At 31.5% G+C, this 69,948-nt stretch overlaps 5 protein-coding genes across 11 annotated transcripts in view; 4 read left to right on the plus strand and 1 right to left on the minus strand.

The window, feature by feature from the left end:
* LOC106773705 overlaps positions 1-3,080 on the plus strand; it is a 15,627-nt gene extending 12,547 nt beyond the window's left edge. The window contains exon 5 of the mRNA XM_022786232.1: positions 2,655-3,080. Within this exon, the coding sequence (XP_022641953.1) occupies position 2,655 (1 nt within the window). The 3' untranslated portion in view covers positions 2,656-3,080. The remainder of the gene's footprint in view (positions 1-2,654) is intronic.
* Positions 3,081-13,789: 10,709 nt separating this feature from the next.
* LOC106773002 (probable pyridoxal 5'-phosphate synthase subunit PDX2) lies at positions 13,790-20,685 on the plus strand. Of its 3 annotated transcripts, XM_014659662.2 has the most exons (8): positions 13,790-14,048; positions 14,129-14,256; positions 15,766-15,853; positions 15,991-16,064; positions 16,557-16,748; positions 19,368-19,465; positions 19,542-19,697; positions 20,336-20,685. In XM_014659662.2, the coding sequence occupies exons 1-7, from the start codon at positions 13,994-13,996 to the stop codon at positions 19,666-19,668; spliced, it is 762 nt and encodes a 253-aa protein (XP_014515148.1). In that variant the 5' UTR covers positions 13,790-13,993; the 3' UTR covers positions 19,669-19,697; positions 20,336-20,685. The 3 variants fall into 3 exon arrangements, with proteins under 3 accessions (XP_014515148.1, XP_014515147.1, XP_022642070.1); XM_014659661.2 differs by lacking the exon at positions 20,336-20,685 and having other exon boundaries at positions 19,542-19,806; XM_022786349.1 differs by lacking the exons at positions 15,766-15,853; positions 20,336-20,685 and having other exon boundaries at positions 15,996-16,064; positions 19,542-19,806.
* Positions 20,686-26,828: 6,143 nt separating this feature from the next.
* LOC106772898 (high mobility group B protein 1) lies at positions 26,829-29,988 on the minus strand. Of its 4 annotated transcripts, none has more exons than XM_014659523.2 (8): positions 29,849-29,988; positions 28,823-28,909; positions 28,484-28,612; positions 28,352-28,409; positions 28,215-28,259; positions 27,865-27,945; positions 27,703-27,780; positions 26,829-27,137 (listed from the first exon to the last, which is right to left on the minus strand). In XM_014659523.2, the coding sequence occupies exons 2-8, from the start codon at positions 28,888-28,890 to the stop codon at positions 27,075-27,077; spliced, it is 522 nt and encodes a 173-aa protein (XP_014515009.1). In that variant the 5' UTR covers positions 28,891-28,909; positions 29,849-29,988; the 3' UTR covers positions 26,829-27,074. The 4 variants fall into 4 exon arrangements, with proteins under 4 accessions (XP_014515009.1, XP_014515007.1, XP_014515010.1 ...); XM_014659521.2 differs by having other exon boundaries at positions 29,764-29,914; XM_014659524.2 differs by having other exon boundaries at positions 28,823-28,901; positions 29,764-29,911.
* Positions 29,989-40,917: 10,929 nt separating this feature from the next.
* On the plus strand, positions 40,918-42,362 carry LOC106774260 (chlorophyll a-b binding protein CP29.1, chloroplastic-like). The gene is made up of 2 exons (NM_001317327.1): positions 40,918-41,483; positions 41,857-42,362. Exons 1-2 carry the CDS (start codon positions 40,977-40,979, stop codon positions 42,220-42,222), a joined length of 873 nt encoding a protein of 290 aa, NP_001304256.1. The 5' UTR covers positions 40,918-40,976; the 3' UTR covers positions 42,223-42,362.
* Positions 42,363-48,702: 6,340 nt separating this feature from the next.
* Positions 48,703-56,262, plus strand: LOC106773728. 2 transcript variants are annotated; one of them, XM_014660472.2, is made up of 3 exons: positions 48,703-49,183; positions 50,119-50,259; positions 55,773-56,262. In XM_014660472.2, exons 1-3 carry the CDS (start codon positions 48,892-48,894, stop codon positions 56,108-56,110), a joined length of 771 nt encoding a protein of 256 aa, XP_014515958.1. In that variant the 5' UTR covers positions 48,703-48,891; the 3' UTR covers positions 56,111-56,262. The 2 variants fall into 2 exon arrangements, with proteins under 2 accessions (XP_014515958.1, XP_022642150.1); XM_022786429.1 differs by having other exon boundaries at positions 48,708-49,183; positions 50,110-50,259; positions 55,773-56,214.
* Positions 56,263-69,948: the final 13,686 nt, after the last annotated feature.

The raw sequence follows: 69,948 nt of genomic DNA on the forward strand, positions 1-69,948 counted from the left end.
AGGCCCTTAACGAACACCCCACAATTAGTTGTCTTTTTTCCTTTCGACCATGCATCGGTGTGGAACTTGTACCCATTTACAAAATACGTGTGCCATTCTTTGANACATCTCATGGGCCAATTTGACAATTCCCGTAGATCTTGAATTAAGGGACTTAATGGCTGGTTATGAACCTACAAAGAAGTGGTGAAGAAAAATATTGAGCTACAAGTGTTAACATCAATTGTTTTTAAAATATTGAAAAGGTTAATCATACTTGATCTCTAAACCACTGAGGGAACTGTGAGTGTATTATAGCGGAAGAACTCCCTTCTGGAATTTGCATAGCCACAAGAAATGAGCTGTATAAAATGAACATAATTAGTGACTATGTTAAAGTTTTATGAATGACAACTTAAGAATGAGATGAGAACATACTCAAGGTACACCTTAACTTCAAGGCAATTAATTAAGACATGGACGTGGGCAGAGTTGAATTCAGCATCACTTACACATGTAGGTACTACCATAGGCATGCAACAAGGGTCATGCTATGTACTATATATTCTTAGCCTACATATCTTCACCTATGTCTTGTTCAGTTTCATGATAAAATAAAGCATTTAAAAACAAGTCATCTCATCATTTCAAAGTAAGCTTAATTCAAATAGTCTACTAAGAAAGCGACACCTTCAGAAATATTTTCCACAATGAATAAGAAAGAAAAAAACTTTGCAGAAAAAGAATCATATTTGGCAAGTACAACTAAAATGGATTATTCTTCACTATCTAACGTCATACATAATATCAGTGTCATAGGCATGCAATAATAGTCATGCTGAGTAATATTATAGTGAAGTCCTCTTTTATAGAGTACTTACAATCAACACTACATCACAATCACAACATTAACCTTAGTTCGTATAGTCTAGTACACGATAAATATATACACAATCACAATCACAACAGTTACTTAATTATCTACTGACAAACCTAATTTGGTGAAGAAACAGCTCCGCAATCACAATCAGGAGACCAATGACTGGTGGGCGGCACGTCTGACAACAAATTTCTGCAACAGGAATGGGACCAATAATCATATCAAACAAGAACACTAATATGAAGTTGATGAATATAAGAGAGATATGGAAGAGATTGATGAAAAGTTTTCCAAGACATCATATATTCTCTACAGAAAAACAACTTTACTTGAAACTGATAATATGGACTGTTGTTAACAGTAAAGCTTTCTTGTTTGTGACTCGGAGAAATCATTGGAAGTAGTTTATGAGTAAATCTATGAGCCTGCAACCAAATGCAATATGCAAGTTTATCATTAACCAATTCCACAACTCGAGATCGCTTTAACTGCTCATGGATACTCAATTTTGACTTTTGAAAGCCCTCATTCAAATCAGAATTTTGATCATAAACTAGTTAAGAACAGAATATGTATAAAAAGAAGTGGGAGGAACAGAAATTGTGCTCTTAACGAGGAAAACAGGACCTGCACACATTCCAACAAAAAGAGTATATAAACAATAACAGGATCATAATGCTAAAAGGAGAGAAGCTTACCACAACCACCACCACTAATGCTAAAAAGAATGGTAATTTTTAAAGTTCATAATGATTGCAAGTGAAAAAGTTATATAGCTTTTGAGTGATTAAATAAGGTTAAGGGGCTTTANCAGTGTGTCTTATCTCAGTTGGGTTGGGAAACTTTTGCATCAGGATTTGTCCAAACCATTATTTTGCCAGCTATGTACTTGGTGCTTTGATGAGTTGTTCATGTTACAGGTAGTGTTTCCATTTGTGTAGCTTGATTTACAAGACAAATATTGATGGATATTTATTAACAATCCTTAGTTTGCATTAGCCAATAAATTTTTTCAGGTAATCTAATGCAGAAGGGGTACCAGAATACTAAGCAGTTATGTGTGTAGAGGTTCAGATGCAGCTTTATTTCAATGAAAGTTAATATTTAGTACATGGCCAAATCATTAGCTGCACAATAAATAGTTCTCTGCACCTCACCTTGTAGAATGTAAACCCAAGGCCAACATTTATTTGCCAGACTGTAAAGAAACGTGGGTTACATTGTTGTTGATATTTTATTTTAAACTTTATTGAAGTACTGAACTCCATTGACAAATCTGTTTTGAAATATCAGTTCATATAATTTTAAATAAATATTTAGAACATGTTTAATTTTAGAAAGTGACATTGATTTCATTCAATGTTAATTTTGAATTAAGAAGACTGTCAATAAATAGTGCAAAGCATGGAAAGACTTTAACTCATTTGATTAATGAATTTAGAAATAAAAATACCAAAGACATAATAACAATTTACTTCAAAATCAATTCTACAAAACTTAATTCAAAATTAACTTTACAAATGCGCACCTAATCAATTCCTGAAACTTAATTGACACTTGATAAAGCTAAAAAAACAGATTCAATCATATCATCTTGATAAATATGTTTTAACAATGAGAATTGGAACACTAGAATGTTCATTAGTAGTTTTAAATCTGTTTTCTATCTTACTGAAGTAGTTTAAATAGTTTTTAACCTACAGTTGTAGTTTCTATCTTTTAGTAATATGTTATTTACAATTGTACATTAATTTAAATTTAAATGTTATTTGATTGTAGACTTTCTTTGTTTCAGAACATTATAGCAAAGTTAATTTCATTTTCACAGCAGAGGCTAAGGGTTTTGTGCTGCTTAACTGGAACTGGGACTGTTTCTTCTGTTACTCTGCGCCAGCCAGCTTCTACTAGCATCAATGTTTCTTATGAGGCTAAAAAACTAATCACTGCATTCCTCGACTACTAGAAAATTATTGGTTTTCATTTTGCCATTTGTTCATCACATTCTATTCCCCTGTAATAAAACAGAATTGGTACATTTAACATGTAGGTGAATGTCTCATCAGGAACTTCATCAACATCCATGCCTCATTTCTCAACAGAGTTCCCTCCAAACCAAAGCAATAATAATGACAGTAGTATTTTCTAAATGATGATGTTGACACTCTCGGTGAAATTGGTTCATCAATTGGAAGATCCATGGAAGGAACAAGTGGGATCATGTAATTTGCCATTCCTATGCCTTTAAAGTTAAATCATTTATGCTAACTGACCATTGTCACTAACTATTGTCACTAACTATTTTATTTTCAGTTACATAATATTTTTTAAGGGAGCACATTCATATTTGAAGGCAAATTCCCATTTTGGTGTCACATCAAAACAATGTGAGAACATTCTCCAAGTCAAGCTACTTTATTTCATATATATTGTATATTTGAAGTTATATTTTGTCTTTAAATATTGAAATTTTATACAAATTATACAAATATATATTGTAAGTATGAAACTGTGAGCATAATAAGGCTATGTATTTATAACAGTAAGGTATCAGTTAGAACCATAATTACAGAAATAATTAACTCTTGAAGAGCTCTTAAGTTATAGTGTTAACTAAAGTGCGTGTATGACTTATAGTGTATATACACATATATACCTAAGATCATTTAATCATTTTAAACATGTTCTAGAATAAAAAATAAAAATACTCCACCCTCAAAGATGTAAAAAATCTCCATTATACATATGTGTACACCAATTAAAGGACATTAACACATGTCAACAACTGCAAATATACTCAGATTTAACTAATTTTAGGACTGATCTACTCTAACAGGCATGTGAATGATCTTATATATAATATGAGTTATTTTGCATAGCAATGATCTTAAAGAAGAAAGCGCAATGGTTTAAGATTATCAAACATACTTTTAGTAAGCATAATTTTAAAATCAAAAGAGTACAGTAATCAATACTCAAAATCAGAAAAGTAATGTAAAAATTATAAGTTCTGTTTTACTCTGCACTCTTGTTTAGCAGAAATCATATGAAGCAAAAGATTAAACACATGTTACAAGCATTCCAATAAATTATAATTCTCACACTTTTCCCACAGGCAATAAACAATCACAAAAAAACTGAAGAAATGCATAGCTTGCAGTTACAGGAACAAAATAAAAGAAACACAAAATGAATCACTCTTTGAGTCCTTTATTTAACTCCAGTATACTTCAGCTAAGTTTACTTTTTTCCCAATGCCAATGATTGAACTTCACTCATACTAACAATTTCCATCAATTAATTTTTTTTCTTCCATCATTTAAGATTCAATTCCCTCAATCCCATCATGATAATCACTCAGCAACAATAATGAAGCCCCCCAGTGGAAAATTTCNTGTCATCAAAATCTGAGTTCTACTTTTCCTTGTCATCTTCTTGTATGCAGAGAGTTTGAACTTAATTTTTTCCAGTTCAATTATCAATCTCAAACCTTGTCCTACAATTTTATTTTAATAGCTCAGTATTCATTACAGAAGTATCTAACTCTAATCCATTTTAATGATGTCTCATGTTGTGGTTTATCCAAAATATGATAAAAAGACACAAGAGATGGTTCCTATTTCATAATGTTGCATGGTTTAACGATGGATTTGTTTATGAGCCTGAGGAGTGCGATTTTAGGAATGGAAAATGGGTGTTTAACAATTCAATAAAGCCTTTGTATTCAAGAAATANTTGCCCTTATCAGAAGAGTTTGTACAACCCCATCCGAAGAAGAGTTGGACTTGGAATGACTTTGTCATGCTAGACAAACCATTAAAAGCTTGCTTGTTGTGTCTCCTAATTTTTCCTGAGAACACTATCATAAGGAAAAGAATTGCAATTAATTTATGTGACATTNTGCATTGTGTATCATTCTCTGTGACAAAGGTTTCATTTTGCATCTATGCTTATCCTTTTTAAATTTCATTTTCTATAATAGGATTAGTAAACCTGGGGGTTGCACAAACTGACTTCATTTTCTAAATTAATGGACTAGTCAATTACATGGCTAAATGTTAAACTGGGCCTGTATAAGTCCATTTATTAACACAACATTACAAAAAAAAAATACCAAAATAGCCAATGATTTTTCTGATATTGTTTGGTGGATTCATGCAGTTTCAACGAAAGTGAATATCTGATGTTTCTAAACTTTATAGGAACATGTAATTCTTTGGTGGGTATATTATACGTAATTTATGTTACTTAATAGATACAATGGTGATTGGATTTCAATCCATTTGACTTTGCAGGGGCTTATAATTGTGGTCCAATAGGATGGGGAGTGTTCCTTCTTAGGGCACAAAGCAATTTTGTCTGGCCCTGCAGGAGGTGTTGTTGGTTACTCACAAACTCTTTTCGGGCTTGAAACGGATAAGCCATTAATTGGGTTTGATATGGGAGGAACATCTATAGATGTGGAAGGATGCTAATTGGAAAGAGAGGTCAAGTTCATGTGATAATATAAATGTTTGTGTAAACTTATTCTTGTGTAAAATGGGAGGGTAGATTCTGACTATCAATATTGGGAATGGCAGCCAGAAGATTGCACCTTGCCCAAGTAGTTCTCAAACTTCAGAAACCCTAAGGCCACACAAAAAGAACACAAATTCTATAGCACACACACCATCACAGAGACAAAACAACATCAAAAACAACATTAAACACCATCAAGTACAATTTCTACTCCAAGAAAATTCAATTTTGAAAATAAAAATTACCTCGAAAACAAAAAGCACGATGATGGCAACCTTTGCAGACCACGACCACGATGATGCACCACCACTACCACAAACGCTAACTACCACGACCCACCACCCTGCCGGAAACACCACGTCACCAACGACCACACCTCCACAGGAGACCACCTTAAGATGACCAAAAACGGTTTGAGGGAGACCGCCACGGGAGACCTTCTGAAACTTCAGAAAATTGGACAGGTTTGAGGGACAGGTTTGAGGGAAATTTCTGAAATTAGGGCTTTGGTGTGGTTGGAGGAGCAAAGGGGAAGGGTTTGAGGGAAAGGTTTTGGGCGACGAACAAGTGGACGAAGTTAGGGCTGGTGGGAAACTCAATTGCAGAGAGGGAAGACTTAAAACTCTTCGAAGACATTACCGAAGGCCTACAAGCCGTGGGTAATTTAATTCACCATTGCATTACCGACGGCTCCCAGGCCGTGGGTAAAATGCCGCCGGAAAAATACTTATTTCTTGTAGTGTTCCCCCAACTTCTTTAGCCACTCAATTTCGAGTATGACTTCCACTCCGCCGAGCTCGAAGAGGTAAAATTGCTTGACTACTTCGGTGCCCCCCAGCTCCAATACTACTTGCTCACAGCACCCACTGGTCCTTCTCTTTTGACCGTCTCCCAAACTTACGAAATAAGATTGGGTTTCCCTTACCGTCATACCCAGTTCTTCTACCAAACATTGGCTAATAAAGTTATGCCTCGTGCCACTGTCTATCAACGCCAACACTTCTCTGCTTCCTATTCGCCCCTTTAATTTCATTATTTTGCCAGTAGTCAGGCCCCCTGCCGACAAGGCCAATAATTCCATTCCGGCGAGATTGTTAAGTCCCTGGCAAGTGTACCAGATCGTTATCAAGTAATATAAATGAGTAAGTCCAAGTATCGTTTCCCAAAGGACTCTTAGGCTTTACTTTTCATGTAAACTAATCGCGTAAGACTTGAGAAAAGAATTAAGTTGAGGTTCGTATGCAAAAAACAAAAGTAAACATGCAAATGCAATGATTCAATTGGCTTTAAGCAACTATGGATGAGTGGAGCTGTTGAGGTTTACAATTTCATCTTATCCACCCTTACTCCTCTTATTTAATTAGCTTATTTATCATATTGTCATGCAAACTTTCTTAGTCTACCCTTAACCCAATCCCTTGGTGAAAAGAGTCTATTACTAATTACCAACTTGCTATCCCTAGCCTCTCCTAGTAATTAATAATGCATGATAAGCAGAAGCAAAATACAATTGATCGTCCTATCCCTATCCCTAGGTGGTATTGCTTAATCAAGGAATTTTTCCCAGTTCATGACATTACTGTACGTCCCCGTATCAATAAAGACAAACAACATTTACCGAATGATTTAAACGATAAAAGCATTAAGCAAAGGTGAAGAACCCAACAATTGATAAATCGAGCATATGCGAGCATATAAAATAAATAAGAATTTGGATATATGAGAGTTTTAAAAGATTACATTGTTCCCCAACAACCTAGGGTTTAGTTCACTATAATCATGGTGAATCTAGATGAAATATAATGAAAGAATGGAAGAAATAACCCTAAACTAGGTAGATTGGAGCCTAAGCATCCAAGGAACCTCCTCCAAGGTGTGTGGAATAGCTCTGGACGTTTCTCTCTGCCAAAAGAATGTGTTTTGATTTGCACTAGGGCTATATATATGCCCAAAAAGATAACAGAAAGATTACAGAATCTAGCTAATAAAAATAGACAATCGCCTAAGTGCCTAAGTTCACCGCTCAACGATTTCCCTCTAGCCGTTTGGACCGCTCAGCGATCAGTTTTACCGCTGAGCGGTTTACCCTTGATCGCTCTGGACGCTCAGCGGTCCATTTTGGCGCTCAGCGGTTCACTTGACCCTTCTTTTCATCTTTTTTCTTCTTCTTTCATGGGTTTAAGTCCACCTTACTTTACTTCCATCTTCAATTCACCTTAAAACCTTGCAAAACAATGTAAAAACAAGCATAATATCTCTAAAACCAACTTTTGACTCTCTTATGACTCAACTAAGTGTTTTACTTGATTTTAAGCTCATTCTAAGCCATAAAGGGTGTGTTTTGATATCAAATTTAAGTATGAAAATAACGGTTTTTAGATCGTTATTAGAGATTCACTGCGGTTTTTGTTTCGCCTCCTTCTTCCTCCTTCTCATCCACCATGATCAACATGCGAAGTCCTCGTTCTGGGCACAGATGGCCCGGACTAAACGGCCCTTCGCAACAGAAGCATTTTCCTTCCTCCCTTCTTTTCAAATATTCAGCATACGGTAGGTTTTGCGGGCCCCGATCTCTCCCTTCACCGATGGTTCTGGTGACACCCCCTCCTTGGGTCATCTCCCTCCTCACCGACCCGACACTCTCAACGGCCTCCCCCCGGTTCTGTGTTTCTCTCGGTGGATAAACTCGCATGACTACTCCCGCCGATTGCCCCCACGAACTCTGATTTTTTAAACCCGATCCTCCTCCCGTCTTCAGTGGTATACATAATTTTTCAATGTCCCTCGCGAAACGCATCGCGGTTATGAGGTCTGGAGGGTCATGCGGTCTCACATGGTCGCTCACCTCTTCCCCGAGTCCCGCCATAAAGTAGCCCAAGATTTGCTCCTCTGGAATCTAAGTCGTCTGACCCACTAACACCTCGAAATTCCTAACATAGTCCTCCATCGCTCATGTCTGCCTGATTGCCAATAATTTCTCATAAATTGTTCCCCGTGTTACTCCTCCAAATCGAATTCCCAGAGCTTCAACCCTTCCCAAGAATAGTTCTTGGTTTCCTCCCGCCAAAATCGGAACCAACTTCCGGCGTACCCCTCCATACTAATAAATGTCAGTTGCATCTTCTCTTCTTCTTCCACCTTCTATACCTCGAAGAACTTTTCTGCCCGACCAATCCAATTCCATCATTATCCCCCTTTGAACATGGGCAATTCTACACGCTTCTGCCAATTGACCATCTCCCCAGTACGTCCTGCTCCTGTTGGTCCCCCTTCGCTTCCTGACCCTCCAGCGTTATCATTTACAGACGATTCACTACCATCCCGACGCCTCCCTCCATTATCGATCTTGCGGTCCTTCAAGATCGTCAAGATCGCTTGAATATCTTGGTGCATCATCTCGCAGTTTTGCCTACACGTTCCGGTTTCATGCCGCAAGAATATTGTCTCAGCCTTCGTTTCTGCTAGCGCAACCTCCACCGCTTCAATTTGTCCCTCAACAGTCACTACTCTTCCCTCCATCTCGATCGAGCGTCAACGGATCCAGCAGGTCGGACCAATTGATAGGTTTCCAATAGGAAAACCTAATCAAGAACACCCCTCACACATGCAATAGAGAAAACAAGAAGAGAAAAAGAATAGTTTCTGTATTATTCACAAAGAATAGAGTGTGTAGCAACGATACAAGAGGCTTAACCCTCCTCTACAGGAATTAACCTGTCAACAACCAATTGTCTAAAAAAATGCCTCTGTCAACTAAACAACTTCTATTTATACTAATACCTCTTCAGTCCACTTAACTGTAAGACAGTTAAGTGCCTACATGCCCCCAACTAACCCATCTAACTAGCCCTCTTATTTCTTCTCTCATATACAATACACCCTTGTTTATCCTTGGGCTTATCAATTACTGTAAAGCCTTTAGAGAGTGGAAGGTCTGTGATAAAAATCTATGGCTAAGTCTTCCCAAATCTGCACTGGAATTGGAAGTGGTTGTAATAGTCAGCTGGTATGGTCTCATGGTTTGCTTGCTAACATATCAGGCATTGTTGCATAAAATCTTTCACATCTCTTTTGCATTCCTTGTATTGAGCCATGATTTTGGCTAAGGTTCTTGCGACTCCTGCATGTCCTCTTAGCAAGGAATTATGAAACTCATGTAATATTTGCTTTACCAGAGTAACATGCCTTTCTAGTAAAACAACTGGTCATGCACTAAATAATGTGGATTAGGGGTCTTAGTTAGCAAACATAATTCTATGATAGTGTCTAATTGAGGATCTAATTGTATTGCTTCTTTAAATGACAATAATATGAATTTTTGGTTCAAATCATGCCATGAAAAAAGATCTTAAGAGGGAGTCTACTGCCACATTTTCTTTTCCAGGTTTGTATTTAATGGAGAAGTCATATCCTAATAGCTTGAGCAACCACTGTTGTTGTTTTGGAGTCTGAATAGCATGGTCAAAGAGTAATTTCAAGCTTTTTTTATCCTTTTTTATCACAAATTAGTGTTGCAACAAGTAATGTTTAAATTTAGCAATTACCTCTGTAATAACATAGCTCTGTAACATAAATTGACTGCCTTTGCATTCGAGGGTTAAGCTTCTTAGAAAAGAATTTTATGTGGTGTTGTTGTTGACCGAGTACCGCATCATTGCCTATATGTCCACATGCATCTGATTCCAATGTAAATGGTTTAGAGAAATCTGGTAGGGCCAACACCGGTGTTTTGCTCAACGCTGTTTTGAGATTTTCAAAAGTCATGATGGTCTGCACAGTTCGTGGAAATTTTCCTTCTTCAGGAGGTTAGATAGAAGGGTTGCAATTGAGACATAATCCTTGGTAAATTTCCTATAATAGCCTGTATGTCCTAGGACCATTTTAGAGCAGCTTGGACCTTTTTTTGATTCATTGTTACTCCACTCTGTGATATTGTATGGCCTAGGTAATCAATCTCCTGAGCCCAAAGGAACATTTGGAAAGTTTTACGTATAACTATGTTGTTGCAAGAGCTTTAGGACCATCTCCAAGTGTCTTAGATGTGATGACCATGTGGGACTTTAGATAAGTATATAATCAACGAATACAAGGACAAATTTCCTCAAATAACATTGAAAAATCTCATTCACGAGATATTGAATTAATAAGTCATTAATGAAATAATAGGTAAACTCTAGAGAGGGGATTTGAATATTGTTTAATTATTTTTTTTTTTTTTGCAATTTAGTGTTAAACATTTGAATATTTTTAGAAATCATTTAGGAAGCCAATAAAACGATAACAGAAAGAAGACTTGTTTGGTTCACTCCAACTAAGCAACATTCAGTTCTCATTTAAGCATTTTTAAAGGATTCCACTATCTTTGAAAAGATATAACGAGTTTTACCACTCTTGGTGTACAACAAGTATAACCACTTTTGGTATAAAATAGTTTAATTGACTATAACGTTTAACTCCCTTTGAGTTAAACAACCATGCATTTTAAATCATTTCTGATTATCCAAAACAAAAGTGTTTCTAAAACAAGTACAAATAAAAAAAGTTCTCTTAGAGAGGATATTTGAACAATATAAAGTTTATCTGGAAAACTTGTTACAAAAAATTTTCTTTTTTAAAGAGCTAGATGATGCAAGAGAATGACAACATAAAAGTATAAGCAAATTGTTGTTATTATTCTCTTCATACATCTCCTTTATATAGGCAACTTCAAGAAAGATCTGTTACTAAAAAATATTGACTTTGATGTAGGTGTTGTAGCCTTTTGTAATAGGTTATATGTTATTTTGCTTTTGCAGACTGTACTTTTTGAACTGACTGGGCAAATAAAAAGCATTGAAGAAATATTCTTAGAATGTCTTTGCATCTCTTAAAGTTCTTCTGAACTAGTGCAGAACTTTTGAATAAAACATTTGTCCTTATATGTTCTACACAAATAAAGAAAAACAACACAACAAACAAAGAAGTGTTATTCGTACATTTGGATTTGAAACGTTAGATGTTCATTATAGCATTTAGCATGGTCCCTATTCTATAGTGTTTATACTAGTCTGTTTATGAAATCGTTGTGTTTAGAGTAATCTATTGTGTTTATGCTAAAATCTTTTCTTTACGGTTTAGGATAGACATTATGTTCAGGATATTGTTTGATCATACATAATGTTTAGCTTATTATCCTAGAAGGTCATCTAACTCATCGATTATAATCCTTGTAAATCTCTAAGTATTGTCCATAGTTGGAATAGGGATTTTATCTTTAACTGTGATTGCATTTAAAGCTTATAATCCTTGTAAATCTCTAAGTATTGTCCTTTTCTTTTATAATAATGATACAGGATGAAAAGGGAACTCGAGCTTGATATAATTAAACTAACATTTCTATATATTTTTCTGTAACCCTATATGTATAACTTGTAATGTCCCTACTTAATAATTACATGTTACTAAACCTTTCATTAAACATATGAAACAAGCATACATATAAATATAATATGTTTACGGTTCTCCTCGAACAAAAGGATGAAGAGATTCAACGGATAGGGAGATTTCTAGATGAAGCAAATGAGATTATGAATAAACAAAGGGTCGAGCTTGAGGAGTTGAAGAAGACAACTCTTGACAAGGAGGAAGAAACATCTAGTGTTCTTGAACCAGATGAAAAAGAGAAAGATGAAGATGTTGAGAAGAACCAGGGTGTGAGAAGCTCAGATATTGAGATAGCAAAAGATATGATGAGTAAAATTTTGAAGGAGATGAAGAAGTCAACCAATGTTGCTGAAAGGACGACCAAGATTGTTGAGAAATTGCTTAAGATCATAAATGAGTTTGTCGAAGTTATTAAGAAGTAGGGCATAACAAAGTTAGTCAAAGCGAAAGAGAGACTAAAGTAAAAGATATGAGGGTCAGAAGGAAAAAGAAGAACTCGATTATGATTGAAAGAAGCAAGCTTGATGTGGGATGATGCGCATGGAAAGTCAAAATAAAAGATGAAAAATTTAAGTTTATGAAAAAGTTTTGTTAAGATAAACTTAAATTTTAGAGTTATATTAAAATTTTATTTTATTAATTTTGGATTTAGTAATATTTAATTTGATTTTCATAAGATTAAAATAAGAAATAGTTTTGATTTTCCAATAATTTAGAAAAATATTATTTTATTTTATTAATATAAGTTAAATATAGATTAAATAGATTTTATTTTATTATTATTTTTATTTGACTTAAGACCCAATTTGCATTGCACTCTGTTTAAAGATTCTCAATAATCAATGAAAATAAACTGCAATAAATTTAAGAGTTAATTATTTGTGTCAGTTTATTTTTTTTTTTAACGAGATGCTGATAGGTTTAGTAATAAAAAATATCAACATAATGCTATACTATATTTTTTTGGGTAAAATATAATTTCATATCAAAACTAATGACGGCACCTCATATATTTCAGCTAAAAAAACTTCTGGTGTTTTATTTGATACAAAATATTATATTAAACAAAGAATTATGGTCTTTTCTCTTTCATTTTTTTCTTTTACTAATTTACAACTATTTTTTCCGACAGCTGATTTGGCGGGTGTGGTTTTGAGTACACAGAACCCACGAGTCTCCCCCACAGCCATATGTTTGAGAAATATTGCTATTACGAATATAATAAAATAACATTCGAATTAATACATATTAATAATTTTATTTGAAACAAATAATATTTTTTTATCATCGTATAAACATTATATTATCTTCTATTTTAATTTAATTTTAAATTATAAAAAATTATTAACTAAAAATTTTCTTATCAATCTAAAAGTTAATTATATTTATGTAATATTAGAAGAAAAAACACTTCGTACATATCTGTATTTTAGAAAACGGGTTAAATAATGATAGGTGATTTGTAGAAATAAACAAGAGAGAAATTATAATATACAATAAGGTAAACAAAATATTCATGCATCAATCTTTCATATTTCTTTCGTATATAATTGTAAATTGTTTTCCTTTCATTGATTATACTTCGGCAAAATTGTTTTAAATTTTTTTTACTACCACGTAATAAAGTGCTTGTTAGAAATAAAATATGGACAACTTTAAAATATATATCACCTGAACTTTTTTTCTTGTTAAAATTTTTTTATAGTTAACCAATTATATACAAATATCATATTTAAATCCAAATTATACCACTACGATTATTTTAAAAAAAAAATTACAAGAACAAAAACCTTTTTTCTTTCAACAAACTAGAACCAAAATTTACCATATGTATAAAAGCAAAAGATATTCAACTCATGTTAAGAATTTTTCCTTATTTTTATGTTATTTTCCTATTGCCAATACAAATTTTAGAATTTCCACACTCCCTCATTTTTTATTTATTTATTGTTGAAAAGAAAGGATAAACAGGCTCCAACGATGCTTAGTTTCACGGCGCTAACTAAACCTAAGATTGGGCTATAGCTGAACAAGTTGCCAGGGAAAGTAGTGAACACAGTGCATTAACCACCAAACGACAGGACCAAAACCAAAAGCAAAACAAAAACAAAACTTGTTTCTACGAAACATTATAATCTAAAAAACCTTTTCGACTACCTCGGAGCGTTGCTACCTTTGTTTCTCCACTCTCCGCACATGGCCGTCGTTGGCGTTCTCGCGCTACAAGGATCGTTCAACGAGCACATGGCTGGCACGTTCATTTTCCTTTTCATTTTTCATTTTCCATTTATTCAAAGTTTTGGTCTCATCTTCATTCTCTTGTGGTTGCAGCTCTTAGAAGGTTAGGGGTGAAAGGTGTGGAGATTCGAAAACCGGAGCAGCTTCACACCATTTCATCCCTCATCATCCCCGGAGGAGAAAGCACCACCATGGCTAAGCTCGCTGAGTATCATAATTTGGTCTCTTTCTAAACGCTTTTTAATTGTTAGGTTAAATTATTCGCTTGCTCCTACTCTTGCCTTTGGTTTAGGTAAATTTTAGTCTCTATACCACAAAAAACTGTGACTTTAGTCCTTGTAGGACAAAATTAAGTTTGGTCTCTGATGTGCATGTCATAGAAGAATTTGTATTAATGTAAAACTGTTTAAAAACGTTTTGGTGGGATGAAAAACTGCTAAGAAAACTGTTTTTATGACTATAGCTAAAACTTGGTTTTCTTGTATAGGGATGAAAACTTATAATGGGGACAACTATAGCAATTTTTTATGTATTTCTCTGTATGTGTTCTTGTTTTAAATGGATTTTATATGGGCAATTTTTTATGTTTCTGTTGTAATGTGGTGGTCTAACTGTTCATTTGGTCCTATACTTGTGGTCATCTACTCTCTACACGACAAAAGAGTTATTCGAATCTTGCATTCGATATATTTTGACTACCTACTGTTTCGTATCACAAGGTGAACCTTAAATGAATTTGTATCTTATGTTATGATAATGAATCTGTGTAATTTGGAATCACCGATACGATTCACTCGATTATAATACTTTTACCTTTTTACTTATTACCTAAAACAATTAAAAAAAGTCATGTGGGCTTAAATTTTTAAAAGAGAAGGAATTTGAAAGAGCATTTATGAATTTATCTTATCTGATTACACTACCTCTATTTTTCACTCATTCATTCAATTTGTGTACTCTGTGTTGCTATTTAATTGTTTTGTTTTCATGCTTTATAAAATAAAAGACTTTACATACCTAGATATAACTAATACTTTTGTTTGTATGACATCTGTTATATGATATATTTGAATTCATCTTTCATTGAATTTGAATCTTACAGTCTGATACAAAATTACAATTCACAATTCAAAATATAATTCACCGATTCATGAATCAATACCCTTACAAAACTATAATTTGTAGTCCTTACAGGTGCATAAAAGTTTTGTTTTAGTATCTTATGCTGGCATCTTAGAAGAATTCCTAATGTTGTAAAACTGTGACAAAAACCTTTCTGATGATGATAAACTGCAACACAATTAAGGATTTTTTATTTGTATTCCCTTCTGCCTTTTAATTTTGTTTTATATAGTAGTCATGATGAGTCCATGCTATCAGGTATTTAGTACGGTCACATGAACACGGTTCATGTAGGTATGTGGTTAATGTCTTTTTAATTATTATTGCAAGACATGCTATGAAAGAGAATCTAGTATCTGACACGTGGTGCAATGAATTTGGTACTGTGTGTAAGGTTATTGAGAGTTTTGTAACTTTGGTATGGGTTAAGGTGATAGACAAAGATGAATGATGTAAAGAGGACCAGATTTTGTGTTTTTGTGACTATGAAAGACTGAATTTTAGATAGTGCTGTTCTATATACACTCTACTGTTTAAACTTTATGCTCTTGGAAGCAAGTGGTGATTCTGGTGTTGGTGATTTATGTTGGATGTTTTTAATTTTTTAGTTTCCTGCTTTGAGAGAGTTTGTAAAAATGGGAAAGCCTGTTTGGGGAACCTGTGCAGGGCTTATATTCTTGGCAAACAAAGCTATAGGTGTGTAGTTTCTGTCTTCTCCTTTCTTCCCTTACGTTGAATTTTAGACAAGACCAGGCATCTTAATTTTAATTTATCGTTCTCACATGAAAGATAGGTAGTTGTTTAAAGTATTCTAATGACAAACTTAATTTCAGGACAGAAGACTGGTGGACAAGATTTGGTCGGGGGACTTGATTGTACTGTGCATAGAAATTTCTTTGGAAGCCAGGTAATACAAGAACAATTCATTTTAAGATATATTATATCAATGAAACAAAACGTATATCAATTGCTGGACGTGAAAATTTCAACTTAGCATTCTCTTTTTGTGTGGGAGTAAAAGGGCAGGGTTATTCTTTAAATGGCATAACATTGAACATGTGATTTTTTCGTAATGGTGCCAATAGAGAACTATTCGGTTCTCTATTGTCATTGTCAGTGATTAAACTATAAGGACACTGATACAGATCTTAGTGAAGCGTTACAATTCTCTTCCTTCCCTGTTCCTATTTCCTTCTTTAGTCAAGTTTCTTATTAACTTGAAGTGTCAAAATCTAAATTGTTACAAATGTTCAGAACTTTTGGTACAGTTTATTTTGCAAAAACAGCTTCTGTTGTTTTAAAATATTTAGCTTTTTTACAATTATAATTTTTAAAGATCCATGTAATATGGCTATGTGATGCATAAAACTAAATGAAATTAACATACAAGTTTGTTTAGATTCAAAGCTTTGAGGCAGAGCTTTCAGTGCCACAGCTTGCCTCCCAGGAAGGTGGTCCTGAAACATTTCGTGGAGTTTTTATTCGTGCACCGGCAATTCTTGAAGCAGGGCCGGAAGTTCAAGTGCTTGCTGATTATCCCGTATCTTCTGATAAATTGTTGAGTTTTGACACTTCTACTGGAGACAAAAAGGTTAGTTATTGATCATTTATCAATCCTTTTTGGTTGTTAGTTGTTTTTCATTCCAGATCCATTAGAATTTAAAAGGGTCATGTCATGTATATAATGAATAGAGTAGCAAAAGAAATGCAAGAGTTAGTAAAGATCAAATAGACATTATTGTTAATTTATATTTAGGACTTCTTTTGGTGATGTTATTGGCGGGATATAAGGTGTATAATTCTGTTTATGAAACTAGTATTTTGAAGATGGTTGAATTTTAAGCTTGGGGGGTTGACTCTGGAACATATTCAAACCTGTACCATGTTGTTTCTAAGTTCCTTTTCGTTCAGTGGCTTAGTTTGGGATTAAACTCTCATGTGAGCAAATCAAGATTTTGAAGGGTAGATAAATGAGTAGATAAATGAAAGGAAATCAACGATAGATAGAAGTGATAAGTATATAAATGTTCAATTCTTTTGAATTTGGAACACTATTATTCGATGTGATCCTTATCTCTTTGTATTTCCCTGTTTGTATGCTTATTCTCATTGGAACAGTCTCCTTTAAAGAAAACTGCTCATAACAGTGTTCCTTATCGGATACTTAATTTCCAGACCAGTTGGCTTCATTTTCCTATCCTGAATGAACTACTCATATACCTTATCATTAGATTTAGTACTATAGTAACATGTATAGCAGATCCATCAGTGCCTTTCAGCATTGTATGTTATTGCTGATCCATATTTTATCATGAAAAGAAATTCTCATCATAAACTGCTAGCGGAGTGACATTTGCAACATTCATAAGATGACTATAATATTTAATTTTGAGGTTGAAGTGTAACTAATCCTGAAATAGAAATTTTTCTCTACCAACTGGTGTGGTATAATAGCTGCTGAAGTTATGCTCTGGCTATTTGATGGTGACTACCATACTACCGTTTAACTTGTTTGCTTAAGAGACCTTTATACTTGATGCAGGTCATACATAGGAATAGACCCGTCAATTTGGCGTCTTTTTGACCTTGACCCTTGTGGGTTGGGGTCAGAAAAGTTCATAGAGTCAAAAAACTCTCTAGAAAAAATCCATAGGGCCAAAATATTTACAATAGCTCTATGGGCTAGGATCAACATATGGATTTTTCTTTACAAAAAAAGTTCATTTTAAATACAATAAAAAATGTAATTAACTTATAATTTGTTTTAATTTCTTATAAAATATTTCTCATATAAAATATATATCAATATATATATATATATATATATATATATATATATATATATATAATATTTTCTCATATAAACATATTTAAGTAATTTCTTACTTTTTAATGAATTTTTACTAAAATTAACAATAAATTATTTACAATATTAAGTGGTTTATGATATATCATTTCTTAATATTCAATAAATTTATTATTATTAGAATGAATACTTAAAGATCATATGCATTTGCTATGCTAGTTATTATTAATTCAATTGTTCAACATGTATGTAGTTTATTAGTTTTTCATTTTTCTAATCTTGTAATTTTTTTAATTATATATATATATATATATATATATATGTTTAAATTATTCTTTATGTTGATCAATTCACTTCAAAATATATCTTTTACCATCATACTTAGAAAAAAATAAATAAATAAATAAATAATATAAAATATTTACTCTCTCCCGCTGTATTAGCTCTCGGGTCGTTAAGCTGCAGGCACTTTCACAGACATTTAACATCCATAGATTTTATAACCAGAAATTACTAAAGTAATAAAGTACCATAGTTTATTTATTAGGTAACGTAATTATATATATATATATATATATATATATATATATATTTTTTTTTTTTTTTAATTCTCTTTTTCTTCTTTTTTAATTGTTTGATTTATTTTGTATTTATAAAATTCATAAATATTTTGAAGGTATTTTTCTTATAATAACTTTTATTACAGATTTTGTTTAAATGATATATTATCAATTTGAGTAAATAAAATAAATTTTAGTCACACATTTGATTATTTTTATTTATTGTTCATTCTTTTTATATATAAAAAAGTTTAACTTTCAATTTTAAGTGTCCAATCTTGTACGCTTTTCATTTAATAGGTAATATAAAAACTTATCTTCTTTATTTTTGTTCATTCTTAATTTTTGTTTTATATGAAAATATTTTGTTGCTAAAAGTTAATTAAATTTTATAATGAGACTAAATTTAATTTTAACTCTGATCTTAACCCACTTGAGAGGAGGGTTTTTGGGGTTGAGACTTTTTTTGACCTCCACATAAAAAGTTTCCTAAAGTTGCTGACCCATAGACCATGGGTTAAGTTGACAACTCTGTATAGAAAGCAATCTTGTAATGTTATGGTTTGAAAACCTCTAAGCATTTGAAAAAGAAATGGTCTAACAATATGATTTTATTGAATATTGACACAATCTCTAGGTCTTTGCTTGACAAGATTGTTATTTCTGCTAATCTCAAACAATCTTTCATGCTATAAACTAACAGCTCTTATTTTCCTTAAAGTAGTTTAATGCTAACAATGCCTTCCAATTGGCACTGGAAATTAATCAACTTTCTAATTATTAATGTATTGGTCTTTTTCCCAATTGAGTACACCTGGTAACATGTTAGTTTTGGACATGACAGGAGAATGCTGAGGAAGAAAGTAAGGTTATTGTTGCTGTGAGACAAGGGAACATACTAGGGACTGCTTTCCATCCTGAATTGACAGCTGATACTCGATGGTAGATATAAGTTGTTTTTGGCTTTTTAATTTTACAATTTTGAGTTCTTAGCAGTTGTAATGATTTAATTTTTCAGGCATAGTTATTTTTTGAAAATGTCAAACGAGACTGGAGAAGAGGCTTCCTTAAGTAACCTTGTTCCTGCACAAGTCACCACAAGTCTCTATCAACTCACCCGCAGTGACCTTCCTATCTTTCAATAGGACAATACTCACCAAGCCGAACAATTGTGGTTGTTCTTCTTCTTTTTTTTTTTTTTTTTGAATTTTATTTCTTGAATTTGATGAGATAATTGTTGGATCTTAGAAGATAGATATCTACATAGTATTTATTTTTCTTCTTCCGTTTTTCCATTTTGGAAAAACAGTATTTATTTTACATAGTTTGATGGTTATGATTGATGAATATCTGTCATATCTGATGAAAGATATTTATTTGTGCAAGCTTATTATAATGGGGTTGATGGATTTCAGTTGACACAAGCAAACTATAACATCATGGGATAATGATACTTTGACAATATTACTTTGACAATATTTTTCTTACAATATTTTAATATCATCTATGTGTTATTCTGTGATTGGTTTATGGTAATGTTTATGATTATTATTATTAATTGTAGAGTAATTTTAGACCAATCAAAAAATAACACGTAGATAATGTTAAAATATTATAAAAAAATATTGTCAAATTATCATTATCTAATCTCGTAATTGGATTTTACATAGTTGACCCAAGCTTATTCTAAAAATTGTTATCTGCACCAGTGTCATTGACTATTGCAGTCATTGAAGAAAAAACTAAGATAAAGTATTATTGAAGATTTTATACTATGCTCTATATGAAGATTTGGTTTTGCTTAAAATGCAGGGTAGAGATATACAAGTAATGCTAAACATTCATTGGATTCACTTGAGAAAGACTTGGTCATCTCCCCTGTTGCTAGGCAGAAAGAATTGGTATTATTATATCATCAGTTAAGAAAAGTTAACACCAATGTTGCGTGCTGTAATGGTGTAACGTGCCTATATGAGAGAGGTTAAACCTGACTTGTCCAATATTCACATGCTCTTTCATTGGCTTTTAAATCGTGTTGTACACAACTTTGAAATCGTCCTTTAATTGGCTTTTAACAAAGTAGGGGAGGCTCAAGTTAAATATAATAGGTGTCTCATTATCAATTCTCTAAATTTGTTAGGTATTCATAGTTCATCAACATATTTTATATACACTTTTATGATTGTATTTTTTACCTTGTTTACTATGGGTTTGATGCTTAATTGTTCATATTTCATTGGTTTTGATAAAAAAAAAGGTTAAAAGGACATAATCATAATAAGAATTTAATTGTTATATTTTTATGGACTTTGATTTTGTCTTTTTATTATTGCCGGATTTAGATATGAAATTGGGTAAGGAATTAAAAAGATGTCATTGTTTTTCTTAACAAATAAGATTTCGTAAAGTGAACATAACATTTAACTGAAGAGAACAAGAAAATACAAGAACTATTCAACAAAGAATGATTCATCTACTGAATGAATGAGTAAGATTTGTAATCAACATATATAATTAACTATCAATATGTTTAAAGAAAATATACATGCTTGGTGAATCTTCTTCAAAGAAGAATTACTAAAGCAATAACCTATTTGTTAAGTAAAACACAAATCGTTGAGAGATTGGACAACTTTAGAAAAATGTATAAAATAAAACAAACTCGAAATTCAATTAGTGATGAAAACATCAGAAACATATTTAGTATAATGAAGTATGGTAAACAATGAAGAATGACACTACGAAAGACTAATAAACAAATACAAGGAAAAAACATTAGAGCTTAAAAGAAAAAAATTAGGAAGAAAAAACACTTGTAGAGTAAAGAAATAGAATGACACACTTGTGATTAACTAACTCATGATTAAGATACTTAAATGCATGCTTGCCTCTTACTATCTCATCATCATGTGTAGGTTGTAGGTTGTAACTTTCTCCATAAGTCAATCTCCAAAGGGAGCATCCAAGAGAAAGACAAAATTCCTTTTTGTTTTCCTTTTGTAAAGTGGTGTTCAAACTCCTATCCTATAAATAAGGGCCCTTTGTACAAAGGACACTTAAGTTTAAATGAAATTATATTTGTGAAAATTTTGAGTGTTTTGAGAGCATAAAACTCTTTCTAATGGGTTCTTATCTTGGAAAGATTTTTTCAAGTGTTGAATCTTTAATACACTTATCTTGGTTCTTTGATATTTATTGTCAAAAGAACCAAGGCTCTAAATTTTACATTATAAAGCATAACCTAGATTGATTATCAAAGGATACTTATCAAATTATATTCAATCTTTAGTATTGTTCCAATACAAATTAATTTGAGGGTTTAGGGATGGAAAAACATAAAACAAAAATTGGAAAAGAAATTTAGAGATCAAATGCAAAAATTATAGAAAAGGAAAATGGATCAACCATAGATTCAATTATCAAACAATATGAAAATCTCATTTCTCTAAAGATTTATATTTGAAAAATTAACTTATGCAATTAATCAACTAAACCGGTCTATACAATTTAAATCTTAATATTACTCAATCTTATTCGTATTCAAATGTTAAATCAAGATTCAATTGATTTCAAATTTAAATTCTAGTTTCAGAAATGTAAATTGATATCACAAAGACCATAATTGAAGTTAAAGAAGATAAAAACAAACTTGGAATGAAAAATGATTGGTTTAAAACTCCATTTGGTTTGTTTGTTCTTGATTTCATGAATGCATCCTCAAAAATTTAATTTTTCATTATTCAAAAGTGGAAAACACGATGGAAAAACACTAAAAGAATATGAAAAGATAATAATGAAAATAAAGAGAAAAAAAAGAAAAGGAAAAATACCTAAAATTGTGGAAGTTTGGTAAAATGATTTCTTTCCTCTGTTTTAAGCATACTTATAAGGTCTTATATGTCATGAAAACTAAAGGAACTATAAATGGAAATCACCTTAGGCTTGGGCCAATGGCCAGACCCATTTAATATATATATATATATATATATATATATATATATATATATATATATATATATATATATATAGGATGTAAAAAAGGTGTACAAAGGGTATAAAAAAATATAGAAAAGATATACAAAGGGTGTAAAAAGGATGTACAAAAAATGTACAAAAGAGTATAGAAAGTGTATAGAAAGGATGTAGAAAGGTTATAAAAATGGTGTAAAAAAAGTGTAGAAAAGGTGTGGAAAGATGTAGAAAAGATGTAAAATAGATGTAGAAAGAGTGTGGATTTAGCGTAGAAAGGATACATAAAGGGTGTGAAAATAATGTACAAAGAATGTACAGGGATGTATAAAATGATGTACAAAAAGAGTACAAAGGGTGTAGAAATAATGTAGAAAGACAAAAAGTGCACAAAGATAGTTCAAATAGAGTAGAAATGGTGTACAAAGAGTGAAAAAAGGGGGTAGAATGAACGTACAAAGAGTGTAAAATGATTTAGAAATGGTATATATATATATATATATATATATATATATATATATATATATATATATATATATATATATATATATATAATTTTAAATTAAATTATACATACGCACGTATGTATGTATCTACGTTTGTACGTATCTATGCATGTACATATCTATGTATGTACATACGTACGTATGTATGTATCCATAGGTACCTGCAAAAATAAAAAACAAATCGTGGATATTTTTTCATGCATACTCAACTAGTAATAAGATTATTATTTTTAGATGGGACAAGTATTGGGTAAGCATTATCCATACCCGATCTAACTTAGTGATGACAAAAAAACTCATACCCATGGATATCCGCGGATAAAATCCACTACGGATATTTAGTACCCGCGGGTAAGAGGTACTCGCGAGTAGCAGGTATTTTAATCTCCACTTGTTAACGGGTCGGGCTCGAGTATCACACTATCCGTACCTACGAATATCCGTTACCCGTTAGAAAAATGAAATTACAATTTTATCCATTAGCTTTTTTTTTCTAATTTTAAGTAGGCTTTTTTTATGTTAAATCTGCTTTAAAATTGGACCAAAGCCCAATTCCCTTTTTTTAAGGTTTCATCCTCTCGTGTGTGTGCGTGTCATTGAAGCTTCCTCGTAGAAGTTGCTCCACCAACATATTCATTCACACCACTGCCAACGGTAACAACAAACAAAGTCTTTTCATCTCCTGCTACAATGCTCTTACTTCATTCAATGCTTCTTTCACTATTGAAAAAAAAAATGAAACATTTAGGCAGAGGCAAATGTTTGCTCAAACCCCAGAAGCTGAATTTAGAGGTTTCTCCCCGTACCTTACCACATTAATTTTTACATGCAAGTCGGGGATTTGATTATCACACTATCCATGTCCAACCCGACGCATTGTCATTCCTAATCTAACTCGTTGTCATCCCTACTAACAAATATATTTTGTTCAAACAATTTTTAACATTTTATTTTGTTTGCTTACTCTCGTTTTATGTTGTAATTGAATGTTATGCCATACTAAAAACTTACTTTAATTTTACATTTTACATATTTAACAAACATTTTACATATTTAATAACTTTTTAAATAAAAATAAATAAATTATATTATTAATTTGATATTTTAATCTTTTGTTTATTTTGAATAAACATTACATAATTATTCAAGTTAAAAAAATAATTTTTATTGCATTTCAAACTATCATTCTCAAGTGAAAAAAAATATCATGAAATGTATCTTTTAAAATTCAATCTAGATTCTATAAAATAGATTGATTTATAATTTAAGTCCATTTTAACTAGATTAATTAGATCTATATTTGATTTAAAATTAAGTGTATATTTCATTAAATTTAGATTGAATCTACTTTGTCAATTAGATTAAATATAGTGAAATCAAGTTAATATACTAACTAATTAGTTTATTAGACATATGACATGATTAGGCATGGACTTTACTTGACTGGACTTGCTTTAGGTCCTGACCAACTTAACTCCACCTGAATTCAACCCAACTTAACTCAACCTTTATCTTGGACGAACTCAACTTGATTCTGACACAGCTTGATCTAGACCCAATGCAACTCACAGTTCACTTGGTTCGACTTGGGTTTTGAATACCTTACCTCAACCTCGACCAGTGCTAACTTGAGTCAACCTGGGCTTGAACCGACTTGACTTAACCTACACCCATACAAACTTGGCTCGACCTAGGGCTGAGTAAACTTTACTCAACTAGGAATTCACCAAATGACTTGGCTCGTCCTTTGGTATTGGCATACTCGTTTCAACTTTCGACTAGAGTTGACTAGTCTTAACCTTCAATATGGTTCAACTAGCCTCGACCTTCGGCCTAAGCTGATTCGTTTTGACCTTTAACCTCGACCCTTAACTTGAGCTTACACATCTCGACCTTGGCTGACACACCTCGACTTGGTTGTCACGTCTCAATCTTTAATCCTGATCTACTCACTTGATCCATTGGCTCAGGCTAACTAGCTCAACCCTTGGTCCCGTGTTGACTAACAACGACCATTCAACTCAAGTTATCTCTCCTCAACCTTTCGGACCAATTTAGCTCAATCTTTGTCTTAGACTGATTAGACTAAACTTTTAGTCTAAACTAACTCACCTCAACATTTTGGACCAATTTAATTCAACTTATCTTAGACCAATTTGACTAAATCTTTAACTCGATCCGACTCTGCTCAACTTGTAACTTAAACCAATATTATTTAATTTGATCCTAAGTTATTTCAACTCGACTTAAACGTTCTTGATTTTCAATTTTCAAAAATTTAATAAATTATTTAATTTAAATCAATTAAATAGATTGAATTTAAAATAAAAATTTTTTAGTATAAATATATATTTAAATGGACTTAAAATAATATTCATTATAAATTGGCAAACGCGTCGTTAAGAACACTCATCTGCTACGATATTAAAGTGTTACTATTTAATTAGACAAACGTACGAGGATGAAATGTAGTCCTTTGGATATACTTAATGCCACCATCTATAGTTTATTAGAAAAATTGTTGCTACCTTCTTGATAAGCATTGTCATGTGCAACATTACGCAATTGCAAAATAATTTATTTAAAACCATAAAAAACAGTAGCACAAACCTCATTAAATTATAACAACCAATTCAATCAACAATTATTGCTTGGGCATCCATTAGTCTAAAATAGGGGTTCTTTGGACATTAGCAGGGTCGGCATTGAAGGACAACTATTTAAATACACAATTTTCATTTTATGTGTGCTTTCATTTATTCTTAGACATTATTCAAATCAAGAATTAACTGTATTTTTTGACACTTTACTTTCACAACTTAACTTCTGCCAAATCTAGTTCCTTTAGTTTTAAAATTAAACAAAGATAATCCTCCTGTTTAATCTAAAAGCCTCAAAATCTAACTTTCCACACAAATAATAGTAGCTTCATTGATTTGGAATATAAGATTATTTTCAAACTTAATAAAAAATTACGGAGAATTTAATGACTTTTAAAAGATCTACTAAGAGGTTTGAAATGGGAACGTCATGTTTAGTTTTAATTGTTATTCTTTATATATTTTTTTTTACCTGTTAAAAATATTGAATTAATGTTTTTAGTAATTTAAATTAAGTGGATTTTTATTTTAATCCTCGATTTTTTTTTTAATTTTGAAAACTGTTTTTGTTGATGATAATTATTTAAAGATATATAAATGATATTAAATTTAAAAAATACTTTTTTTAAATGTATATCACTCGACTTGAAATCACAACATCATGTGATCTGAATTAAAATAAAAAACACTTTAAATGAATCAAATATCAACCAAAATTCATTTTCAGTGTGATGAAAATTAAAATAAAAAACACTTTAAATGAATCGAAACCAAAATAGATATTAAACATTTATTGAATTTGAAGTTCCACTCACCCCATTTTTCATGAATGAAAAATATTATTATGACACATTTTTACATTCAATTGATACATGATACAAAGATAAAATAATCATAAAAATATAAAATTTTATATTTTTTTCAAGGAAAAAAAATTAAAAAATAAGTAAAAATAGTGTTAAATAAATATAAAAAAATTTAAATGTGTCAAAAAATTATTTTTCCTTCATGAAAAATTTACTAAAACATGGTAAATGACCTCGAATCAATCAAATTATACACGTGTGACAACAAATTGACTAGTCAATCCAATTTCTGAGTGACATTAGCTCCTAGCACTGATGAACAATCGGAATAAGATGACAATGACAAAAACTTTCTCATGTATGTAATGAAGGGTTGATCAGAAAAACGATTATTCTGTTTATACTAATTTATTATGTCAATGCATTGATCAGAAAGAAATTAATATTACTTAAAGCAACCCATGTAAGGCTACAATGCACAGAGCAATTTAGGTACGATAGCTAAGTGAGGGAAGCTCAAGTAGCTGGCAATTTAAGGAGCCAACAAAAGGAAGAGATTCTTTTCTACCAACACAAAACATAAAAAAAGTGGCCTAGTATGAACAGTCAGAATAGATAATAGCCACCCTCACCAACAAAACATCATAAACCAAGGTTTTAAACATCAATCTCAGTCATCATCTTCATCTTCCTCATCTTCATCATCTTCCTCGTCTTCCTCCTCTTGATGGTCCTGTATAAACATGAAAACAATTGGATCAAATAAGAGAGACAGAAAAAGCAATACAAATCTTTCTTTTCCCTAAGTGAACGAATCATAGAAGGCAGCCCTAGCATTTATGCTATGTGCGTCTGTACAATAAGGAACCCCTCATCTCAGTTTATTGAGAAGCTAAACCATTATAGAGATCTTAGTATGTAAATCAGAAGGTACCATCCACGATTTGAAGTCCATATTTTACAAACTTCTCTTGGTAAGTCAAAAGGGTTAGTAACTTTGGTAATAATTAAATTAAGAGTGCGTTTGCAAAACCATTCAAACTCCGTTGATCATGAATCCAATCATTATCAGTCACATTTAGTTTCTTGGGAAGAGAGAAATGAATGTTGCAACGTGAAAGCAAATACATGTTCACTACATTTACTCCTTGACCAAAATTTCTTTCTATTTCTCTCTCATGTTCACCCTCTAGAACTAAAATCTTGAAACAAAACGCTTGCAGAAATTATGGATAGCATTCATTATGTGCAACTTCCTTATCATGCACAGTTCAAGAAAGTACACAGAAAATATATACCTCTGCACTGGCTTCATCATCTTCATCATTCACCTCAGATTTGGACTTGTCTGATTCATCATCATCTGCAGAGCTTGCCTGTAACCATTATAGAAAATAAAGTATATAAGCAAGACAACCAAAACACCACACAAAACAGAACAACTAGCACAGGTTACTCACCTGCTTTTTATCATAAGCTTTCATGAGTTTTTCATACTCAGCTTTCCTTTTTGCAGCCTTGGCTTCATATGGAGCTTTTTCCTTTTCATTAGAAAAAGAGGAGTCAACATCAATTTTAAAAAAACAAATCCCTTTTTCAATAGAATGAGTTCATTTAGTGCATGTGTATTGATATACGCGATTCAATTCAATTCAATTCAAGCGTCATTAGCTTACAAATAACGAACTATATCTACTTAAACATAAACCTGTTTCTGAATGCATCTAAAATCACGACAAAGAAGGGTAAATCAATATAAAAAAAAAAAAGTGAAAAAATGTGCATTATTTATCACAATTTAACAGCTTACAGCACTGGATAAAGATTTCCATTTCTCTCCTCCAGCTTTCCCAACCTTCAATGAAAGAGTTCAGCAAACAATTAAGATGTTTATTCAAAAAAAGGTATATCATAATTGAACGTGAAGCAATTTAACAAGCTACTTACAGCAGATACAGCCTTCACATTAGGGTTCTCAGCCTTAAAGGTCTGCCTGAACTCCTCACTATCACAGACCAGGAATGGTTGGAATATTTTTCTAAGTGATACAAAAAAGAAAGAGTAAAGACAGATACTTACAGGAACACAAAGAAAGCACTAGGTGGTCTTTTAGGCTTGTTTGGGTCTTTCTTGGCCTTCTTCTCCTTCTTTGCCTTTGGTGCACTGCCCTTGTCAGGCTTACTAGGAGCCTTCCTCTTTCCAACCTTTCTGAAAACAATAGAGATATATGTTCCATCACTACACTATTCCTGTCACAGCTAGATGAACCATCAAGTATGCATAATTAGACATTAATAAACTGTTTATATATAAATCAATGCTCCAGAAAGTCAACACCCTCATGGCCAAGAAGGCAAGTAGTCATATGAAAAGTCAGAATGCCTCAACTAATTTCAATGTGATGATACAAGAACTAACCGGTCATCAACAGGCTTCAGTGCTTCTTTCGAGACCTTCACTGCCCCCTTGCCCTTGGCATTCTTCATTGTTTGAGTTCCTGTACCACTAAAATCTCCAGCAATCAAATAAGGGAATTATAAAATTCCCAATAAAAAGAGACAAAGAGACAGATAAAACTTCAAGCAGTTAAATAACAAAATTAGCTCAACACATAAAACAGGACCCCACAAAAATCAGTGTAAATAAATAAACCCTATAATGGGATTAAATGATGCTTATAAAATGTTAAATATCTACCAAGGTTTCTACCATATAGAAATTCATGTGTTTGAGCTTTCTAGCAACAACATAGTTTCACACACCGCAACACACTATAGGGTTAACTCATATAAAATCATATATTTGTAGCAAGATCAAAGTTCACACACAAACTATAGAGTTAAAGGATGTTTATCAAATGTTACATATTTACCTAGTAGTCCACCAAGGAGAAATTTATGCATGAGTTTTGTAGCAACAAAAAGATTATCACACATGCACATGAAATTGTCTTTTCTTATAAATTTCAGAGATCAGACAGAGTTAATCATCAAAAAAAGGATATATCAATTAAGATGGAAGCACATGCAAGATCCTCAAGTTATGTATTATAATAGTACATGATTTCCTTCACTTGACATGCTTCGAGAACATAGTAAACAAAACTCAAACAAATACATACAGAGAAATTATTGAAAAGCCTAAAAACAGCGAATACCCTTTTGACTCTGTTCATGCAATATTCTCCCCTGACTAAACCTTTATTTTCAAACTCTTCAAAATCACAATCCACAAAAAAAGACAACAAATAAAACCGCATGCAAAGTTTCAACTTTGCAAATCTTCCAACCAGAAATTGAAGCCGATAAAATCAACCCCTAAATAAAATAAAAGAAGATTTTATTGAAGAAGAGGGATACCTTTTAAAGGGCGAAAGCCTAACAGAGGAACTTACAAGCGAAACAGAACAAAACAGAGAAAAGAGAATCAAAGCTAAGACAGTACCACTAGCAAAAGCAGAGAGATAGCGGCTCTTGGAAACTAAAGAAGAGGGTACCAATGAATTGATCACAGTAACCGGATCAACCTGTTATGTTTTGGAGACTTTGGTGTCTTGCCTCCACACGACTCTACCCGAGAATTGGCTTTCACCTGCTACAACCGGTTTACATTCGACAATGATATTATGCTTATTTTAAATATTTAATGATTGTTATTGCTTTTCAATAATTACTTTATTAAATAATTTTGTAAACTTCACTATTGATTATTTTATATCATAATTGACCAAAATTTTGCTATAAAAAGTCACTAAGTGTTCCATTTGGGCTGGATAACCATAATATTTGATGGGATAGTATGTGGATTACACCAAATATGTTTGAAGCAAAAAATATTCAATTGACTTTATATATATATATATATATATATATATATATATATATATATATATATATATATATATATATATATATCACTTAATAGATTGATTTCAAACCAAAATTATCTAATCTAAAACTATTTCATTTAGATTACTTTCATTTTTATTTCATTAAATTAGATCACATCTTAATTCTTTGAAATATTATAATATCAAAACTTAATATTTTATATTATATCATAAAAGAATCTACATATTTATGACTATTTTAAAAGTTTATTACTGACAGATGTGACTTTTCACATTATGATATAAATTCAATTTATTTCAAAATGCTGCCAAATTATTTTATCTAGATTAATTTACTTTATAAGTTGATTTGATATAAAATAACATATATTTATTCCATTTTTTGCTTTTTACAAATGAAAGGCATGAATTATTATCTATTTCAGCACAATAGTGAAGGGATGGAAGACTTCAACCAAATTTTTGTTTGTTTTTCACACAATTTAAAGTTTTGCAGGGTAATAGTTATATTATTTAATCCACTACATTATATAATATTGTATATATAGCTGATTTCTTCATGATTTCAATTATAAGGTTTTGCCTTTTTAGATTTTCAAATTGTTTTAAATAGTTATAAATTAATTTAAACAAATACAAACTAATTTATTCAAATCATTTATAGATTAAATAAAAAATAGTATTATAAGTAATATCATTATAAACTATTTTAACTATTATTTATAATCTATTTTATTTTATTTGTTATTATTGTTATTGAACATTTCTATTATACTTATTCTATATTTCTCGTAAGTGTTGATATAGTAGTTTATGATTCTTTAGATAATTGAATTAAAGAAATAGTACATATCCATGCAAATTTGTGCATGTAAGTAAGTATCTCTGTATGGACATTTTCATTATGTCTATGTTTGGATGAGAGGAGATGAAAAGTGAGAGAATGAGAAATGAAAAAAAAAAAATAAAGAAAAAGAGAGTAAAAATAAGTAAGAAATGTGATATTATTTGGATTAGGTGAGAGAATAAAAATAGTGAAAAGATTAAATAAATGTGAAGTTCTCTTAGTTAGATGTAGTTTTACCATAATATGAGTAAATGTTTTGCACCTCCAAAATATTTACTTGAAATTAAAAAAAAATGTCTTTTAACGTATTATATTACTTGATTAAGTACAATGTTTGTCATGGATGAGCCATATATCCGGTTTTTTAGTTAATAATTTGTGATTGAATATCCAAATAATATAATAAAGATAGCAAATTCACAATTACAACTAATAAGTTATATTAAGCATATCTCTTCCTTCGTCTTTTTTTTTTTATAATTTACTTTTCAAGAAATTCAACTATAATATGTAGAAAGCACATATTATGGGATGTCATATTCGAGAAAGATATCAAACCACTAAAATACTAAAAGATGATTACTTTTAAGCAACTTAGGCATTTTTTTATTTGATGAAAAAATCTCACTAAGTGTCAAAGACATGTTAATTTATATAGAGCATCAGTTGGGATCCTCTACTTAATTATTTCATCTTTTCAGAGGGATTCATATATTGATCCATTTATGATCAAGATAGTTGAAATTGATTTCTTTTTGTGCTATATTATTTTAATAAGTTAACGTAGGTTAAGTCATTGACAATTATTTTAAAATAAAACATTCTTAAAGTTTATATGGTTATTATTAAATTTTAGATATGATATTTTAGAAGTGATAGAGGCAAGGAAGGATGAATATTACTCTGAAATTTCAAGACACAAAAGAATAAAAAGAAAAAATACAACCCTATATTTTCAATGAGTTTTTATAATTTTTTTGGATACTTTTTTTGTTTGAAAGGTTTTTGGAAGAATAAGTCTTAGAGAGAGTGGATAGAAGTTTTGGTTACTGGAATAATATAACTTAATGAAATTTATTGAATATTATAAACATGGAAGGAATATCCAAACCAATTTAATTAGCTTTGGTACGAGAAAACTATGATTCTTTTAAATACAAGATAAGATATTTAGTATGTATATAATTTTAGTATGAGTTTCTATTTTGGTTTAATAAGGTTTTTGATACGTGAAAATCATAAGTGCACCATTGTCAAAAGTTATAATATCAAATTGATAAGATGACATATTTAACTTAACTTTGTTAATATCATAATTTAATATGAATTAAAAAAATAATAATTAAATTGAATATATAGATTAGGAAAAAAAATGGGTTAGATTCGATGGATTAGCCTACCATTTTATTAAAAAAAATAAGTCGAACCAAAGATTTTAATTCATTAGTTGAAAGCAGTCTAGTTTGTCTAACTCGCCAATCCATAGAGCTAGCCCACATGTCAAGTCAGACTATTTGGAATCTGTTTTAAAGAAAAAAAGAAAAAGAAATATTGATGTTTTTTTGTGTGTAATCAGTGAGTGTGGTGCTCTCTCATCTCATCTCATAGACAATATTATAAACATATTATTATATGTGAAAAAATAAAGCAAAACAAAACCCATCATCACCACACATTCATTCATAGAGTCACTCACACGACATTACCATATCAGCATGAAACACACCACCATTGCACGAAACATTGAGAGCCATCACCACTGCACAAAAACGCTGTGAACAATGACCACCACCACACAAAAATGCCACCAGTAGCAACCACCAACATGTGAGATCGAGAGAAGAGCCATGCGATTCCACACACCACTCAACGTGAGGTAGAGCGAGATTAGGAGACAAGGCGCACAACAGAAGTTCTCTTGATTTTAGGGAGTCAAGCATTCTCCTTAGTATCTTGTCTTTGTCATCAATGACTTTGTCATTAAATCTTCTTATGGTGGTTGTAATTTGGGAATTAGGGTTAGAAATTGGGGAACTTGGGAATTATGGAAGATTGAGTAGTCACATTTGATTTCAATAATTCCTAATTGAGTTGTAGTTAGGTCAAATTATGGTTCTACATTTCAAATTTGAGCATTTGAAATTTGATTTCGATTTGAATGAGTTGTAGTTAAAGTCATTTGGCAGGAGTTTTTTGAAGTATGGTTCTGCATTTCAAATTATGGAAGTTTCTTGTGCTTTTTTTCTTACTTCAATGCTTTGGTAAGGGGGGTTTTGGAGACAAAGCTTTGGTATATGAGAAAAAGTGAAAAAGAAATTGACAAGTCAACTTGCCAATCAGCCCAGTAACAAGACAAGATCAACTTTTCAACTTGTTTTGTGAAGTCATGTTAGCAGGATGAATCAAAACAAATTGAACGGGCCAATTTTGCCACTCTTAATATAAATAATGAGATAAAGAATTTAATAAGAAAAATTAAAAATTAAAATAAGAAACAATATAATTTGGATAAAATTGATATAACAAAAATTTTAAGATTGAGTTTTGGCACAAAACCTTATATTGACTTAATCTCTTTATCTAATTGTTCTTTAAGTTCTCTTTCAAGGTAAATTAATCTAAGGTAATACTAGGTTTCTTATTCAAATAACGATAGTTGTAGGTATAATTAGTTAAATTCATTAAGTTATTTGTTAATTTATTGATTCCTTGAAGAATTAAATTACTCTCATAATTTAAAACCTAAGTTTCTTTCCCATTTGATTCAATAGTCACCTTTACCTCTTTCCATCATAAGAAGTTATGAATATGTAAATTGATTGTTACATGTTTCACATAAATAAAATTAATAAGAGAGAAATCAATTAAAATCAATACTACTTAAAGTTAAGTCATACTATTAAAATAAAGCAATCAAGGAAACAAGCTATGAAAATAAAGTCAATACACAAAAAATAAAGAATTGAACTCCCTTTTAGAATTTTTCTAAAAGTTTTTGCAAAGCTTTGTCTAATTAGCACTAACAGCCTAAGTTAATGCTTGATATAAGATACATCAAGTATGTTAGAAAATAATTGATGGTTTGGCTAAACCAAGATATGGTTGAATTGGTTTCGGAAAAAATTGGAAAGATTATCAACAATACAAAATAAATTTATAATTATTTTTGTTAACAATGTTAACTTCATATATTATGTGCATGAATTTTTCTACCATTCTAAAAAATTGAAATACATATTATTGAAATTTTTTATAATTGAATTCTTTCCATTTTTTAAATATTTTGATTGGATTGAGTAATTAAAATATCTTACTTTCAAATTTATTATTTGGATGAATTACTCTATTAAATTTTAAACTAATCAAATAAATGAATTATTTTATTAAATAACCTTATCCAAACACATTACATAAAAAATTGAAGAAAATTATGTTAAGGCAAAATCATCTATATATCTAAATGCTCTAGTGTTTTGAAATATAACAAAATAACATTAAACAAAGTAATAATTTAGAAAATACCATAGAAAGAAACATAACACTTAGGTTCAAAATCCCCAACATAGGAAAACCTTAGGAAAACATTTAGGATTTTAGGAAACGGAAAAACAACTAAGTCAAAACACCCAGATGTTACGCTAAACAACTGTTTGTTGGTATCGGGGGGTGGTTTGAAGAGTATAGCGCAGCGGAATTAAACTTAGAGTAAGCGGAAAGCGTGTTCGGTCACTTTTTTAAAACAAGTTGGTCCTTTTTCGAAAAACAATTTTCTTTCAGAAAATTTATTGAACAGTTTGTGTGCAGACAAAAATAACAAGTGCAGGGAGTAAAAAAATCACACAAGTATTTTTATACTGGTTCGATTCAACAAAATCTACGTCCAATCGTTAATCACTGTAAAGAGTGATTAACAGTTCAACTAAAAAATAATTTCACAGATTTATAATAAGTGAACAAAATATAAAAGAACCTTCCTTCGACAAACGAATCGGAAGAAGAACACTCAGCCAACTCGAAGAGAACCGCTCCGGCAATCGACCAACGATTCACGAGCTTCTCCTTTTCACGAGACCAGGCATAGCACCTTGCTAACTCGAAAAGAGCTTGCTCCAGCAATTGACCAACGATTCACGAGCCTCTCCTATTCACGAGACCAAGCAAGGAAACTTTGAACAAAGCTTTTGAGAACTTCCTCTGACAAACAGTGTTCTACTTAGCTATCAGTTCAAAAACGTTACCTCTGAAATTTACAGAAGCTAAATATATAGCCAATTGCACTGAATGCCAAAGGTCAGGTCCCAACTGCCACGAATAATCGATTATTGTTAGTGATAATCGATTATTCAAGTCCGTTACAGGTTTTTCAAAAAGTGATAATCGATTATATGAAGTGATAATCGATTATTCCTTAAGGACTTGTGATAATCGATTATTGCTTGTCCATAATCGATTATTCTAGTACAAAATACAAGTGATAATTGATTGTTACTTGTTCGTAATCGATTATTCCAGTAGAAAATGCAAGGTTTACAATTTATGTAAGACTTTCCTACTACATTTCTACAAGTTGCTTTTTTAAATAATTCTAATGTCCTCTTCAAATAACACTTCTTGCAGCATCATCAAAACAATTCTTCAAGATTTACCAATACTCCTTATTGGTAACAATCTCCCCCTTTTTGATGATGATAAAAAATTCAACTTTAAAAGCAACTCTAGCTTTCCTGCAACACATACAAGCTAACAGAAAACAAAGTTAGCAGTACCTGTATCACTTATTAATTTGTATTATACTTTTCCCCTTATAGTTTTCTTCTCCCTCTTTTTTATCATAAGCAAAAAGATTAATGTAAAAATCTCCCCCTTAATATGAGCTCCCCCTCAATTATATAATATATGGATTAAATTGACATAAAAGCTCATTTTATTTAAAAGAGAAGGATGACATAAAGTTCATAAAGATCATTACTAAAGAGATAAATAAACACAAAGGAAGTACAACAAACAATCAACTTAGCAGCCTATTTCTAGAATTCAGGACTAGGAGATCTTTCAGGAGGTTGGATATTTAGATGACCCTCGATGTTAGATAGGTGAACATCAAGATCAAGAAATTGATCAACCATGTACTCATCAATAGATCGTTGTCACTCATAAATGTCCTCAAAGTGTGTCTTTTGTGCTAGACTCATATCCTCCAATTGTTTAGATAATCTTGCGAAGTGTTCTTCCATAAAAGTTAAGGAAGAGGAGGGTATGTTGGATGGTCCAGCATCAGAAGAAGCAGCAGCACTCACTGGGTCAGCCATATGAGTATCGATGTCATCATTTTCATCTTCATCAGGATGATCATCATCTTTGTGGATAAGAACTCTTCCTCTAGTAATGAATCCCATCTGAGGAAAGGTAGTATCTCCAATTTCCGAACCCACAGCTTGAATGGCTTGGACAGGTTCTCCTTCAACATTTACACCTTTGTACTCCAAAATCCTAGAAATAAGAAGAGCATAGGGAAATTGATAGGAATGGGATTTCTTTGCTTTTACCATAGTGTCAACAATGAGAGTAGGCCAGTCGATGTGTATGTGATTTAGAATCCCATACAGAAGAAGTAGATCCTGCTCAGAGCATTGAGCATGGTTAGTTGCTCTAAGACATAGAATTCAAACAATCAAGTAGTGAATCATCCTTTCTTCAACTTTGAAACCACCAACAAGCAATTGCCTTCGGTTGGTTTGCTGTTCAGGATGACGCAGGAAGGATTAGAAAGTCATCAACCTGTTGAAATCTTCAAGTCCTAAATGAACTTTTACAACATCATCCTAGATGGGGGGTTGGGCAACATTAGTCCACACATCATCATCTAAAATTATGCGCAGGCCCTTTACCTTAGTGGATATAATCCCATCTCGATATCACAAGAAAGTATGAAAAAGAACTCACAACGATTCTTTGGGATGTTAAATGGTGAAAGCTTAAAGAAAATTAAAAAAGGAACGTCAATGGGTGTGTGTAAAAAGTTCTAAAATTGGGGTTCTTGGTTGGATTATGGTTGGTCTTGACTAGTTATAAATTCAAACATGTCTAATGGGAACCTAAGGTAGCCAATAGGTGCTTGAGGCTTTTCTCTACTTGAATATAAGATAACTTTATATGAAATAACATAAGATCTAACCAAAGTGAACTCTCTTTTTATCAAAGAAACTTTAGAAAATGCTCTAGAATTTAAACTTTCATTCAATATCATTAAGAGTTTAGTATAAAGAAAATAAACGGTTATTTATAGTCAAAAGTGCAACCTAACCTAAACTTATGTTTAATTCAAATATTTCTAAAATTAAATGGAAATCTAACTTAATTACCTTGTATAGCTCACCAAGAATTTAAATGTATATTAAGAAAAAAAAATTAAACTCCAAAATCCAAATAAAAGAAATTCTCTAGTTGGGATCAAAATTGTGCTTTTGTGTGTAAGAAAAAAATAGATGACTTTGTTCAATCAAGAGAGGTGAATTAGTTTTAAAACCTTTTCTAAAAAAATCTTTTTCTTTAAATTTTTTATAACACCTTTAATTTAAAAAGTCAGAATGTAATTAAATTGATAACGATAATTAGAGAGATAAAGTAAGAGAAATAATTAGACAAAAGATTTATGCATGTTCAAATGGAAAATATCGTACATCCATTCCTTAGTTTTTAACCATATAAAGAATCAATCTCAATATCAAATAAAGTTTGAAGAAAGTCAATGACAAACAACTCTTAGAACACTCAAGAAAATATTGATGACACATTTTATATTTACATTTATAAATTTATTGTACAGTGAATGCACTTTACATATTTTTTATTTTCACTTTTTAATTCATTTCCTTTCAATAATAATAAATTAGGTTCAATATACATATATTTGCTGTAATTTTGTATTTTTACTTCGTCTAACCGTTAATCATTGTTTTTTACCATACTTTTTTTTTTGTTAGATACTATTTTTTGGTTGATTCTTGTTGCATTGAATCTACATTTCTATGGTTTCAAAATAAACATATGGTTCATTTCTATGGTTTCAAAATAAACATATGGTTCATTGAATTTGAAGTCTCACGCTCATTGTTTTTGAAGTTAAGATATATAAATGTATATAAATATATGGAAATTCAAATTTCTTCTTTTATTTTAGACTTTTACAATTAAGCTTATAGACCTAACTATAGCTAGCATTAAGGTCCATGTTTATATTAAATTACAAAGTATATATATATATATATATATATATATATATATATATATATATATATATATATATATATATATATCACAAATATGCTCTAAGGGTTTGGTTTTTCACTTCCAGTAGTTGTTCTTTCTAAAATATTGTTTTTTTATTTGTGATTTTTTTTCTTCATCCATGGAAAATTAATTTTTGATGATCAATTCTCATAATTAAGCTCTAATAATTCAAATTGAGTTTTGCACCAATCATTTAATAATCTTAGTTTGTTATTCTCCTCTCTAGTTTTGGATTTGCTATTTATGATTATAATTTGTGCTTCTAATTTTAGAAATCAAAGTAGCAATCAATTATATCTTGATTTGATAATCGGATACATCTTATGTTGAATGATATTTTAACTTGATTTGTATGATTGATTTAATTGTAGTAAGTTAATTGTTCCAAATTGAATCTCAAACCTTTACAAAATTGTGATAAGAAGAATGATATGATTCTTGAATTTGTGAACTGACCTACCATCTTAATTTTTGTTTTTGTAATTTGTTTACGATTTTATATTTTGTTATAGTTTTTTCAATCTTAAAACTCCTAATTTTAATTTGTATGAGAATAATATTAAAGATTGAATATAATATACCTGTATATTTTAAGAATTGATCTAAGTTGTGTTCTAAATTGTAAAATTTAGAAAGACGAGAATATCAAAATGACATTTTTGTCAGAGAACCAATGTTATTGTGCTCAATTCTTAATGTTATTCTTTATTTTCTTTTAATTTGTTATTGTGCTCAATTGTTAATGTTATTCCTTATTTTCTTTTAATGTTGTTGTTGTTAATTTTGCAAATTTTAATTTTGCTTTTAGTTTTAATTTTTTTTAGATCAAAACAAAAACGTTATTTAATTAAAAATTCACCTTTTTAATTTGTAAGCTACAAAATTTGAATTTGAAAAAAAAAATTAAAAAGAAATTAATTTATGTTTTAGTTTGAATTTTCTTTTTAGTATTGAAATCTTTCTTTTCAAATTCAATTTATAAAATTAAGGCAATGTAATTTAAATTGAGTTTTGCACCGATAACTTAATATTATAGAATTTATTTTTCTTTTCTCTAATTTTGAATTTGCAGTTTATGATATTTTTAAAAACAATTATAAAGAAATTATATGAATATTTGTGAATCCATCTTTTATTTTTGATTTTTTTAATCTTTATTTTTGTTCTATAGCCGTGCTTCTTTTGTAAAATTCCCCAGAAGTTAATTTCCATAATAGATATGTATTTTTTGAAAACCTATTTAAATTATGATCCAGTGTAAAATGTATATAAAAACCTAAATGTTTCAATTTATTATTAAATATGTTTTTAAAATCTAAACTTAAAAACAAAATTAAAATTCATATATATATATATATATATATATATATATATATATATATATATATATATATATATATATATATATATATATATATATATGATAATTTTTGTTATCAAATTTTAAAAATAATAAATACCATTAATCCAACAATAATAATTTTATTTTACATATTAAACAGTATTTTAGATTATAGTTTGAAATATATATCAAATCGTATAAACAATTTAAAATCAATATAATTTAACACGTCTAAAAATTTCACCTAATTAAAATAAAATAACTATATTTATGCATTTTTATCGTTTGAGAATCAAACTATTTAACTGTATTAAAATTTGATATATAATTGAATTCTAATTTTATCTCCAAATTTAACAATAAAAACATTTATTTTTTGAATTTATTATTAAAATCACACTCAAGTTTAATTTTATTATTGTTGACATGATCACTGAGTCTGATGAAAAAAACTGAGAAAAAGGATAAGATTGATGGCTAAGTAGGCGAACCAAAATATGTTTCATTTGCTAAGCCTCTAACAAGCCACTGAACAACCCTTTCTAAAACTTTCAAGAGTTTTCTTAATCACCTTCTCAATCACCACCACCGACACCATTGCCAAATAACCTCAGAAGTGATGATTTTGAGACTTCAGAGGAACATTTACGGATTTTACAGCTTCATATTACACTACAATTATCTTGTAACATAGTCTTTCATACATAATTTATGATATTTCATGTTTCAATCATTTCTAATTTTCTCACGGTTGAAATAGAACGAGAATAATCCTCTGTATTAAGTTTTTATCGAGCATAGTAGCACTCACGAATCCCATTCCCGCTGAAAAAATATCAAGCATCCAGATTTCTTTTATTTTTCGAAACACCAAATAGATTAACTGAGAATAAACCCTCGAAAAAAAGGCATTGGATTTTTTTGTCCAAATCGACAATCGGAGCCACCCAGCATCCAACCAGCGCCACAAATTCCCACGTACAGCAATCACAATCAGGAACCTTAGCGGGTCCACAAACTGAGTCCACGTCAGCACCTCCAGATAAACATTACGATAAGTGCAACCCTCATCTCCTCCGTTAGATGGATACTCTCCAGGATCCAACGTTTCAAAATCCCCACTCGCGGATTATCCAATCTCCCACCTCTCATCAAATATATCTCCCATCCCTCTCTTTCACACCAACCACTAACTCTACCAAGCACCACAACTTCTCACCACCGCGCACGTTAGCACAAACTCATGGCCACCGCAACGGCTACGGCAGCGGCAACGTCCTCCTTCATGGGGACGCGCCTCCTGGACGCGCATTCCGGGTCAGGGAGGATCCAGGCACGATTCGGGTTCGGGTCGAAGAAGAAGGCCGCGCCCAAGAAGGTGTCGAAGGGCCCAAGCACGGACAGGCCGTTGTGGTACCCCGGCGCGAAGGCGCCGGAGTGGCTGGACGGGAGCCTTGTCGGTGACTACGGGTTCGACCCGTTCGGGCTCGGGAAGCCCGCGGAGTATTTGCAGTTTGAACTGGACTCGCTGGACCAGAACCTGGCCAAGAACGAGGCCGGGATCATCATCGGAACCAGGACAGAGGTTGCGGACGTGAAGTCGACGCCGTTCCAGCCCTACAGCGAGGTCTTCGGCCTCCAGAGGTTCCGCGAGTGCGAGCTCATCCATGGACGCTGGGCCATGCTCGCCACGCTCGGAGCCCTCTCCGTCGAGTGGCTCACCGGTGTCACGTGGCAGGACGCCGGCAAGGTACGATTCTCTGCTGTTGCTTCTTCTCCACGTATCAATCATTTCCTTCCAATGAACTTTTAGTGGATCTTTGCTAGAAAATTCTTCACAAGCACCTTAAGTATGAAAATAAAAAAAGAGAAATTAAATGATCTTGCTAAAATTAATTCATAAAAAATTAACCATAAAAGTATACAAATTGAATACAGAATTAGTAAAATAATTTACGAGAATACTCATTTTAATTTGTTTACTTGCTTACAAAGAATGATAATAAAAACTAACATGAGAGAATGATATTCAACAATTTGGAATGTTTGTGCATGATTTTGGTGTTATTTTTAGTTTCTGCGCAAGAAAAATGAAAGACACTTCTTCATGGTTTGGTTTTAAGGTGGAGCTAGTAGAAGGATCATCATACCTTGGGCAACCACTTCCATTCTCAATCACCACATTGATTTGGATCGAGGTTCTGGTAATTGGGTACATAGAGTTCCAGAGGAATGCAGAGCTTGACCCAGAAAAGAGACTGTACCCAGGTGGGAGCTACTTCGACCCTCTTGGTTTAGCCTCAGACCCAGAGAAGAAAGCCACTCTTCAATTGGCAGAGATCAAGCACGCACGTCTTGCCATGGTGGGCTTCTTGGGCTTTGCAGTCCAAGCTGCTGCCACTGGCAAGGGCCCACTCAACAACTGGGCCACCCACTTGAGTGACCCACTTCACACAACCATCATTGACACCTTCTCCTCGTCTTCTTAAGAAAAAAGTCTTGTGCCTCGTGGGTAAATTGTAAACGTCTTTCGGCTTTGGGTTGTAATTAATCAAACATTTCACTTATAGCTGGTACTTGTGAAACTGGTAACTTGAATTGGAGAGGCTTAGTAGAGTTCTTCTGCTTCATCATAAATTGTTATTCTCCTGTTAATGTTAATTAAGAACGAGGGAGGGCCAAAAATACTGATAAAATTGAGATCACCATGCAAGGTAAGGGCAAGAAATTGGTTTCAGGCTATATTGCAGATTTTGATTTATTCATTTCATGACTTTGATTCTGGATAACCACTACCTTACTAAAGTTTGTGACAATGGTTTTTAAGTGTTAAAGAGCCAATTGAAAAAATTTATTGCATCTAATACTGCGTTTTTATTACATTACACAACAGCTTAATATATGAAATAGCATGGTTTCATCTATTTGGATAATTGTGGATTGAATAATTGATAAAATTGATTAATGATATTTTATTGATAATACTGATGGCTTGATGGTAGACAATGGTGCTCTTTTCACTTTTTATTAAGGGAAAGGTTATAACTTGATTTTTTTTATACATGAATTGAAAAATTACCTGCATATAAATAACCCATTTTTTTAAGTTAGAATTTAGTTTTGGGAAAATCGAATTTTGAACTATAGTGAAGAAAAAACTAGTTGAAAAACAAGTCAGGTTCTAAATTAGGTTTTTAATTATTTTTTTTCATTCAAAAATAAAGAAAGAAGAGATTTTAAAAAATTAATTGCCCAAAAATAACAAAATATCCAGAATCAAATTCTGACATGAAAAAAATAATTGTTATTTTTGTAAATATTTCACAGAGTATATTATTCGCATAATTTTAAAAAGTATGCTATTTGAGTGAAAAAAATTTCCCAAAAATAACAAAATATCCAGAATCAAATTCTGACATGAAAAAAATAATTGTGTTATTTTTGTAAATATTTCACAGAGAATATTATTCGCATAATTTTACGAAGTATGCTATTTGAGTGAAAAAAATTTCCCAAAAATAACAAAATATCCAGAATCAAATTCTGACATGAAAAAAGTAATTGTGTTATTTTTGAAAATATTTGACAGAGTATACTATTCGCATAATTTTCAGAAGTATGCTATTTGAGTGAAAAAATCTTACAACTTTCTTTATACTATACTATTAAAGATGTGAAGAACATTTTATTTTGTTTGGAACATGTGATCTTCTTTGGAAGAAGTTGGGATTGGAAGGTAGTTCAGAAATGAAGAGAAGTTGTGGTGAAAATTTAAAAAGGAAAGGATGGACAAACGTATAAAACAACTTTTCCTATATAGGAGTGTTACGGAATTGGCTCAATATACGAAATATATAAGTATAAGAGAGAAAATACAAATATATATTTACTGTTATTAATGAAGTTGAGATATTGCTGATAAAAAGAATTAATGAAGTTGAAATGATTGTGTTTCTTCAACCAATTTCTTAGAATGAAATGGAATGATGATGATGGTCTTGGAATTGATAAATAAATAAATTTAATTATGTAATTCATGTAAGTAGTTTTAAATATATATATATATATATATATATATATATATATATATATATATATATATATATATATATATATATATATATAAATAAGTGGTTTCAAATATTTATGTTAATGTAAATTAAAGTAGATATCAAGAATGTTGCATTATCTCAAAATTTTATGTTGATATGGGAAGACTTTTTGTTTCGGGGTGGGGTCAAGATACTTAATCCTTTCACAATTTTTTTCTCTTCTGTCCGTCTAATTCGTCTCTAATCTTCTAAGTCTGTCCCGGAGGATACCTGTTAAAGGTTCTTCGATGTCAAAGTCAGTTAATGAATTCGTTCGGGAATCAAAGTGTAGTCTTAAATACGTAATGAATGAACCTACTTACCTCTTACCTTTGACTTCTATATATAGCACTGACTGTGGGCCTAAGATTAGTAAAACCTTAATCAAGACCCAATCACAGTCCAATAACCTTTAATCTTATCTTACCTTGACTTAATCTATTTCCCTCTTAATTTTGACATTATCCTTCTAAGATGACCGTCCGTCTCGTCACATTCCCTGGGTTGTCCGTCCGGGAGTTCCCAGTACACTTTTATTGATAATGATGATTTTTATCGACATCTTTCATTTGTCATTAATCCACTAATGAACTCAAAAGCATAACTCTAATAATCATACGTTATAATTGAAATAAAACTTAAAATAAGAAGTAATATACTTTACATATATTACAAAATGTTGTATGTATTCTTTTTAAGAGTTTCAAAAATATCTTTATATACAACATTTTTACTTCTTTTAAAAAATGTTGTATGTAATTTTTTTAAGAGTTCAAAAAAATTTCTTGGGTTAAATATGCTTTTAGTCCTTATACTATCAAGTGGTTTTGGTTTCAGTTCCTCTTTCAAAGTAAGGTACATTTTAGTCCTTTTCCTTAAGGAAACTTTGATTTTAATCCTTCAAAACTGACACCGTTAAAAACCAGCTGATGTAGCTAACGGTGTACAGATTTTTTTATTAGACTGAGTCAGCGATGCAAGCCACCATGGATCCCCACCCAAGAACCTTCCCCGTTCTCTCTTACGTCATGTCTCGTCTCCCTTCCTTCGGCCCCAAAAACCCCACATCCTCTTCCGCCTCCTCTGCCTCCGCCTCCACCTCCAACTCTGCCTCCACTTCTCGTTCCCATCACGTCGACATCAAACAACCACCTCACTCTGATGCTTCCTCTTCCTGCATCGTCGGCCAAATGCCCAATCTAGCCAACCCGGGAATGCTGGCCTCCATGACCCACGTCATCTCCGACGTTGCCCAGGCTCGATCCGTCTTCAAGGTCATGGGCCCCGGCCCACCCACTAATGAAAACTTCATATTCAAGTATGTTGCTCAACGTATAGCTGTTGCTGAGGGCATTGCCTTGGTTACTCTCGACACTTTCCTAAGTAAATTACTTTTTTAATTTTTTCCACGAATTCCCTAAATAAAGCTGCGAAACCTGATTGAAGGGGCCTGGATAATTTTTTTGTTGAGAATGTCATGTTGAATTAGTAAAGCATGGACAACGGGAAGGTATTTTTATACTTTCCTTCAAGTATAATAAGTATGTTTATTTTTATAGTAATTACTTAAAATTCATATAAATATTTTTTTTTCCTGATTGCATGTTTGTTAAAGTAATAGATGTTTTCGTTTTTTTCATTCTAAAATTATTTTGGTGTTTTTGGTACACTGTTGTTTTTAATTTTGATACACCTTTTGATTGACAACATAACAACACGATGAAACAAAGAAAGTGTGAGAAGTTGAATTGGAATGAGAAAGGGAAAAATTGAGAGGAACTCACTGGGAATTTGTGAGAGGGAGAAGGAGGAGGGAAGTAAATGTGGAAGTTCATGGAGCAGCCGAGTGTGGAACTGAAATGTTTGAACCTCTTCCAGGCCCCCCGGAGATCGACGAGGGCAGCTGGATGCCGAGAAGCACTTGAGAACGACGACGTCGACTATGACCATTTTTCAGAGGGTGGGGGAGGTTGGGTGAAAGATAGAAGGAAGAGATGAGGGAGAGAGAGAGAGGGGGGGAGAAAAGGTAATTGAGTTAGCGCAAGAAAAAAAATCATGTCAGTCTACCGTTAGCCAGCTCACCAGATTTTTAACGGTGTTAATTTTGGAGGACTAAAATCAAAGTTTCTTTAAGGTGGAGGACTAAAATGTACCTTACTTTGAAAGAGGGACTAAAACCAAAACCGCTCCAAAGTATAGGGACTAGAAACATATTTAACCCAAATTTCTATATATACAACATTTTTACTTGTGATACTAATGTTTCCATCTTCATCTATAATTAGAATTTTCAATTTTTTTTTTCTGACTCTAGAAACAATAATAATGTATTATTTTTGAGTCAAACATTTTAATATATTAAAATACGAAATCAATATGTTAAAATTTTAACAGTAAATTTTATAATAATATCACTTAACAATTAGATTTTGTACTGGGAACTCCCGGACGAACCGGACGAACGGCCTAATGAATGCGACGAGACGGACGGTCATCCAGGAAGGATAATGTCAAAATTAACAGGGAAACAAATTGAGTCAAGGTAAGATAAGATTAAAGGTTATTGAACTGTGATTGGGCCTTGATTTAGGTTTTACTAATCTCAGGCCCATAGCCATTGCTATATATAGAAGTCAAAGGTAAGAGGTAAGTAGGTTCATTTTTTACGCATTTAAGACTGCACTTTGATTCCCGAATGAACTCATTAGCTGACTTTGGCATTGGAGGACCTTTGGCAGGTACTCTCTCGGACGGACTTGGAGGCCGGAGACAGATTGGACGGAAGAAGGAGAGAAGAAATTGTGAAGAGATTAGGTGTCTTGACCCCACCGCAGAACAGTTTTCAAGATCAATTTTATACCAAGATAAATCATAATAATAACAAATACACTACTTTATCAATTTATTATGTAATCACACAAAGATTATTATTAATGATCAAACAATTTAGTTTTCTTGATAAAAGCAACTTAGAATAATAAACTACAGAAAACTAAGGATAGATAAAAGTTCAGTGTTAAGTGTTTCATCCAGAACGCGCAAACATGTTATGTTAAATGAGGTGTAATTTGTGAACTGAGATTCTTTTGTTAGATCTTTGGATGACCAAGAGTCAAAATGTAATTTCCCCGCTCCCCTATTTTAAAATTTCTTTTTATTAGTCGCTTCCTTTTACCTTACTTGTTTTCGAAAGTCCCTTAATTCATTTAGTTGCATGTATTTAATTGCTTGGATCCTGAGATCATCCAGGTTCAATGCCAATTTCTTGCATAAGTTATCTAAAAATGGGCTTAGCTTTAACACGATTACCATATGATGCATGGTCACCTCAAGGTTTAGGTTTCATATCTTTAAGACACTTTGCTAGAGCGATCCATAAAATGTTCTTAGAGATTCATCTTTACCCTGATAGATGTTAACAAGTGTGATTGATGTCAAGTGATAGGGTCTACTTTGTGGCAAACTGTGCTCTAAACTTCGAGACGATCATGACAAAGCAATTGATTGAACTGGACAACAAACATGTGAACCAAACGAGTGTTATTCATTTGAGGGATGTGGGGAACACTTGATGACATCATGTACAAAGTACAAAGGTGCTAATGTGCTCATCTAGGTCAATGGACCCATCACATTTTTTAAAAGACGACATTTTCCAATTATATGGTAGGGGAGTTTCCATGATCCCTTTAGTAAATGAGTGTCGAGGCTGAGACAAGTTAGCAGTGTCAACGCAGAAGGTAAATATTCTCGAGTGGCCCTATAACTACTTTCTTGGGTCGTTCAGTCTCTTGTCTTCATCGTCGGGGCTTGTTTGCTCGTTGCCTCATCTAGGAATTCTTAGCCTTGGGGGCATTCAAATCTTTAACACTTTTTGTTTTTAAAGTTTCCAATTCCTTCCTAAGTTCTTGAACCACTACCATGGGATCTAACTACTCATTTATTTCTTCAACTACTACTCCATTACTCGTCATGTTTCGTGATCATCATTAGGATTAAAAGTCTTCTCAGTCCCATGGTGGACGTCAAAATGTTCTTACAAAACCGATAATTTTGTATGGTATATTGTTTTCTTCCTATTACACATTAATTATTCTAATTTGTTGAGTATGTTGTTCTTTTCTTCCAAATTGGCTTTTTTTGGTTTATGATATAGGTGTCCAAGTATGTGTCGAGCTTCTATTTGTTTGATTCATGGTAATTATTCATGAACTGAGTTTGTTGATTAACTAACTATATTGTGTTCGTCAAACTATGCTGTTTTCATTGGAAATCGAGCTATTTTCACTAAAAATGCAATGATTTTTTCTTTAGCCATGTTGTTGCGTTAAAACTATGATGTTCATTCCCTCAGCCTATGTGTTTTGGAAGTCGACCTTGAGGTTTTTTTACCCTAGTTGAGTTATTCATGATGTTTCTTGAGTGGTATGTGATCCATGTTGTTTGTTTTGTTACCGAACTATGTGATTGATTGATGAGTTTTGTTTGACCATGACTGTGTTGTTTGTTGTTGGTTGGACTGTTTTCGTGCTGAGGTAATTGTTTATTCACAAATTGACTCATTTTTTAACAAGTTGAGATTGTTTCTAACTTTTTAAAAAAGATAGAACCATTTTAAACATAATTTCTCTTTTCGAAGGATAAAAAAAGATATTAAACCTTTTATTTCCAAACAAAGATTTAAAGACCAACTACAACTTTGACTCCTTCAAACAACACCACAACTTCTCTCTCCCTCCTTACTTTCTCCCATTTCTCACTTTCTCCAACTCTACAAAATTTAATGACAATATATAAAATATATACTAGAAGAAAACATGATTTTAGGTTTTCTATTTTCTTCATCTTAGAATCTGATTGAAGATTAAAATAAACATTTAATTGGAGCAGTTGAACAGTGCAATTTAAAATCATTTTCTTGGTAGTTGCCCCTTACAATATTGTAAGTAGACTTTACCTTTTCCTCTGCGCCTCCTCCATTTTTCAACCACTAATAAAAACCACTCATTCCTTTGCCAAACACTCCTTCATCAATTGCAGCACTTCTTCATCAACAAGACACGGTCAATGATTTCACCGTCTCCGATCTTCATCTCCTTCACGCTCCTGTTCATCACTTTTGCGTGCGCCACATCGTCGTTGAACGAAATCGAGAACTTCAAACCGAAAGGTTCCGACGGATTCACGGTTCCAAGCCATGTAGAGGAACAGGGAGAAGAATCGGTAAAAGAGTATTTGGATAGCGTATTCAAAAACGCACTCTTCGGCACTGATTCTACTGAAACGTTGCTGAATAAGGAAGCATATCCACATAGCTATGCCATCGAAGCAGAGAGCAATACACAGATTAAGGACCAGGGTAAGTGAATAAGTAATTCTGAAATTTTTTTTGTTAATATTTCTATTTTTTTATGGGTTCAATTTTGATTATTTTTAGCAATAAAATTACTGCTAGGAATAGATTTTATTACAATTTTAATTTAAAATAATTATCGTAAATTTTAAAATATTATTATTTAAAATTTAAAATATTATTATTTAATAATAGTAATAATAATAACAATAATTGATATATTTTAATTTTAATGTAATACAAAAATTATAATTTTATTATAAAATTTTAAATTTTCTTAATTAAATAAAATTATAATGATTATTAGGTGTTTTTATTAATTTTTTAAAATTAATTATATATTAATGTGAATTTTTATTTTATTTGATTATTTAATTATTAACAAAATATAAATTAAAGCTTTATATTAAAATTAAAAATTTTAATATACTAAAACAAAATATGTCAATATTTATTCTACTTAATTAAATATTTGGTTTTATATAGTTGAATGATAAAATGATTTTTTAAAATTTATTTTTTAATTAGTTTAATTTCTTAAACAAATTAACAACAATAGTAAAAGGGTCACTGATTAAATAATTTTATTAAAATAGTTAGATTCTTTCAATAAATGTATTAGTTTTGTCTACTAAACATTCAATCATCAAGTAATGGAAACAAATTGGAAATAAAAATTACTATATCAAAAAAAAAAAATGGAAATATCAATCCGTTTGAGTTTGATTTCAAAATAATAAAATAATTAGCCGTTTCGGGGTACATATAGTGTTTATATATAAAAATCTACCAGTGAAAGATAATATTAAATTTTATATATATGTTATTTAGTCCTTTTAAATATAATTAGAATATAGTAAAAGTTATATGACTATAATAAAATCATATATTGAATTATTTTTCTGTAATAATTACTATAAATTAAATTTCAGTGGATGCAGAACCTAGGCTGATATTGCCGAAACACATAGAAGAGGAGGGACCAGAAGCGATCAAAAAATATTTGGATGACTTATTCAGCAAAACACTCTTTGGCACTGATTCCATTCAACTGGACAGCAAAACACACGTTAAGCAAGAGGGTAAATCTCTATTTCTTAAATCTTTCTTTAACTTTATAAAAAAAATATTATCTTAAAGACATTATCTTAAAATTTTTAGGAAAAAATATTATCAATCTTTTATATAATTGAATTTTATTATTGTTATATTTTTATAAAAATTTCCTTCAATGATCCTAACAAAATAATGTTTTCACCTTTTTAAATTAATTTAGGAATGAATAAAAATTTATTTTCCATCTAGTCAATCTATTAGACTAACAAAAATGTTAGGATATTATACCATATGCATATCTATAGAAATAACCTATTCATAAGTTAATTTTTAGACCAGATTTTATACTGTTTATATAAACTTTTAATTTTGATTTATAACCAATCAATTTTAATTTGTCATATTAATCACATTAAATACTGATCCAGAAATGTCTGATTTAGTTCTGAATAGGTAGGTCAATAGTCAGTTTCATTAAGAGTTTTGGTTACTTTAAGTTGTTCTCTGACCAAGTTAATTTAAAAGTGACTTTTATTCTGATTTATGAACAAGTTTTCCTGTATTGAATTGAGTTAGGAATGACTTATGGAAATGATATTTTGACACCAATTTTTTGACACTATTTTGACACTGTACACGTGTCAAAATGTGATTGGACGATTTCAATTAAAAAAAAAAAACTTTGATTTTTTTCTTCCAAATATACCCTTATCTCAATTTTTTTTTAATTTGAAATCGTCCAACCACGTTTTGACACGTATGTTAAAATAATATAAAAAATTGGTGTTAAAATATGATTTTCGTATTCTAAATTCTTAACAACTATGAAAAATTACATGTATCACTCTTTTTAAGAGACTTCATGAATCAAAATAGTAAAATTAAAAATTAGGTAGTTTTTGGTCCAATTTTGGTCAAAAATTTTTAAGCAGGTTTTTTTAGTTAGTTTTTAATTTTTGAACCATTAAAACATTAATTCGTAAATTTTTTTATTTGTTCTTTTATTTATTTTATTTATTTTATTTTATTTTAAGTCAGAATGCTGATATGTGCTAACACTGCATGTAGTTAAAAAAAAATAGGAACTATCTTTAAGACTGATAGAGTATTAATAAAAATGACTTAAATAAATATATTTTCAAAAATTAAAATTTATTAAAACAGAGAAAAAAAAAGACTTACTTACAAATTTTCAACAGAAAATAATATAAAAAAAGAATAATTAAGTTTAAAAATAATATTAAAGAAAATTTAAAATAATTTTGAAACACTAGGTAAAATACGTGAATCGAAAGTACTAAGACAAACTTAATTAATTTTCAGAAACAGCATTGATTTCTTTTTAATCTCTATTTTTTATTAATACGTATATTCTCCCTTGTAAATTTATGCAAAGTATTAAAAAATGATATTGATTTATTTATTTATTCAGTTTTTTTTTTATCTTAAAATATTTAATTACTTAACATACTACTCATACAACTGAATATGAGAAGGACTTAAGTATTTTTGTTTAAAGTCACTTGAAAATAAGTTTTTTTTTTTTCAAATGTTTAGGCGTTTCACTTGTACTAAAAAGCTTTCAATCTGCATTTTCAATTTTTTTAAAATATCTATTATATCCTACGTAAAAAAAACTCAACGCGTTTTAAAATTTGATTAAATTTTTATCGAATTTCAAAATTCAATTAAATTTTAAAATCTGATAAAAATTCAATATATTCTGAGATCTGAAGTATTTTAAAATGCAATGAAATTATTATCAGATTTCAAAATTATTTAATATATGGTATCAAATTTTAAAATCCATTTAATTTCCTTTTTTCTTTTAATTTAAAAATTAATAAATATTTTATTTGATTTAATATTTTTATCTAATTTAATATATTTAAATATATCAAATCAGATTTTATACTACCATTATTATTATTTTTGTTTTTTTAATTTTCATTATTACTAATTTTATTTTAACTATTTTAACTATTTTTATTTTTTTAATATAATTATTATAATAATAGAAATAATATTTTAATAATTATTAAAGTATGAATATATATATATATATATATATATATATATATGTATATTAAATAATATATTTAAATTAAATTAGATTATTATTAAAATTTAAATTTTAAAACACTTTGTTAAGTGGGTTTGTTAACATATATTTTTTTAAATTTCATTTTTTATTAAAATTTCATAAATATTTAATTTAATTTAATTTATTATTCTAGTATAATTTAATATATTTAAGTATATTAAATCAAATTTTATATTATTATTTTTCTTTTTCTTTTTATTGTTTTTGTTTTATTTGTATTACTTTTATTTCAATTGTTTTTATTTTTATTTTTATAATAATACTATTACAATGATAAAAATTCTATTTTAATAATTATTGAAATATGAAGATATATATTTAATAATATCAAAATTTAATTTAAATTAGATTATTATTAAATTTTAAAAAAATTTAAAAAAATTGTGAAACTTTTTTTGAAATCGTTTAACAAATTTCTTTTAAAATTTTGTTTTTAGTATAAAATTTAATAAATATTTAATTTTATTTAATATTTTAATATAATTTAATATACTTAAATATATTAAATCAGATTTTATAATATTATTATTTTTTATTTTTATTTTCATTATTATTACATTTATTTAATTATTTTTATTTTTACTTTTTAATATAAGTATCGTAATAATAGAAATTATATTTTAATAATTGTTAAAATATTAATATATATTAAATAATATTAAAATTTTCAATTAAACTAAATTATTATTAAATTTTAAATTTAAAAACGAAATTTAAAAAAGTTTGTCAAATGGATTTTAGAATCCATAGTTAAAAGGGATGCATGATAATTTTACTAAGAAGGAAAAAAAATTAAAAAAATATTTATTAAAGTTAAATAAAGAATTTTTGAAGAAATTGGAGGTGAAAGATGAAATCAGATGAAATGTTCCAAGTGTTTTAGGCGGGTGTTACTCCCTACACCTCCCCAAGTGGGACCTGTACCTCCCCATTAATTTAATTTAGAGTGCTTCTCCTTGCACCTCACTCCTTTCTCCCTGCACCTCCCAAATTATCATTTTATCCCTCATTTATTAAAAGTCAAAATGTAATAATGATGCATTAATGATTGTTAACCACATACCTCTCAACTACCAACCATCCTTTCTCATCCTATAAACTCCCAAATAAAAATATATTAATAAAGGATTAAAAAAATTAAAAAACAATAAAAACATAAAATAAATTGAGAAAGTTAAAATAAAAAAATTACACAAATTAATTATTCTTTAATTAAATAAATACGTTAAAAAATTTATATATTAAAAACAATTTCAAAGTAAAAAATACATACATATTAAATAATATATACAAAATTTAAAATTATAAAAAAATATATTTAAAACAAATTAACAAACAAAATATATACAATATTCAGAATGAAAAAAAAAAAAGAAAACCCTAAAAATCAATCGCCGCAGCTGGCAACGAAGGCACCTCCCTCTGCCGCACCTCGGAACCCACTTTCTCTCTGTCGCACCTCGAAAACAACCGCAACTCAATCACCCTCTGCCGCAGCTCGCAATGCACCCCCTCCTCTGCCGCAGCTCGTGTGTCGCTTCTCCAACTACGGCTAACCACAGCCGCATCTCCCACATGCGGTTACTCAAAGTCGCACCTCCCAGGTGCGGCACCCCTCAACCGCGACTCTGAGTTGCGGCACTTCTAAACCGCGCTTCCAAATGCGTTTCTACGCACCTCCCTCTGAACCCATTAAATATCCAACCCCAACCCCAACCCTCAGTGTTCCTCTCAACAACAGATTTAGCATAATACAGATCTAGCATAATACACTTAAAGAAAAAACATATGTAAGTAACCTGGATGCGTGCTGGAGATGTCCTCGATCTCACTACCACCAGGAACGACGAACAGGAGAAACGAAAGTCTTCTTCTTCTGTGTGCAAGGTAAAGGAAAGAAGGGAGTTCTTCTGTTAGAAAGGTAAAGATAAAGGAAAGAAGGGGGTGTAGAGATGGAAGACTCAGTCTTCTGACATGGATGGGAAAGAAGCATGGAAATGGAGCAGCTTTTTAGAAAATCAAAATATTCTGTTATGGGTAAAATTGAAAATAAAGAAAGAATGGGAGGTGCAGGACGAGGTGAGTGAGGTGTATGGAGGAATACTCTTTAATTTATTTCAAAAATATTTTACATCTCCCCACTATTTTCTTTTATTCCAAAAATACCCTACACCTACCCACTATCCTTAGCAATCTTTCTCTTTCTCTCTCTACATTAATGGAGCATTTACAGGGCTCATTAATGGAGCATTTACATGACTTAAATTTGAAGTTAGATATATTTTCTTAAATAAGTTTGATTCAATGTTATTTTCGTTGTTGAATATATTTTTTTCTTGTCAAATTACTTAATAAATGGTAAAATTTTGTTCTAAATTTCTAGAAAAATGTTTATATACATGTATCTTTTTTTTACATATAATATATCTATAATTTTTAACATTATATTATGTTTTAACTCACCGACATGTTTGACTCAAATAACTTGAATAAAATATTTAATTTATTAGATAAATAATATAAAAATATTATTAAATACTTAAAATATAAAAAAAAATTATTTGTTAAAGATTTAGAATTTATTTAGTTCTTTCGTCATTATAAAGTCAATATATAATAATAATAATATATCATTGTTTACTATTAATAGTATTATATTTATTATATTGTATTTGCATCTAACTTTTAATTTTATAAAATGGAAATGGTAGAAGTGATTAAAGTTTCCTCTGAATTTTATATTTTATAGTATGTTACAAATTCAAATCTGAAGCATGTGAATGCTCTATTAATGTAGAGAGAGAAAGATGGTTAAGGATAGTGGGGAGGTGTAGGGTATTTTTGGAATAAAGAAAATAATGGAGAGGTGTAGAATATTTTGAAATAAATTAAATTAATGGAGAGGTACAGATCCCACTTGGAGAGGTGTAGGGAGCAACACCCGTTTTAGGCTGCTTGTCAGTAACCCACCCAAGATAGGGCCGCTTCTTTATGCACCGTAATTTCTCTTTCTGCAGTCTCCTAATGATCAAATGCCCATTTTACCCTTCACTCAACAGTAGAAAACGTAACCCTAATTTTCTATTGACATTTCGTTCTCGCACCTCCGTCCCCATCTGTCAAAGGCCTCTGAATTGGTCTTATAAGAAGAAGAGTAGGACTTCTAAGTTGCATTTGGAAAAAGAAAATAAGAAGGAAAACATTTCCTAATAGAGTGTTTGGAAGTAATTTCGAATCCAAAAATGTTTTATGAAATATATATATTTATAGAAATTAAACATATATTTATTTATTTATAAAAATTAAAAATGAGACCCGAGTACATTTTAAATAAAGAGATTGATATTATATTCAATTTAAAATTTTAAACAATAGATCCGTAAAATATAGATTTACACTTTTAATAATTAATTACTTTGTCTGTGTTTTGTATAGGCAAGAACAAGGAGGATGCAGATAAATCATTTAATAAAGTGTCTAAATTGAGAAAGGAAGAAGAATTGGTAAAAGATGATATTGAAGTGAATGTTAACCTTGAGATCGTGGGTGATGGAGAGTATGTTCTGAAGATGAAGAGGGTGAATCCAAGTTCAAACAATGAAGATGAAGTAGAAAGGGCTAAGCATTTGGCTCAAAATGGAGCAATGTTGTTACATTACGGAGAGATTCTTCAAGACATGGGAGAAAAATTGATTACCCAATCCCAGGCATTGCTTTACTCTGTTTTTAAAATGCCTGCGCCTTCTAAATTCAAGTCTCATGATGATCAATGATAGTAATTATGTACACCTTCACTTTCTTATTTTTAATGCTAACTATAAGGACACTGCGAATTTACTAGTTTTTGAATACAAAACTGTTACATGTTATCACTTTAGTCTATGGTTTGTATCTAACAAAATATAAAAATATCTTAAAATTATAATTTGTTTCATCTCTAAATTCAAATCTTTACTTTCATTTTAGTTTTTCACTATATTGTAATTAATATTATAACTGAAGGTGCGTGTTAATGATAATTTTTTACAGGACACATACAAAAACCACACCCCCTCCCTTCCAATCCACCAATTCATCCACACAAAGACATTCACTCCACACACTTACATCACTTAGTTTTTTTTTTTTTTTTTTAAGAGTCCAATAATTAATATAGTCAGAATAATCTCTTCAAATTCCTAATCTAATACTCTCTTTCTAACATTACATCAAATAGTAATTTCTCCTTAGAAATATTACACAATAGTTCATATACAACAAACATTCAATCATAAAAATAGATTTTGACCACGATTCAGACTCTGTTATGTAGCACCTTATCTTTTTTTATGTACATAACATAAAAATAATATTGATTATTACTTATATTTTACTTTCTTATTGACTTAAATACATAGTTTACATCCTTCAAGAATAAATTTGATTTTTTTCTATTAGTTGTAAAATTATTTTTCATAATTATGTATAAGCCTCTAAAATTTCTTAAAATTACAAATTGACATCTATATATTTTCTAATGATTACAAATTATGCTTAACTATTTTTAAGTATTTGCAACTTAGTCCTTGATTTTTTTATAATTGCAATTTAGTCCCTTGTTATGCTTTATTAATTACAAGTATGCCCCAATCAATTAATCCCATTCATTTTTACAAATACTTCACTTGAATGAAAATTATTCATTCAATATAGAATTATTAAATTTGTATTTGATTTCTCTTATGAATTTAAACTAAAATTTCTAAGATTTTAGTAAAGATGTAACTCTTTGAAACTCTCTTGTATCGATATTGTTTAAATTGTGAGAAGATGTTTTTAATTACATGTTTATGAATTAGTTTATGCTTATTGTTGGATGAACTGATCACTCATCTTATTCGGTGGGTACTGGTTCCAAGTTATGATTCAAGTAATTATCCTCTTGCTTTTAAATTTTAAGAATAGACCTAAGGCTCTAGCAGGTTATAGAGTCCTGCTCGTAATACAAGTAATGTATTTTAATAGTCATTAAGGAACCATACTAAAGAATATTGATCTTTGTAACACCCCTAATCTGAGAAGTCATGAGTGATAAAATAATAAATCTTTTTCATTGTAAATCAAATAAAAACATTCTAATAATTGAAAATAAATCTTTTGTAAATTATAAACGCAGAAGCAAAAAAACTCAAATTAAAAAGATGTTCAAAACAACTCAAACTAAATTATAACATTTCCTTTACAAGAAAAATAAAGATAAAAAATTCCTGAAAACAACTAGAATGACGTCTCTCGTCAAGCTACTCCAAACCAGCCTCATCTGCTAAATCATGTACTTCTATACAAGTACAATCATTGCAAGTGAAAACCACAACCATAATATGCAATGGTGAGTAACTAGGATAACATCATAACAGATACAACACAGTATAATGCCATTAATCACATACTAGAGTAAACCATCACAACAGATCCCATAAGATCACAATCTGATTTGTCCACAAACTTATGTTCTTTCCTTGTACTTTGTCATGCAAACTTGTTTCTTAAAATAAAGGAAAATTGAGAAGTCCTTTGTCGTGACTTCAGACTTATCTCCTCAACTCCTTACAGACTAACGAGTAAAAACACAAACATTACGTGCACTAGAACACTTACTTAACACGAGACGAAGCAATTAGGCAAGACATCCAACCCTTTCTTTCCTCTCGCAAGATGAAGGGTAACCCAAACTCCTTAACGTATATGAAAAGCTCTCACATTTGACAAATTATAAGAAAATAATATAATTTATGCTCAAACCATAAATTACATTCATATTCTCAATAATATCCATTAACCAGTCCAAACTCAAGGATTAAACCAAAATGTTAATTATTTTCTTAAATTGACCAACATTAGAAACCAAAATTGACAAATAACTCAAGTGGACCCCACATGCTCCACCAATTTTCATCAAGCCATTCTATACGTATGTAATTAAGTAAGAAAATGTTATGTACTTTCACTAGAACACATGTTGCTCATACGATCATAACCGCGGGTCCCAATACAATTCACCTATCCCTTTTCATTAAATTCCAAAACCAAAACCAAAAGAGAAACTCTCTATCACCCAACCTGAGACCCAACTAGCTTATCCCTCTGTCTCTCTTCTTCTCTTGGCCCAACTTTCCATCTCCTTCATCTTTACTTATCTCGCCTCCTCTAGCTATCACATGTTTTAGTTTCACACCCACACATTTTTCTTCATGTTGGTGGCAACATGGAATTCGAATCCCTGACTTCCTCAAGTTCCTGCAAAACACTTTCAACAAAGAATAAGAACCCTTAGCTCTCCCTCTTACCTATGAGAACATGTCTCATCTCATCCTTTATAAGGGAGAGAAGCCCAAGACCCTCACCCCAACACACTCTGGTTTAGAGAGTGTGAAACCATGACACGGAAAGGATCCAATAGAGAAAGGAAATGACTTCATAGTCCTAAGACGCAACATGCATAAAAGAAAAGATTCAACCAACATTATTTATATTAAAGTTTAATGAAAATTCTAGAAGAATGTAGAAGCTCCTAAGAAAAAAGAGTAAATTGGGCTTATAAGATAAAAGTCCAAGACTAGAGAAGGCCCAAAGTAGAATTATAAAAAAATCCTATCTAGAAGGATTCTAGAATGATGTATAAAAATATGGTTTATAGCCTTTAGTTGTCCCTATTTTCATTGGGTTTTCACAATTTGGTCCCCTTCTATTAAAGTTCTCCAATTGAGTCCTTATAAATGCTAATTTGAAGCAATTGAGCCCCTACCGTTAAATTTCATTAATGGAGTTAACATTTTGCACAGCTTGGACGATGACGTGTGAATTTTTAAAACGTGGCAATGTTTCATTAAAAATATATATAAAAAAATCATCCTCCATTACAAGCACCACCGACCCAGAAATCTTCTTCCCAGATAGACAAAGAGAGACATAACAGATTGAGAAGAAAGAAGCAATGAGTAAAGAAAAGTGGAAATGGTGGTTAGAGCACCATTGGTGGATGGATTAAAGTCATGAAAGAAGTGTGAAAAAATGAAGTGGGTGAAAGAAAAGGAGAAGAAAAGTGAAGATAGGAGGAGTCGTTGATCAGTATTTTGAAATCGTGGAAGCTTAAGTTGAAGTTCATCGTTCAGAAATGGAAGCCTCAGCGTTGAAAGTGGAGTCACTTGCGTGCATAGACTCTACCACTATCTCTCACTCCAAGCTTCTCGCCCTTTCTCTCTCCTCTCTCCGGGCCTTCGACCTTCGCGCCACCAATGACCTTGTCACACCCAAGATCGCCAGCTCCCGCCGCCAGACCTACTCCTGCCCCCAATCTTCCCCGACGGGCCACCGTCGCCGGCCTACTGCCCGCCCCCAAGCCCCCTCCCCTCCTTGCTCACGACCCCGAGAACACCGAAAACCGCCTCATCATCGACCACCTTAAACAACTCATCCGAGAGGACCCCAAATTCGACCAGGTCCACCTCACTTCTCCTTCCCTTCCCCCACCCAATGTCAAGCGCAAGCGAGGCCGCAAGCCTAAGCTCAAATGAATTACTAATAATAACTGGCTTTCCTCCATCATCTTCCAGAAATACATATTTCAAATGTGGTGGTAATTCCTTCAATTCAAGCTTGCTTTCCTTCACTTTCTCTTCGGGGTCAATTCTTTCAAAGCTAGCCTCTTCTATTGAAATTTCCTTTGTTACCTCCAAATCACGGACACATTCTTCAATCATTTTATCTTCCTTTTCATGTAAATCTTCACATTCATTAATGATTGTTCTCTCCAATGCAGATGCATTTCTTATTCTCTTATCTTGCAGCATACAAAGTTCTTCCACAATGTCTATTTGAAAGCATGACTTTTTATCTTTAGGATATGACATTGCTTGGAAAACATCAAAATTTACCTTTTCATCCTGTACTCTGACCTTCANCTTACCATTCTCCACATCAATTAAAATTCTGGTTGTCTTCATGAAAGGTGTACCAAGAATCAAAGGTGCATCTCCATTTTCCTCCCTCTCCATAACAACAAAATCTACCTAGAATAAAAGTTTATCCACCTTAACTATCACGTCTTCAGCCACTCCATATGGATATTTAAGAGATCTGTCTGCCAATTGAAGAGTCATCCTTGTTGGCTTAAGTTCTAATCCTCTAATCTTTTTGAACATAGAAAGAGGCATTAGATTAATGCTAGCTCCCAGATTAATCAAAGCTTTCCCCACTTCTAAACTCCCTGGATCTTGCAATTTAGGAGGTAATCTCCTTTGTATGTCTGCACTATAATTTCCTTGCACTTCAATGGTTTCCTTCTCAACATACTTCCTCTTTTTCGTAGAAGTTCCTTTAGAAATTTGGCATATGAGGGCATTTGCTGAAGTGCCTCAGAAAATGGTATGGTTATTTCCAACTTCCTAAAAATCTCCATGAAGCGCTCAAACTGTTTTTCTTTCTCTCTTCTTAAGTATGTCTTTGGATAAGGAAAAGGTTTAACATACTCCCTCTCTTTAAATATTTCAACCTCTTCTTCCTGACTATCACTCTCATCTCTCAAAATTTAATTAATCATATGTTTTGTCTCACCCCCTCCTGCTGCTCACTCTTTTTTTCCACACTCTCTTTTTCTGCCTCTCTTCTCTCAACTCTTCTCTCTTCTAATACTCTCCCACTTCTGGTAATCATCTCACATGCTTCCCTTTTCTCCACTCGGTTAACATATAACACACTGCTATTCACGACCTTCTGAAAAATCTCTTCAAACTCTACACTCCTTTGTATCGGCATGAATTGAGACTGCTCTGAAATCCTTGGAGTTGTTATCATCTCCTGTGGTAAGGCAGACAATTTCTGAATAATTATCTCCAACTGCTGAGCAATTATCTTATTTTGTTCCATCATAGGGCTGTGATTCTGTGATCCTGGAATTATTTGAAAAAAATCAGCACTTTCACTCTGTGTTTCTTCATTATCTGCCATATTCTCTATCAGCTCATAAGCCTCATCCTCAGTCTTTCTTTTTATGTCCCCTCCAGATTGCAAGTTTAACCCTCCAAGGAATGCAAGAACTATGGTAGTCTTATCAAACCCATGGACTGTGGTCTTCTTCAATAGGCTTTTAAACCTATCCCATGCTTGCCCAAGAGTCTCTTCCATGCCCTGTTTGAATGATGAGGTCTCCAGGCTTCCCTGCGTAACTTTGGACTATGGAAAATATTTCTTGAAAAATCTCGTAGCCACAGTTTCCCCGGTAGTGAATGTTCCTGCAGGAAAGGAATTAAGCCAAGTCTTAACATTGCCTCCCAATGAGAATGGGAAGAGGCTAAGCTTTATTCTCTCATCTGATACACCTGCCATCTTCACTGTATTGCAGATTTCACTAAAAGCTGTCAAATGGTCATATGGATTCTCATTTGACAGGCCGTGAAACTGGTTGCTTTGCACCAGGTGTATAAGCGCTGGATTCATCACCATGTTGGTCGTTTGATCCGTAGGCATGACTATACTGTTCAAATGGAAAGGGCCCACAACATTAGATTGGTCTGCAAGAGTGCGTCTTGGAGGAGTTCATTCAGCCATCTCCTTTGCTCTTCGAACTGGTGAAGGTGATAGTAATCTGTCAGGGGAAGGAAAGGAAGGAGTTTTAGGTAGATAAAATTCATGATTTTGCCAATATGAAAAAGTGTAAATGCTTAGGCTGGAAAAGGGGCTCTGCAGAGAATGAATGGCGAAAAAGGATGCACAGGTTGAATATTTCAGGGTGATTCCGAGTGATGTNCATAACCTATTGTTTTTCAGTTGAATTGTGCGGGTGAATTTCATCACTGCATTATATACATATGGTATAATATATGTGCTTCTGATTCTTTTAATCAGTGGTGATATTCTTTATTATGCTTTTCCTTAATTTTTGCAGAGAACGTTTCCGATTTAATTGAAGCCTCTCCCTCCCAACATCGTACCATCTTTGTTGCGCTGCATAAACATTTAATAACAACACAAAATCCCCGCAATGGATTTGCCCACTTTCTTTCAAAACGCTCTTCACAATTTGGCTAGAAAATTTGGCATACGAAGGAGAGGTCATCCGGGGGAGATGGAGCAGAGCTCGAGGAGCTTTTTGACCGAGAATGGTGGAATTGGAATTTTCTGGTTGTTATGAGATGCACTTGGAGATGCTTCATGCCACGTTTCAACTCTCAATATATCACGTTTCAACTCTTAGTATGACACATGTTCAATAATTGATACATCAACCTCTCACCTGTGCAAAGACTTAACTCCGTCAAGTAAATTTAACGACAAGGGCTATTCATTCAAATTAACACTTTTTAGGACTTAATTGGAAATTTTAAAAGAACGGAGATCAAACTGGGAAAAACCCACATAAATAGAAACAACTAAAGGGTTTAAACCAAAATTTAACGTGTTGAAGAATACTTTTTTCTTGACATATTAAATTTAAAATAGTTTTCCTGTGATGTAATTTTGTCATGGATTTAGAATAGTGCATCATGTTTTTCTTTCCCTTTCTTTGGTTTTATAATATTTTTTAATAAAATCTTTATCTAACGATATAGGTGTGAACTTATTTGAAAATATAATATATTTATTAAGTTTAATTTATGTAACTGTGATTAAGGAATATATAACTTCTATACTCTAAATTTATATATTAAAATATATAATCAATTAAAATATAATAAATGAAATATAATGTATTTATTAAATTTAATTAATATATAATTGTGATTGCAAATATATAACGTCTAATATAACTTCATATAATTAATATAATTAATGTACAACTAAACAAAAATTAATTACTACAAAGATCTATGCATTCCCCCACCCCATTTTTCAAGGAGTTCAAAGATATTTTTCAAAAATTAATTAGTACAAATATCATTTCATTGCCCCACCGCAATTTTCAAGGAGTTCAAAGAGATTTTTCACTCTATTTAAACAAGCAAGTGCATGTTGATTGAACCAATATTACAAAGAAAAAACATTGACAGAATTGTTAAAAATGACTAAGGTTTTCTTTTCACACATAGTTGCCTTCATCCTTATCATTTCAGGTTTGATGATTTCCCAATTTCTAATATTTCGATAACATCATATTCAATGTTAAATTGTTCATTGATCATAGGTTTATTCTTATTCTATCTTGCATTTTTCAGTTATTTCAAGAACAAGCGGAATACATGTCAAAAGATGTGAAAAATTGATACAGCCCACAAACTGCACCATCGAAAAATGTCGATCAGATTGCTCCAAGATGTTTAAAAGCTTATTAGAACCGTTTGGAGAATGCGTTCAAAACACTAAGACTAATACTTATGAATGTTTTTGCTTCTACGATTGTGATGCAACACCACATTTGGTGTAAACCTAGGCAGCGATAATATGTACCCATTTAAAGAGGGTGAGAGAAAAAAGGTTTCTAAACAATATAGTTTTATGATCCCTTATACCATTTTCTCTTTTCTTTTTTCAACTTGTTGCACTTAGGACCAGGGTTTTATACCCTTTGATATGGTTCTATTGAATCAATATAAAAGTTAAATGGGAATTGATATAAATTTAATTAAAAATCCTAATAAAATATAAATCTTACCAAAAATGAATCAACTTGTCCTAAAATGGACCTGATTGAGTTAATACGAGAAGGAAAGTTTTACGACCTGATTGAGTTAATAGGACAAGGAAAGTTTAACGGTAATGATTCTAATGTTCAAGTCACTATATTATATTCTATGAGTATTCAAGTGAAAGATATGTATGTGGTTATTGGATTACTACCTTTGACAAGGATAATTATAGATTTTTGTAAGTTTGCTTAGTGTCAAAAATTAATAACAAATCATAACATTTAACTATATAATAGTTATCAAATGAACACTGGATGACAAATTTTATGTTTTAACCTATAATGGAAAGGAAGGAGTTTTAGGTGGATAAAAGTCGTAATTTTGCCAATATGAAAAAGTGTAAATGCTTAGGCTGGAAAAGGGGCTCTGCAGAGAATGAATGGCGAAAAAGGATGCACAGGTTGAATATTTCAGGGTGATTCCGAGTGATGTNCATAACCTATTGTTTTTCAGTTGAATTGTGCGGGTGAATTTCATCACTGGATTATATACATATGGTATAATATATGTGCTTTTGATTCTTTTAATCAGTGGTGATCTTCTTTATTATGCTTTTCCTTAATTTTTACAGAGAACGTTTCCGATTTAATTGAAGCCTCTCCCTCCTAACATCGAATCATCTCTGTTGCGCTGCATAAACATTTAATAACAACACAAAATCCCCACAATGGATTTGCTCACTTTCTTTCAAAACGCTCTTCACAATTTGGCCAGAAAATTTGGCATGCGAAGGAGAGGTCGTTGGGGGGAGATGGAGCAGAGCTCGAGGAGCTTTTTGACCGAGAAAGGTGGAATTGGAATTTTCTGGTTGTTATGAGATGCACTTGGAGATGCTTCATGTCACGTTTCAACTTTCAATATATCACGTTTCAACTCTTAGTATGACAGATGTTCAATAATTGATACATCAACCTCTCACCTGTACAAAGACTTAATTCCGTCAAATAAATTTAACAACAAAGACTCGATTGATTCAAATTAACACTTTTTAGGACTCAATTAGAAATTTTAAAAGAACGGGATCAAACTGAGAAAAATCCACATAAATAGAGATAACTAAAGAGTTTAAACCAAAATTTAACTTGTTTGAAGAATACTTTTTCTTGACATATTAAGTTTAAAATAGTTTTCCTGTGACGTAATTTTGTGATGGGTTTAGTATAGTCCATCATGTTTTTCTTTCCCTTTCTTTTGTTTTATAATATTTTTTCATAAAATCTTTATCTAACATATATGTGTGAACTTATTTGAAGATATAATATATTATTAAGTTTAATTTATGTAACTGTGATTAAGGAATATATAACTTCTATACTCTAAGTTTATATATTAAAATATATAATCAATTAAAATATAATAAATGAAACATAATGTATTTATTAAATTTAATTAATATATAATTGTGATTGACAAATATATAAAGTCTAATATAACTTCATATAATTAATGTACAATTAAACAAAAATTAATTACTACAAATATCAATGCATTGCCCCACCCCAATTTTCAAGGAGTTCAAAGAGACTTTTCACTCTATTTAAACAAGCAGGTGCAAGTTGATTGAACCTATATTACAAAGAAAAAACATTGACAGTAAAGCTTATTGCTTTTGACATACCAGAATTGTTAAAAATGACCAAGTTTTTCTTTTCACACATAGTTGCCTTCATCCTTATCATTTCAGGTTTGATGATTTCCCAATTTCTAATATTTCGATAACATTCTATTCAATGTTAAATTGTTCATTGATAAATGGTTTATTCTAATTCTATCTTGCATTTTTCAGTTATTTCAAGAACAAGCGGAGTAAATGTCAAAAGATGTGAAAAATTGATACAGCCCACAAACTGCACCATCGAAAAATGTCGATCAGATTGCTCCAAGATGTTTAAAAACTTACTAGAACCGTTTGGAGAATGCGTTCAAAACACTAAGAATAATACTTATGAATGTATTTGCCTCTACGATTGTAATGCAAAACCACATTTGGTTTAAACGTAGGCAGTGATCATATGTACCCAGTTAAAGCGGGTGAGAGAAATAAGGCTAAAGTTACTCAATAAATAGGTTTATGATCCCTTATACCATTTGCTCCATCTATTTTCTCACCTTCACTTAGGACCAAGGTTCTTTACTATTTAATATGATTACATTTCTTTTAATAAAGTCAAACGAATCAATATAAAAGTTAAATGCGATTTGGTTTAAATTTAACTAAACTCATTCTTATTGAAAATGAACCAGGCTTTGCTAAAGTGAATTGACCTAATCTCTAAGACGAATCCAACTGTAAGAATTCTATCGTTCAAGTCACTATATGATATTTTATGAGTATTCAAGGGAAAGATATATGATTAGATTACTTCTTCTGATAAATCATATTTATAAATTTTCATAGATCTGTTACTGACATGCAGATATCATAATACTTATTTTTTAGTCTGGTCCTTTTAAAGGATTAACCCCTCTCTCCTTATTTATGAGGGATACTATTCTTAATTGGAGGTTTTAAAAACTTCGAGAAGAGAAAATTCTTGGAACTCCTGATATGTTCCTTGTCTTTAATTGTTCCTCTATTTCTTTTCTTTTTTTTTTTTTAAAACACAAGTGTAAGAGACAAGATACACATTATATTTACGAAAACAAACAAAAAGAGGAACTAATTAGCTAATTCATAAGAATTTCAAGAGACCACACTTGTTTTTAAAACTATTTCAAAGCTCCAAAATTCTCTAAGGTTCAGGTAATCATGGAATGAACTTCAAAACAAAGAAAAGGGAAATCATAGATTGAAAGGGGTTATCAAAGGACTAAAACAAGGTAGGCTTATTTGGTTATAGAGGCTCAAGAACAAAATTGTTTTTATCACTTCCAAACATGCATATTAATCAAGAATCATCAAAAAGAGTTAAGCCAAGACATATGTGTAAGCAATCAAGATGTATATCACACATAAGAAAGAACATCAAGTGGATCAAATTCTCAAACATAGTATTTCTGTCACAATTAATTCAACCTCTCAAACATCATAATCATCTTCCAGTCAGAGAAAAACAGAGATTTCAAAGAAATCAAAGGATTAATGAAGTGAGGACACATCTACAACCTAAACAAAGTCCATAAATCAAGAGAAACATGCAAAATTGTACACAAGACACAACAAAAACAACCTAGAAAACAAAAACCTAACCAAAGAAAAATGAAAATCTCCCCCAATAGACAACACTTAAACTACACAATTTCCTCAATGTGTCACAAACATAATATAGGAGCAATCACTACAATCAAAAGATCATGGACAAATGCAATAAAAGTGGAGAAGGGAGGAGAAGGGAAAATAAAACTCCCATGACTTAGGGTAGAAGATGCCAAACTTGATTGAGTAGAGAGACGTCTTCCACAACTGGGTCAAGGAAGGAACTTCTAGGGAACTACTTCATCCGCCAAATTTGATCAAGAAGAGGAATGTCATCCGCAACTGGATCAAGGAAGGGCGGATTGTTAATGAGAGGGTTCAGTTGTTGTCTATTGATCTTCAAGCTTTTGGTTATGTAATCACCTTCGTTTTCAATTGTGGGTGTTTGTTGGTCAAAATTATGTGTACCTCCTGCAATAAGGTTAATGAAATGTGGCTCCAAAGAATCTATATGCAGAGGTACAACACCCAATCCCCATTTATCAGACTAAACATCAAATATACTCCCAGAATATGAATGAGGTTTAAATTTAGAAGCAATATCAACAACAAACTCATATTTATGTTCAGTGCATGGAAAAGAAGCCTTCACATGTGATAACAACAATTGGTTCCTATCATGCAGAGAGTGAAAATTAGAAACAACATGCTCATCAACAACATAATCAAATTAAGGTATTTTACCTCCACTTTCCTGAAGGTTGGTAAAGTCTCCTTATGTGGTTCTTCCATCTTCTTTCTTTGAGTAGGAGACTACAACCAATCATAACTACTGGTGAAAGACGAAGAAGGTCCACCTGACTTGAAATTGAGCTCTCATTTCTATACAAAACATCGTCAAAACATATTCTTCACCCCTTGGGTCTTTTTAGATGTTTCCTTCAAAATCAATACACTACCTAGAAAGGAGATAAATATATCCAACTATTGTGACTTCGCTTGAACAAAATCTAGCATTAACTACATCTTAGAATGAATCCACCAAATTCATCAAAAGTTACTCGTAGAAATAATACTTGGATAAGAACAAATAGGAGTGGTTGGGAGTCTAAGAAATCTCATGTCAAGTTAAGAGTGACTTGGAGAAAAATATACTTAATTGAGTCAAGAGTTATTTAACAAATAATACTTGATTAAGTTATGATTGACTTGGTAAAATAGTACTCAAGAGGTTGATGAGCTTAATGAGTACTTGTATCGTGCTACACAACATTAATATAAAAGTATTGCTTAGGCCTTCCTCTTATCTTTCCTTTGCAAGTTGTTATTTAAATTAACATAAAATGAGACACCATGAAAACAAAAGTACAATACAATTTTAAATATAACAAGTAAATTAGTTCGAGTTTAATTTTTCTTCTCGTACACTTCACCACAACTATCATTAATTGATTGCTTGATATGTAAAATCACTATTTGAATATTCTCTGTCAAGCCATATTTGCAAATCATATTCACTAGTGCAAAAACGCTGTTTAGCGTCACCCATTAGACGTTGGTTTCGTGAAAAACCGACGTCTATTACTGCACGGTGGCATTATCGTAAATATATTAGTAAACTACATGTCAGTTTCGATGTTAGGCGACGTCTATGACATCATAGACGTCGCACCTGCCGCAAACCGACGTCGAAGACCCTGAGGTATGTGATAAGACAGTCAATTCGACATTGGCTAGAAAAGGGCACTGACGTTCAAGTCACTAAAAGGAAATCAAACGTCAACCGGTTCAACTTTAGACGTCGGATCCCCTGAAAACTCGACGTCGACTAGGCTACAATTAATGTTGTTCACCTAATTCCCAGGCGCTTAGACGTCACATAGTCAAACGGCGACGTCTAAGGCCTGTCTGGAAGGCGGGAAGAATAAAAATTCTTCAATTTAGACGTCGGTTCTGATCGTAAGCGATGTCTAAGTTCCTCTAATTGATTATTTTCACCAAATTCGGGGGTTTTAGACGTCGGCTAGGAGGGGCATCGACGTGAACTACCCCTGACAGGAAATCAAACGTCAATCTTTTCAGCTTCTTGACGTAGAATAGACGTCGGATCCCCTAAAACACTGACGTCTATAGACGTCGGTTTCTCGAGCAACCGACGCCCCATTTCATTTTAAATAGACCGCGGAATCTTCTCGCCATTCAGTTTCTGATCGCGTCTTCATCTCTTCTCCTTTTTCTCTGCTTCTCCTCTTCTTTTACTCGCTTGCGCACCTCTACTTTTTATCTCTTGCGGCATTGCATTGTCGTTTCTCATAACGTCATTGTCTTCATCCTCTCCTTTTTCTCTATTGCATCCCAGGTGCATGGTTTTTTTTTATGCTTACCGTTTAAACTTTCTTTAGTTTTTTATCGATTATCTTGTCGTTCAACTGATTAAAATTTACTTTCTTTGTGTTGTGTTTTAGTGCAGTTATGATCCTTTCTTTGGGTAACATAGTGCAACATTCTCCCTTTGCTGGTTTCCTCACAAGAAGAGTGGCGATCTTTTGAGTTTTCTAAGGCTTCCGACCCAAAATGGAACTTGGGTCCTTGTCTAGTTCTCGTGTCACCGTAATTTTTTTCTTTTGCGGTTGAATAATGGGAAGTAGTCATGGACCCAGGTTCGGTTTTGGGTTGAATGTCTTAGAAGATTCGAAAGAGGCAAACTTTTTTTGTGGGGAAATTAGCGAGAGGAGAGTGTTACATAATGCTACCGAAAGTCTGGATCAAAACTACACTAAAACACAACGCCGTTGTTAGACGTCGGTTAGTGCCT

This window comes from Vigna radiata, chromosome 9 (genome assembly GCF_000741045.1).
Source record: "Vigna radiata var. radiata cultivar VC1973A chromosome 9, Vradiata_ver6, whole genome shotgun sequence".
Taxonomy (NCBI): domain Eukaryota; kingdom Viridiplantae; phylum Streptophyta; class Magnoliopsida; order Fabales; family Fabaceae; genus Vigna; species Vigna radiata.

What these genes read in the sequence shown, in the direction of transcription:
- LOC106773002 (XM_014659662.2), top strand. Translation starts at nt 13,994, where the DNA reads ATGGCCGTCGTTGGCGTTCTCGCGCTACAAGGATCGTTCAACGAGCAC. An exon ending in TCGCTGAGTATCATAATTTG is followed by an intron (nt 14,257 to 15,765) that starts GTCTCTTTCTAA and finishes TTAATTTTTTAG; the next exon opens with TTTCCTGCTTTGAGAGAGTT. An exon ending in TTGACAGCTGATACTCGATG is followed by an intron (nt 19,466 to 19,541) that starts GTAGATATAAGT and finishes TTAATTTTTCAG; the next exon opens with GCATAGTTATTTTTTGAAAA.
- LOC106772898 (XM_014659523.2), bottom strand. Translation starts at nt 28,890, where the DNA reads ATGAAGAATGCCAAGGGCAAGGGGGCAGTGAAGGTCTCGAAAGAAGCA. An exon ending in CTGAAGCCTGTTGATGACCG is followed by an intron (nt 28,613 to 28,822) that starts GTTAGTTCTTGT and finishes TATTGTTTTCAG; the next exon opens with AAAGGTTGGAAAGAGGAAGG. An exon ending in ATGTGAAGGCTGTATCTGCT is followed by an intron (nt 28,260 to 28,351) that starts GTAAGTAGCTTG and finishes CTTTCATTGAAG; the next exon opens with GTTGGGAAAGCTGGAGGAGA.
- LOC106774260 (NM_001317327.1), top strand. Translation starts at nt 40,977, where the DNA reads ATGGCCACCGCAACGGCTACGGCAGCGGCAACGTCCTCCTTCATGGGG. An exon ending in CGTGGCAGGACGCCGGCAAG is followed by an intron (nt 41,484 to 41,856) that starts GTACGATTCTCT and finishes TTTGGTTTTAAG; the next exon opens with GTGGAGCTAGTAGAAGGATC.
- LOC106773728 (XM_022786429.1), top strand. Translation starts at nt 48,892, where the DNA reads ATGATTTCACCGTCTCCGATCTTCATCTCCTTCACGCTCCTGTTCATC. An exon ending in TACACAGATTAAGGACCAGG is followed by an intron (nt 49,184 to 50,109) that starts GTAAGTGAATAA and finishes ATTAAATTTCAG; the next exon opens with TGGATGCAGAACCTAGGCTG. An exon ending in AACACACGTTAAGCAAGAGG is followed by an intron (nt 50,260 to 55,772) that starts GTAAATCTCTAT and finishes TGTTTTGTATAG; the next exon opens with GCAAGAACAAGGAGGATGCA.